The following is a 72,089-nucleotide window of genomic DNA, read 5'->3' as shown; positions in this document are numbered from 1 at the left end:
AGCCAATGATTAGGGTGATTCTTAGCCCTAATACTATTATTATTATCAAGGGTTGTTTAGCTGGACCCCTTCCCTATTTATTCTTATATATATATATATATATATATATAATACCTAATTAACTATTATGCAATTAAATTTATAAATTTATTTCCCCCATTTTATTTATTAGCATAAAATATATGCATTTCATACCTCAATTAGGTCTCTTCCTATAGGGGTATGATGTGGAATTGCACAATAGAGGTTTGGGCCCCACAGTGCTAAAACCCAGAAAATTGTATTCTGCCAATCCAACCGACTGGCCGAGTTAGACCTGCCGGTTGGTAGCAGATGAGGTCCCCTTTTGCCTGTTTACCCTACTCTCCGGTACCTAGTCTCATAATTAAATTTTACCTCTTTGTCCACACCTTCTGCCTTCTTGGTACTCCACAGCTGCCAACCAAGCTAACATTGATTTCCTCTGCTCTGGCTTCTTGCCTGTTCAAAAGTAGGAATGTAAAATCAGATTAGGGTATTATAGTGATCTCGTCCCCAGAATTGACCCCAATAACCTTAACATTGGAGGAGCAAGAAGGAAACAGGGATTCATTAGGAGAGGTCCCCTATTTTTTCTTTGCCGCACTGACATCCTTTGCGGTGCGTTTGCATTTGCCTTTCTTCTCTGCTACGATAGAAAGAGGAATGCGGTCTTCCGAGAGATCAGCGACCTCTGGTCAAGGAGGGGAGTCTCCATCCATATCCTCATGGTGCTCGAGCTTGTGTGGGTTACTATTATTGGTAGAAGGAAGGCCACCTTCTCCCTCTCTAAGACCCTGCTTTTCCTCAATCTCGTCAAGGATGTTAATCATATAGTTGCGGTCCAGGGGCGCTGAGAAAAAGAAGACACAATGTATTATCTAAACCATCTAACAAATGGCATTTCAGGACTAGTTACAACTAATAGGGAAGCTCACCAGGACTCAAACCAAACCTCGTCAGATTTGGTCATCAGTAATATGGGACACAAGAACCACCTGACAGAGCACAATCAACAACCTGAGGACTTCCTCCTCCTTATCGAGAACATACAAAATATTAGCCTTCCTCGTGTTCACCAATGACTAAGTAGTCAGGATATTGAAAGGTCTGGAGTGCTGAGCAAAGAAGAGATAATCCTTCCACTTGAGGATCGAAGTCACCAAAAATCCACGATCAAGTGCTTCTTACTACAACGCCTAAAGTAGAATTAGGGTGACCAGAGATTGCATAAACACTGGCAAATAACCATATGGTCAATAATTTATCTAGGACTTCAACCAAACATAAACCCCCTAAGACTCTTGCAAGAATTAGGGACCAACTGGGTAGGAACGATCCCATAGTGCTTCAGCACCAAATAAATGAATTGAGGAAGAGAAAGGCGAAGACCATTGATGAAGGCATGCTCGTACGAACATACTTCCCCTTCCCTACTTCTATTGGCTCTCTGCCCCTCCTCAGGAACACAAAGAAAAATAGACTCAGGGATTTAGTAGGTCTTACAATACTTCTCCAAATCGTTTGCAGAAACCCTTGACACAACTTGACCCATAGACAAACTAATGGTGGCATCATTTGTTGGGTAAGAACCTAAGGTAAACTTACTATGCACTTTCTTGGATGCGGTGGTTTTCTTCACTGGAGGATGGCAAGAACTAGGACCAACATCGCGAGGGCCAAGGACGTAGCATGTCCCGATGATGGATTCAGAATGACCCTCGGACCCAGAGGACATCGTCCTAGACCCCATTAGAGGAAGCAAACTCCCAAAATCAAAACTCGAAGATGAAGATAAAATAGCTAACCAGATTTGACAAACCAAAGGTCAAGAGGAAGATAGCAAAGGATGCGACGGCCGACAGGATCTAGGGGTGCAATAAGGCCGGGTTGGGCTAGACTTCTTAAAACCCTAGCCCAACCCTGAGTCCCCTTAACTGGACCCAAACCCGCCCTGACCCTGACTCAGGGCCACAAAAATTTAACCTAAGCCCAACCCTTCAGGGTTCAACCGAACCCTTACTCGCCCTGATTGGCCCTAATTTTTCAGGGTCGAGCCGGGATGGTCCTGATTGACCCTAACCCTGGTTTACCATCAAGGGCGAGGTATACCCTGACCCTGACCCTGCAAAATAAGAAATAACTAAAAAATAATAAAAAGAAGAAATAAAAAACACAAAGTCACAAATTACTTGTCACGAGGAACATCCTAAAGCAAACATTCAAATAATACGAATAACTCTAACTATTATGATAAATATAGAGGAGATCATCCTAAGAAAGCAAATAATCTAAAAAATTTCAACTATATGTCATGATAAACAACGATATTCATCCTATTAAGGCTAACAATCCGAAGATCTCAAATTCCTTGTCATGTTAAACAAAGAGGAGAACATCTTAAGAAACTAAAAAATCCAAAGTCAACATCAGGGGCAAAAACCAGGGCCGAATTTTGCCAAAATTAGGGCCGGGTTCAAGGTCGGCTAGGTGGGCCAAAAAGATCAACCCTTACCCGCCCGTACCTTGACTCAGGGTAGAAATTTCAGTGTCTGGCTAGCCCTCAGGGCCAAAATTTTCAAGTCGATACTTATTCGGGATTAGGGTGGGCCAAGGGTAGGTTCAGGCCATCAGGGCCAAACTTACACCCCTAATAGGATCAAATCAATGGAGAGAGCTACCGCCGATGATGGCTCACCAGAAAAACGGAGGGTGAAACAACCAGAAGGCAACAACAATTACCAGCGCTTTAACAGCGCAAGGCATTTATAGCACCATAATTGATGTTTCAGACAAGGGACAAACTTTCGATTCAAACCCCTCAGAAAACACAAACCACTTTTGTGCAATCAGCACCAGTAGATGAAGGATTATTGACGCTTTAGAGGGTGGAAACCTAGCAATTCGAGGTGCAGCTCATCCAGCCAAAGGAGAGGTGACGCGTGTCCCCTCTCTCTCCCTTGCTACTGGAAAAACTGTAAGACATCCAAAAATTGCGTCCCCAGAGAGTCATTAATAAGGTAACCACCCGTGTTAATGAAAGAGGAAGCACTGGATCCACTTACCCCTACATAATGGGTAGGTCTCCAAGAATGAAACAATGGAGTCAGGCAGACATATGATACTCCCTCGACCTCCTCTTCTAGAAGCTTAAGATAGTGGGGAGCATATGATATACCACCATTAATCTGACCTATCATTGGTCGAAAATATATGGTTCGAACTCCTTGATCGATAATATGCTTCCCGACCACAAGACGCCAAGAGAGTATGAAGAGAGCCAATGGTGGGATAGTTCAGCACAAACTAATCTGTCCCAACCACTCGTACCAACTATGCTCGATATGCCCACATCTCAATCTCACGTCTCGTCCCCACGTGATATAGATCATCCACGTAAGACTTGGACCTGTACACCTCATCATAGGATTAGGACATCTGTAACCGCCTCTGAGCCTAACCGTACCTAACAAAATTATCCAAACATGGGTTTGGCGGTTATTTAACAATAAGACTAACAGTGGTTAAGTTAGCCGCTATGGGATTAACTATGGTTGAGTTAACCATTATGAGATCGGCCAACTCAGTGTAGGAAATGGACGAGCTCACCAATAAACACAAAGTCCACATCAGTAAGGAAGAGGACAGTCTAGCCCATAGTTAGCAAAAACGGGAATGGCAAAAAAAATGTATATGGATGGTACATGTTTTAAATGGTGAAAACATTCAAACAATCTGGTCAAAAAACGGTCAAAAAAAATGGAAAAAAATGGAAAATGGACGGTACAGATTTTAAACGTGCAGATTTAACAACAAACAGGACCAAAAAATGACAACATACTCATATAAACTAAGGAAAAATTACTTGAATACCTGCATCTAATGTTCAAAAATCAAAACAATTATAACATCCAACGTCAATACAATAATAATGCTAATTTTGAAAATAAAAATGTATTGGATTGGATATTATTCTGAAGTATGTCTAAGAAACATAAAAATAAAATGAGGGGAAGTGTGGAATCTGAGACCCTACGCCCTACATAAAGCAAAGCAAAGCCACATTTCATATGGGTTTAAACTTTAAACTTTAAAATAATCCATGTCACTATTGTTCCTTGTCGTTGAAGTCCAAAGAATCAAAAGAAACTCAAAAGCTTGAGTCCCTCTCCCATTACTTTCACCCATTTAAATAATCTTTTAGCTATACAGCCTATACCCTCTTTTACTGTCACTGTTACTCTTGTCCAACTCTTGTCCATTAAAGTCCAAAGAGTAAAAAATTCAAAACTCAAAAGCTTGAGTAACAATGTCCCATCAATTTCACCCATTATTATTGTACTCTTATATGATAAAGTAATTCAGCAAAGAGACAAACTATCTAACTAAAAATTCCATCACTCACATTTTTTTGACTTTTAAGAAGCAATTTGATACTCTAAATTTTGATGTGAACTTGGTTTTGACTTTAGCGAATGTAATGTCACAAGTGCAGATGACGTCTTCAACTAATCTCTATTGTTCTCTATTTCTGCTGAATCTTTCCTTTGAATATGAGACGATTTTGTTTGATTTAAGGAGGAAACAACGCTACGCAAGGAAGGGAGAAGGTTGAAAGGAAAAAAATAAAGTATTAGGATAAAAATTCGCAAGTCACAAGCATCTTTTTGGATTTTTGTGTTAAAAGTTTAAAATTTCAATTTTACCCTTCAAAAAAAGCATACGCGTTTAAAAGGAATAGGGGAGTCGGTTGCCATTTTTTACCGGATGTTACACAGACAACCGGCTAAACGCGTTTTAAACAATAATATACAAGAACGGAATTTTAAACATGTTTTGCCTAACAGAGGTCTAGCCAATGAGAGAAGCCATCAATGTCTATACAAGGGATACTTAGCAAATTTGGAAGGTAAAACCCTCAACGTACTAAATACTTTATGTCTCATATCCTTTTTAAGCTGAGAGCTAATTTTGGCATTGGAGCCTCTTTCCTAGATTTCCCTCTAGGCCAGTTCTCAAATATGTGTTGTGTAGACGGTACAGAATGGAATCGTATATCAATAGATTTCAACCTTAAACCTAAGCTGTTAGGAGGATGGACTGACGGATATATAAAAACATGGAAGGTCCTACTCCTTAAAGGATGTGGGATATCAACACCTACTGCCTCATAAACTCCACTAGAGACAGTTCATGAAAGCTCCTCTCTGTCCTACCACCTTAGTTTCAATCCCCATCTCTTTCTAAGCAATTGAATAAATAAAATAAACCCACTTGAAAACTGAAAGGGAATATGAAACCTAGATTTTAATTGTGAAGTAGTATATATTCAAGTCGAGGGGACAATTTGATGTAAACTGTGTAAGTTGGTAAAGATGCCTCTCTAGGTTTCTATTACTCCCACATGACATGTCCCACACCTATCTTGCTAAGAACGCATGAAATTCCCATACATACCCCCCCCCCAACCCCTTTCAAAAAAGAAAGAAGAAACTGCACAAGGGAAAGTGGATTCTAATGTCATTTGTATTTCATATTCATTTTTATTTGATGGCATTCGAAAAACCCTTCTCTTGCTACCTATTGTTCCCCAAATCTAATTCCCATTTCATCAACTAATCTTCTTCTTTGATCTTATTCATTCTATTAAGAAAAGATCAATAAACCTATCTATTGATTCTCCTAATTTTACAAAAATTTTACTAAAATTTTGAATTAGAGTTTGAGCAACTTTATTTTATTTAATTTGACTAAAATTTGGCCATTGATATTTATGTAGGGTCTTCTATCACATGAACTAGTGAAGTACACTAGGTGTAATGATAGGTAGGTCTCTTTTTCTCAATATAAAAACATGACGAGACCCACGCACATTATCTTTCAACTCAATCCCAATCCATTCCAGATTCTAATCCTCTCCAAATCTTAATCATGCAATTCTTGTACAATGCTCTCTGTGCACACGAGACCTGTACATTTTCAAAATCCAAAAGTTGTAGAATTTTTTTGGAATTCAAATCCATTTTAATCCCTCAAATGCCTTAAAATTCTACAACCGTTCGGTCATGAAAATGTACAGGTGTCACGTGCCCAGAGAGAATTGCTCGAGAATTGCTCAAGAATTGCATGATTAAGAATTGGAGAAAATCTAAATCCCAATCCCATTCTCTAGTAAGAAATCCCTACCCATCATCTCCTCACCCCCTTCCTAGCAACCCCACCTCCACCCCTGCTGGTGGTTCAACCCCATCTCCCCTTCCCCAATCATGCTCCGTCCCCACCTTACCCCTGCCACCATTGCAAACCCCCTGCTATCTCTTTCTCCCTCTCCCCTCTCCCTCTCCCGTTTACACCCTTGGCAAACACAAGATTCGTGAAATTTCTCTGACTCGTTCTCTCCCCTTAGTCCTGCCTGTTCTCCTCTCATATTAAACTGCGGCGCTGTCACTAAAGTCTCTGACTTTATCTTTTACCATTCTTTCATCTTAGTAATATATATACTTGCTGATTTTGGAAGAAAAAATGTGATAATTGGAGCGTAATAATTACCAAAAATTTAGTTTCAGCACCTCCCAAAGGGGGGGAGGGGGTGGGGGGAGTCTAAACCCAACAACATTGATGCTACTTGACAGATGCCCGCACCAAATTTGTATCCTGTATCAAGTTCAATTGAAGTAATTGATGCCTCCTTGCCTCCTTGGAAAAACTATTATGTACACTACCTCTCAAAACTCTTTTCCAAGGTGTGGTACTTCTGCGACCAGATTACACATAAAACAAAGGCACCACACCTCAGAAGTGACAAGCCAGCCCCACTAACCAAGTTTCATGGACCCCAACGTGATGAAGTATAAGGCCAGCATTGGAGGAGACAGAACCAAAAGGCCAGCCTTATCAGGCCCCTATATCGGCTCAATGACTTAGAAGACTAACCTGCCCACTAGGCCATTGTCTTAAGATATAGGCCGGCCTATACTTGGGCCCATATGTTGAAAGCCTATACAAACCCAAGTCCTTAAATCCAGTTAAAGAGGTCACCTCCCTCCTAGTGTGGGCCTGGGTGGAAAGACTGAAAAGGTTATTGGATTTAGAGAGATTAACCTCCTGTCAAGAGGCAATCCTATGGGCTCCGTTTGGTTGCAATGCGCATTTAAAGGGAAGGGATGTGAAATTTTCATACTTTAAAAAGAAATGTTTATAATCATTACCCCATATGATTTTATAAACTACTTAATTTTTTTAACTATATTTAGTAATGATATATTTTACATGTAATTTTTATTTTACATATTATAGTAAAGGGTTTTGGATGCAAAGTAAAGTGTAATTTTATAACCAAATATGGAATGATTTGAAGTTAATGTTAAAGTCCCATGGGTAATGATTACATATATTTCTTTTTTTAGTACAAAAATTTCACTTCCCTTCCCTTTACAACCAAACATAGCCGTAGCTATAAATAATATTCATTAAACTTTGAGCTTCAAGACTAGAATATGTTGAAAACATCATGCAATCGTTAGCAAAGTAAATGAGAAACAATGGGGCCAGCCCTACTAGTGCAAATACCCGAAATAACCCCGGAAAACTGAGTATGAACAAAAGCAGCAGAAAGAGCCTCTTGGCAATGGTAAGGACTAAGCAGGCAGCACTGCCTTAGCCCTCTTTGAGGCATCACTTCTTCAATGGTCGATCCATTAATTTTAACATGATATGAGACAGTCACAACACATTGCATAATCCACTGAACCCACAAAGCTTTAAATCAGAACATAGAAATCATAACTTTAAGAAAAGGCCATTATGTCTTATCATATGCTTTACTAAGGTCTAATGTCAACGCCATAAGTCCAGCTTTGGCCTCAGAGGTTTTCATTTGGTGAAGGACTTCATGTGCAATATGAATGTTATCCACAATGAACATATTAGGGATAAAGGAACTTTGGGCAGGATATATGAGGGAACAAAGGATGGGCTTTAGTCTATTAAACAAACATATTGGTATGATTTTATAGAAAACACAGCAAAGGCTTATGGGCCTATATTGGGAAAGGTTTGTGGGATGCTTTTTGCTTTGGAATAAGGACTACAACAGTTCTGTTGAAACTCTTAAGCATCTACCCAGATGAGAAGAACCACTGCACAGATTTAGCAACCTCAGGTCTAATGATGTGCCAGTGGCATGTCATCAATTCCAGGGCTCTTGAAAGCCTTACTCTGAAAAATTGGCTTTCTTATCTCATATGGGCCAAAAAGGAACACAAGGAAACATTTTGGGCAGCTGAAATATTGGGCTGGATATGGCTAATAAAACTAGGAATATTTGAAGGATTGCTAGAAGCATATAAATCAGAAACATAATTGATGATAAGAGATACCAAATCTTTTTCATGAGAGATCCAATCACCCTCAGGTGACTACGGGCGAGCAATATAGTTGAACTGGCGTCTTCTAGCAATAGTAGCATGAAAAAACACTGTGTTTTTCTATCACTTTCACCAATCCAATGCACTCGGGATCTTTGAACCCAATATTCTTCCTCTTGGACCACAAAATCCTACAATTGACATCGAATAGCCAGCTCCTTATCTTGCAAAGAAACACGAAGAGGATCATATTGGATTTTTTCTAGTTCAGCCAACAATTTGGCCACTTCTTTGCTACTGTTTATGAAACTAGATTTACTTCATTCCCTAAGCTTAAATCCACTCCTATTTATTTTAAAAAAGACATTACAAGAAGCATATCCAGCTACAGGATTAGCCTAGGCTTGATCGACAATAAATGAAAATTCCAGATGACCAATCCATCTAAGATTCAAAATGAAAAAGAGAAGAACCCCATTTTTGTTAGTGACAAGGTGTCAACAAGGGGGTATGATCCGAAGCTAGCATTGCATGACAATGCATCTCCATATGATTGAGTAAATGAAATAGATCGTCGTTACCAAAAACCATATCGATGGTGGCCATTATTAGATCATGCCCTTACTGCTTGTTAGACCATGAGAACGGACTCTGAAAATTTAAGTTTTGTAGGTCCACATGAGTTACTCACAAAATAGAAGGCAAAAAAAATGATAAGTTTTTCTGTCTACCCCCAAACTTTTCATCACTTCTCAACAGCTCGTTGAAGTCTCTAAGACACATCCAAGGACCTGAGATCATTTGGTCTCATTGGCCCAGTTCTCCCCAAAATCTAATTCTAAGATCAGATTTGGATTCCCCATAAATGAAGAGCCCAGATAGAACAAGGGAGAAAAGAAGCTGCAATATGCACATCCATAATTCGTAAGCTAGAGTGCAATAACTTTCTATTATTGTGACCCACAATTCATATTTTATAAATACAAGATGACAACCAAAGCCCAAGATTTTGGCTATTCGTTGCATTTTATCGTTTTCAATGGAGAATTAGTTCTTGTGGTGAAGCAAGTGCAAACCAAGGTGGTGAAGCTTTCGGTAGGCCAGTGTAGCGTAGCCCTAGTTATATCTTTTTCCTTTTTTTTTTTTATTTTTTTATTTTAGGGAGGGGGAAGAATGTACAACAAACCTAATCAAATGGCTCACAAAAAATTTCACATATGAAAAATGAGGATCCCCAGTGCAGCAATCAAAAGCAAAGTTATTTGTAGCCATGAAACTTGGAGATCCCACTTGCTACCTAGAAATAGATTTATCCATGTACATGGGGGCCTTCAAGGGATGAGGCCTTGCATTTGCCTTGGACATAATCTTAATATCACAAATAATCAGCAGTTTAAGCACGTCTTAATTTGGAATAATCTCATATTTCTCCCTTCCATCGTTAGTTAATGGTGGAACAAAAAAACGAACTTTCTGTTAGGGATATGCCCACACTCCTATAGTTGGTTTTGATGATAACAAACATATGAAGGTATGTCACAATTTTCCTTTAAGTATTGTTTTGTAGAGACTTCATATCAAAGATCGAATTTGGTGAATGAAACGAAGAAATGAAGATTGAAGTCATCAAATGAAGAGTATCAACAAGTTGGCATCAATGCTTGAAGAATATGTCATAAGAATTTAAGCTTCAAGATGTCAAGACATGAAGCTTAAAGACATGGAATTGCAAACAAGAAGAAAAGAAGATAAAGTGCCAAAGAGTGGAAGGTTCAAGTGAAGAAGAAGGCCACTATGATAGATTGGTCATTTTTAATGTAATTTGTAACATCCACATATATATATATATATATATGCACTCACCACATGCATATGCATTGCATCACACTAGAATGACCATAGAGCACACCTTGACCAATTATGGAGAGTCTCTAAGTGGTAAGGAATATATTAGGAAAAATATGTTCTAGTGAAATTCTGTGAAAACCACATTAACCTGACTTAAGGGTATTTTGGATAATCTTATAATTGATATCAGGAGATGAAACCTTCATAGAAGTTGTAGGAAATTGAGTTTTGATTCCAACGCAACTGATCTCAAGTCAATTCAAGGTTGGACCGAAAAGTTATGGTCAAAACATTGACGACTGGTCAGTATGACAGCATTCTGTCAAAACAGAGTATGTCATATTGGAGGTCGACCGGCTGGAAGCCCTGGTCGACCGGATCTGTCCGAGACCATAGCCGGTCGACCGATAAAAAGTACCGATCGACTGTTGACTGCCTGGAAGTGCCCCAACGGCTATATTTTGCCTCAACGGCTCTTGGCGGTCGACCGGCTACCGATGGCGGTTGACCGGTAGACCCAGAATACGTCCGTTAGAGCTTGATTTCCTACCTAAAATGCTTCAATAAGCTCACCTATAAATACCTCTAATACTACTCATTAATTAACAATTAATCTCAACTTCAGAGAAGCATTATTTGAGCATTAGAAGTGAGAATTGGTCTACACCATTTCTTGAGTTCAAGTTCTTTATTTTACATTCAAGAGGAACTCAAGACCATCTACATCTTGGCATTTACATTACAAACATCAAGAAGATTTCAAAAGGTGCATTCATTGTATCATCATTGCATATTTCATTTGCACCACACCGGAGGTAATTCTCTTTTATTCCACTTCTCCATTTTCTATTTTACATTAAGTCTAGACTGTACTTAGGCTTGTGTAAGGACCCTCTCATCCTTAAGAGATTGTAAGGATCCTCTTATCCTTAAAAGAGTGTAAGGTGCCTCTCTACCTTAAAGGAGATTGCAAGGTGCATCTCTACCTGCAAAGGAGATTGTAAAGGTGTCTCTCTGCCTATAAAGGGGATTTGTAAGGATACTTTTATCCGTGAAAAAGATTGTAAAGGTTTTCTTCCCTACCTACTGTACTGAAAGGGAAAACTAGTGGAATACCTTACAAGAGGATTCTTGTAGGGAGTGGACTAGACTCAAATTGAGTTGAACCACTATAAATATTGTGTTGTGGGTGTTGTTATTTTATTTATTCAGCATCGCTTTTAACTTATAGTCACACTTGTGACCTATACATCGAAAAGAGTTAAATTCCACTAGTATAACCTATTCACCCCCCCCCTCTAGGTTATTTCACTTTCCAACCGACTTAGGTTGCCTTCCAAATCACTCTACCAAGGTCTTGTGTTCTCAAATTCCTCACATCAGGAAGGGAATAACACAAATGAAGGAGATCCCCAGAAATCGATGGGGAAAATTTCACTCACCATTCCTTGTGATTATATTTACCAAAGCCATTCGGTTCGAGCCAATACCATGTCAAATGTACTCAGCATTAGTACTGAGGAGGACACAAAACAGGTGCCAAAGATCCAACCAAAGACATGTATTTAATTAGCCGATTACCAATAACAAAATGAACATATGGTTCTACTTTGTTCCTATACTTCAAGATTTTTTGCCACACTCAAGAGCAGTTCTTTGCAGCCTGAGCTGTCCAAAAGGAGTCATTCTTTAGGTACAGATGATACACCTAGAGGCTCTCCTTTTTGGAGCTAATCCACCAAATCTTCTTTAGAAATCTCGCCAAATTCATGTCACTAATTCTCTTAATTCCAAGACCACCTATCTCTTAAGGTAACATGCATGCTGCTTCCCAAGAAATGAAATGGATCCTTCAGTCCATGTTTGAGGCCAGATTATAGGAAATTAACTAGCAAACATGAAGTCCAGTTTCTTCTTGAAAATCCCAGGGAGGGATAAATATACTAGTTCAGTAAATGTAACCACCTTGGAAGATAGAATTGATAAGTCGCATTCTCCTGGCAAAGGATAAAAAATGTGTCTTCCACCTATCAAGTTTCATGTGGACCATCTCAAATAATAGGGAGCAATCGTCCACCCTTTAGCCTCCTGTGAAGACAAGGGACACACCAGTATAACCAATTGGAAGGAAAGTCTCTTAAACCCCTTCATATCAAGCAACACTTGTCTGCAAGTATAATAAAACCCTACTAAAACAATAGATGACTTCAGATTATTCAACTTGAGTCCCAAGCATAAAGAGTTATTGGCCAACACCTCCAATATTGTCCTAACGGAAGGTCTCTGAGCTTTCCCAACTATCATTAGGTCACTAGCAAACATAAGAGGTAACAATTAAATAGCCTTACACCTAGGGAGATTCTCTAGGACTAAGGATCTCAACATCACCAACGAGAGCTGCATTGCTATTGTAAACAAGCAAGGAGAGGCATCGGGTCACCCTCTCTAATACCTCTCCACTAGAAAAAGTTAACCAATCGGATTCCCACTGACAACGATTGAGAACATGATTGATTCCACGGACCCTTAACCAAAGTGACCAAAATATCCCAATTTTGTATTAAATCGCCAACATTTTCTAAGTTTTACCAAAATATCTCAAGTTTGATCCATCATAAAAAGAGAAACCATGAAAGGTCTAAATCTTGTTGTTTCAAGTAAGATCCCTCATCCATATTTATATCATATTTGATGAAGAGATCGTTTATCAAAGGCCATTATGATTATATTCATAAAAGACTCCTAATCGAAGGGTCTTAATTATGTTTTTTTAATTAAGATATATCTATGATCCATGTCGCGTATCACATTTGATGAAAATAGATTGTTGATCAAAGGCCTAAATCATTATCCTCATAAATGATTCATGAGTAAGGGTATCGATCATGTTCCTTTAATTGAGATCCATGATCCATGTCACATATCATGCCTAATGAAGAAGATCGTGATTAATGACACATCATGATCAACCATAAAAGATAACTGATAAAAATCCAAATTATGCCTTTTCAGTTAAGATTCATTATCTATATTTCATATTATGTTTAATAAAGTGATCCTTAATCAAAAGCTGGGATTATGATCCATCATACCATAAACCCTGTCTTCCATGAATTCCAGCCCTTTTATATCGATTTAAATATATGTATTAGTAAAATAGAACCGATCGGTGGAAGAGAAAGGGACCTCCATGAAATGGGCATGCTCGAGATGGCTATTCCTAGATAGATGAGAGACAATGGGACCCTTTCTCTTAGATTTGAGCTTTGGCTTGGACTTGGGCCTGGGCTTGAACTTAGTCCAAACCTCGGTGGGTGTTCAGGGCTTGTGTGTTTGTCTATCGACGAAGCTCGATTTCCCATAAAAGGATTTTTTTTTTTTTTTTTTTTTGGTAAGATTATAAAAGGATTCAAAACCAACATTTAAAAGTATTAAAGTCACAGAAAAGTTAAAGATAATGAATTCAAAAGCAATGGAAATTAATACAATGGTGATCAAATCAAAAAGAGTAAAAAAAAAAAAGAAAGGGAATTCAAACTACCAGCTAGCACATGTTGTATTTATCTTTCCTGCCTCTTTTAATGAATCCTTGCCCCTCTTGTATGATATCTCATTCTTCCCTTAATTGATGCCTTTTGTTGCTAGTGTTATGACGTTGAATTGAACCATTGTAATCTCCAATGATAGCTCTATCGACTCCTATACATGCTACAGTATTGAGATTGAAAGATTATCGAAAACATACGTAGGTGGAGCTCACGAGAGAGAGAGAGAGAGAGAGAGAGAGAGAGAGAGAGAGAGAGAGAGAGAGGCAATCGTTCCTCTTTATTGACTTGGAGTTTGGAATCAAATGCAACTCAATCGCTGGGTTCCACGATCTCCCATAAAGGAGAAAGATATCCCAATTTTTATTGAGAAATTTGTTTTGATCCTATGCAACTTTGTCCTCTTTCAATCCCAATTTGATTCCCATTCTTTAAAGTGGAGGAGCTCTTATCTGAGAAATATTCTACCTCTTTACATTTTCAATATTTATTGCACACCTGTTTCTCCATAAAAGTTTGTATGTTCCATTAATTACATATTTGAACTGAACCGATTAATACCATAATAAAATATTGAAATAAGAAATTGATTTAGTAATTTAGAGGCCATCCTTCTTGTCACACTTAGTGAATTAAACATTAGTATTCGTATTTATTTCTTTGGCTCATTTGGAATCAGATTTTGACGTAGAAAGATGTGTTGAATCCCGTTTTTCAAAACATACTAAATGTGAGAACATAAAATTAATATAGAAAACACATGAAGCATAAAACCTAGAGAAGTTAAATGGGTCAAATTATGAGGCACGAAATATGAAGATAACTCATATTTTAGGGAAAAGGTTGGGTATGACGCCGATATCAAGTATGCTAGCACCCATTGTGTTTATCTCTCTCTTCCCTTTTTCTGAAATGACCCCCATATCCTTCCTGAATGATATTCCATCATGTGTTCCTATTGGTGCTATCCGCTAGCATACTTGATATTGGCGGCATACCTATCCCTCTCCCCATATTTTAATATTGCTCTATTTGTTTCGACGTAAAATGGTCGATAAAGCAAATTTTACTGTAAAACCAAATTGAGAAAAGGTTGGGTATGCAACCGATATTAAGTATGCTAGCACCCATTGTGTCTATCTCTTTCTTCTCTTTTTCTGAAATGACCATCATATCTTTCCTGAATGATATTCCATCATGTGTTCCTATTGGTGCTATCCATTAGCATACTTGATATCTACGGCATACCTATCCCTCTCCCAACTAAATTTTTCATTTTTTGTTTTTTCATTTCGAAAATTTTCATGGAGTAAAATTTTACCTCAAATTTGTAAGGAAAATGTTCCCTGTAAATGGCCAAAAACCTGAAAGTCGATCTCGATACTTCACCCGACTCCCCGAGGCCCTATCTATTCGAAAAACTCATGCCTAAACTCTCTCTGCAACTTTTAGTGATGACCATGGCCGCAACAACCACAGAGGTAGGTTTTGGCAATGACCGTTGTTTCGGTCTTGAGTGCTTTGACGAGTGGTTTATCACTTTCGAAGACATGATCAGGTCCTTGTTCTCGTCGCCCAAAGAGAGGTTAATAATCGTATCCACACCATACTCTTGAATCTGGGAGTCCTGCAAGGATAAGAGAGACCTGAGTGGTTTGATGGCGTCGACTAGAGCCATATTGAGGCGATTTTCCTATTTGTTCTTGGCGAGAAGTCTTAAGTCCATAGCGAATCGCCTCTACAAGTCGATTGAGCATGATTTGAGGTTGGAGACGAGCTGGTGGATCTCTACAAGTCACTGAGGCAACGTAGTCTAGTGGATTTCGAAACTATGGTAGTTGATCTTCGTCTCCTTAGTTTCCCCTTCTTTTTCTAAAACCCTAGATTTAGTTTGGTCTTATCTTCTGTTTCCTTGCTTTCTTCCAATTCATTCACTTGAAGAGTTTCAGATAAGATGTAGCATCGTTTTTATTTTGATTCACTGGGTTCTTCTGTTATGAACTTAATTTCTATTAATTTGTGAGTTACTTTGATGGGAGCCAACATAGCCATTCTGTAAATCTATATTTTTAATGGCAGTGAAGGAAAGAGATGAGCAGCATCCACATTATGTGAATTAGCTTCTTCTTACTCAAGAAGAAATCAGTGGCATGGACCATATCACCTTCTCTTCATTTCCTTGGCACCAGAAACCTTAGTCTACTGTAGGACGAAACAACATTTGTTTACTATCAAACCTTGATCTCACGGAGAGTAACTTGTAGCAGAGAGCTAGAGACTATAAATGGCCCCTGACTCTCTTAAGTTAGATTTCTACCAATGGGCTCTACCCAAATGTGGTTTGGTTTTTGTCGCTGGACCAAACAGGTTTAAACCTTGACATCACTGTAACTCTTGGCTCTTCTTTGGAACAACTTCCATACTCCCAGTGGAATGTTAGGTGTGAGATGCCCAAACCATAAAATTGGAAACAAAAAATATGAAAGAGAACATGGAAAGATACCCAGCTTCAGCTCCACCTTGCTGGGTATTGGAGTTCCTCCTTGTCCTCCTTCCACTTCGCAGGTCAGCATGTGGTTTTCCCCAAATTTCTCAATCAGAAAACAAAGGAACCACATGATCAGCCATGAAGCCTAGTAGCCTACCTTACCATATTCTAATGCTTTCCCAAGTCAAGACCATCGCATGTATAAATTTTCATCTTTAAGCAGTTTCAAAATCTAAACTCATAGAAAGAAACATTGTTGGAGGTGGTAATGCATAGAAAAGGGACCTGATCTCTTGAAATTATTTTCTTCTCATGGCTTCATTTGTTTGGTTTAACATGGGTTTGTGGTATATTCCATCTCTTGTACATTGTACTGGGCATTAAGAAGGTTTTGAGGCTGCAGGTTCGTGTGCAAGAGATGGAATACATCTTGGGTTCATGGAACATGAGTATAGTTGTTTCTTCTTAGTAGCTTGGTGGTTTTCAGATTGCTGCCAAAGGCTTGTAAATTTTATCCAATGTGCTGTCACGATTTCATAGTGGTTTACTTCGAAGTAAATATTTGGATGGAGAGATCATCTTTTATGTCCAAAAGTAAAGGTTCTCAATAATACTATAGCAATTATGTTGAATTTGAATGAGTTTATGAATCTCTTGCTAACAACAGCTGCATTAATATTTTTGTCTGCTATTGTAGTCACTATTATGGACTTTTTTTTTTATTTGGTTGAAAGAATTGCTTCTCTGTCAGTCATGGTGTCCATGATTACATAAGATATTTAGTTTGAAGAGGAAGTGTGCGGTGAGAGATACCCTGGAGTTTCGCATTGATATTTTAAGCGCTCAATCCATATTTTGTTTGCGATGATTAATGCATGGATTTTGTTTCAGGTTGAACTGCATGTGGATGCCCGACGAAGACCTCAGTTCTGCTTTACTTGAGCTTCTATGCCTTCCTTCATCCTAATGGTAATGCCAAAGGTGGGGAGTTAAGAAGGGCTTTCTCTTAGTTTTTCTTCTATGGCTGAGTGCTTTTTGAGCGTTCTTCCTCTTTCTCTATTGATGGAAATGCCGAAAGTGGAGGGGTGGTTATCGCTTTTTTATTTTTAGTTTCTGTCTCTGGAGTTCTTAGTTAAACTCCGCTTTGTACATTCTTCTTTTCTTTTTCCTTTTTAATACAAATGACCTTTTACCTAAAAAATGCAGGAGATATACTTCAGATAAATTCATTGAAGTGAATAATATCTACTAAAATTTCAAAAATATGTTTAGAATATTGGAAATTCGTTGGATGCAGACAGAGTTTAAAGAACTAGGAAAGTTTTAGGAGGCAAATTCTTTTATTAAATGACTCTGGTTATCCATTTTGTAAACCAAGGCGGCTTTCAAGGTTTATGGAGGGATAATGAATGAGAAGGATACTTGATGGTCATGGCAAAAATGAGTTGTTTTGAGTATGTCATGTCCTTTCCATTGAGATGTAGTGATATGGGAAGTTTTGTTTTGTCTTGTTTTTTTTTTTTTTTTTTTGTCATGTTTTTCTTGGAAACATCATGATGTAATTAAAAATCAATAGCTTCATGTTGTGCATGCTTATCATTTGAAGAATTCAATACAAGTAGCCTTACAGGGAATATGAAAAGAAATAATGGGCCATGGTCAATGTGGGATAACAAATCACGTTGTATCAAATACCAAAGCTCCACTATATAACGGGCCACTCAAATTGGTCACACTGTTTCTCAAAGAAACCTCTCTTTAACATTTGATCGTGTGTGCTTCAAATGCATATTATAAGCCTCAACAATAAAATAATGATTATGATCTTCAATAAAAGTTCACAAGGAAACACAGATTTTATAGTTGACTAATAAATAAGAACATTTTTTGTTGACTTGGATCACATAAGACATATTTTGTAGGTTCCATGTTGATACATGATTTTTACAATCATTTAATATGTGTTTCCTAATTCAAATTTATAATGGCATCTTATGTAATTATGTTAAATTATTTTACCATGTAAAATAAATGACAAACAAACATTGGAAAATTTTACGGTGACCTTTTACAATATATTTTACCTCTTAGAAACAAACACTGAAAAATATTTCAACAAGGAAAATTTTACATGTATATTTTTCCATGTAATATTTTACATATGAAAATTTTACATGTAAAAATTTTACACCGAAACAAACGAAGCCTATGTGAAAATTAGATAATGTTCTGAAAACAAAACTCGTGGTTGGAGAAGATTCAACAGTTGCCTAGATAAAAATAGTTGATAAATGGGTAGATGATGACAAAAGAACCTATAATATAATTCTCATAAGATGGATGATCATCCCAAAAACTGTTTAACAACCACAAAACACAAAGGAGGTCCTTAAAACAGTGAAGGCTAAAACCCACACACAATTTTTGACCCATAAATACAACAGTTATAAAATGACTGAAGGTGAGAATGTGGTGGACCATGTAAACAAGATGTTAGTATTGGTTAGTCTTAGATGATGCGAGATCCAATATCTAAACAACAACCAAGTCTCCACCATCATCAACTATTTTCCCCCTTCTTGGGCAATGGCATAAACTGCATTAAGATTCTTAGGAGATAGCCTCACTCTTGATAAGCTTCCCAAGAAATTGAAATACTGTCAAATTGCATGGTGGCAAAATCCATGGGTGAATCGTATATAACTCAGTCAAACCCAACTCAGCTAGAGCTTAAACAAATGGAATCATTAACACATCAACATCGATTTAATCTTGCTACCAATCAGCCTCATCCTAACACCTACTAGAATAAATTCAAGAAGAAGGGTAAAATGAAGTCCAGGAATTTTCAAAATGTGTCACCTGGAGCTTTTATGATTATGAAAAGCTTGGCCACTTTAGGTCACCTGCCCTAAGAAAAAAAAACAAAAGAGATCATACCCTTACACTGCCATCAAACACTCAATAGAAAGAATTTATTGGCACAGTTGAATATAATTTATCTGGGAAAAAACATGAGGGGTGGTGGATCGATTCAGATGTGGCAAGTCACATTGCAAGGACCATGCAAGAGTAGCAAGAGATGAAGTCTCTTGTACCTGGCGACCATAAGATCTTAATGGGAAAAAACTTATACAGTGAAGTTTAAGGTGTTGCAGATTAGGTGCTTGACCTCGGGAAGGCTAATTTCCATCTAAATGATGTAATTTATGCTCCTAACATGCATCAGAATTTGGTTTTTGTATCATTCATTTTTAGGAAGGGTCTTGATGTGTCACACCCCACTCCTAGCAGACCCAACTTACCATTATGAATACCGACGGTGTGAGTAAGACACGTACCTATCTTACCAATCTACCAGGATCTCTGATAGCAGTGCCTTAACATTTTCACAATCTCACATCAGAAATCAACATAAGCAGCGGAATCAGAGTATAGTAGCGGAATTATAAGTAAAATGGAAAAACATCTAATGGTAATATAATAGCAATAACCGAGTTATTCCGTTACATTCATCCATGACATATAACATAATCTCAAGAAAATATATAATCCACAGCTATATCCAAAAGTATCAAAATATGATGCACAATCTCACGGTGCGACGTAAGCAGAGTGATCGCAAGCACAGTCCTGATCGTGCTCCTCTGCTTCTGGCATCCACCAGTCACTCACACTATACTCCGACCCAGAAGATACTGGGTCACCCGCCATGGACACTACGGTATCTGCATCATCATCTAAAAAGGGGTGTATACGTGGGGTGAGCTTTCCAACTCGCTCAGTGAGGGGTGGGATCAAGCACATCCAAGCAAGTCAATAGCAATAGTAATTTATGATGCATGATTCCAAAAATTAAACACATAGTCCAAGATGCTCATGATGCAGTTCATTTGTTTATTATCCACCTAACAATACAAACTAAGTCTGGTAAATACTACTACGACGCATTAGGCTATATCCCTCGTCTCGAAAATGACATCGACTATGTAGCGATACAAACCCTAGCTGTGATTAGAAGCCTATCGGTCCCCGTATGAGTCCATGGGTCACCCAACAAATCCCTGATAACCCTCTCCTGGCAGTCACAACACCGATAACACATCGGCCACACCGGACAGATTCTCACCTCCGGCAGCAATCACATCATACCGTGGGACTGGCACTTCAGAAAGGCGCATCAAACATACCACAATGGGTTATCCAACACCTCAACCCCTGTTGGCAATTGTGCATAGCATAGGGAGTAATACCTAACCATATATATACTACATGCCTTCATAATGATACAGTTAGTACAGATTACATGATACCGGAGAGACCTTGGTCACAAAGTGTAATCCATCTCCAAATACAGTCCCGGGTACATGATACCAGAGCAACCTTGGCCACAAAGTGTAACCCAAGACCATTTACCTAATCTAGCATGCAAATAGTAGTTGAATATGGACTATGCAACATCGACAAGACCTCGGCCACAAAACGTATCTATTTCCAAATGTAATCCTAGGATACGCGATACCAGCGAGACCTTGGCCACAAAGTGTAACCCACGACTACAACTAACTATAATGCACATAATTAATGCATGAATGTAATATACATACGGCAGTCACAGCACCGGTACCACCTCGGCCACGTTGGATTCCGTCTCACACACACAACCAAACACACGTCGATCACGGTACCAGTTCCACCTCAGCCACACCAGATCCCATCATACATTTTCATACAATTCATATCAAAATCGTAAATGGAAATATAACATATCATCATCGCATTTGAGCAATTACAATTAAACATATAATTCTAAGCATTTGATCAATTTAATAATAATAAACGTTCTAAAAATAAACACAGTCCATCCCTCACCTTGTTGATCTCTATTTGTTTTAGGGTTCAAGTAAGGCCATCGATCAATCCAATCAATTTCAATTTCAGGGCACGTGTGCATCACTGTCCTAGACACAAAGGGAATCGTACATTATTAAGCGTCGGGAACATCAGGAGGGACCTACACGTGTCACCCCCAAAATGTATAGACACTATCTCCTAATGACAGTAATATCATCAGAAATAGGGCATTTCCACTTGAAATATCAGACCTGTTTCTGGTGGAGGTGACAGAGAGCACATAAGGCTCCATGCCCACAGGAAATATGCCACTGGAAATAGACCCAGTGGATCTGGTGGGCTGTTTCTTGTGGTGGTTCAGGTCAGTCCAACTAATTTGGGATTTTCCGGCTCAGGCCCGATTGTTGGGATTTATTTCGTGGAGTTTATAGGGGATATTCCTAGCATTATTCTAAGCCAAGAAAATTCTAATTCCACTGAGCCATTTGAGGGATATGTCATTCGAATAATCGAAACCCTAGTTAGTCTTTTGGCATTACATGTTGCCGGAACTCACCGAGCTTGGTTCGAGCTCAGCAACAACACCGAGAGGTTAGAACACTCATCCTACAAACTTTAACATGGTGTGTACACCAAGATTCCATCCATACCTAGCTTTTTTTAGTTCGAAATGAAGAGAGAGAGTGGTATGGGAAGTTGTACTTACCTCTGACAGTGATTCTGGCAACAAGGCAATAGCTGGCACCAAGGTAAGCCTCTAATCCCCTTCTCCTTCCTCTTCTTCTTCTTTCCTCTCCTTCCCTACATTGGGCACAAGGGAAATGAGGAAATGAATCCTCATTTCCCAACTTATAACTTAAGTGGGCCTTAGGGTTTGTTTGGTTTAGACCTCTTTCAAACCAATCGGGTTAAAATGAAATTCGGGGCATGAGAACCCACATATTTAGGTCCATAAGGTGCCCACATCAAGAGGAATGTGTGAAGAATGATTTGGGATCATCCGGAACCATTTACAATGCAAGTGGTTGGAACCACGAGCATCGAAACCTCAACAGCAACCTATCAACCCATCGAAACCTCTTGACAGCTTGTTGTCCCATGGTTGGCCTTGCACGAGTGGTTGCCCTCGGCCATGCCCAAGGCCTTTCGGTAATTATGATGCGTGCTGAAAATCAAGTGTGGGGAGTCGGGTCACTTACCGTGTGGGATCGGAAGGTATGAATCCCCTCTATTTAGATAGGCATACAATGCACGAACATGTGGGGTCATCTCTACCCCTTCGTGATGCGCAGCCGCGAGCCAAAACCTGATCTTACTTCTGATCTCCAATCCAAGGCCTATCACAACAGTTCAAATTAGACCGGATTGGGACACGGGTGTAACATGTTGTACGTTTCGTAGGCACTAATGTTACCGTTGGAAGACATCGTCATTCTTTTTCTTCAGGACGTTTTGTCCCTAATAAGGATTGTTTTTTACTTTCTACTATTGAAAATGTGCTCAATGTAACCATTGAGATTATTACTAAAAATGGATTTGATTCATTGGTTTATATTGATTGTACAAACCTCATTTATTCATATATATGGCACATAAGACTCACACACCCTGGAATCAAGAAATTCAAAAAATATGGGGTTATCTCCTAAATTGTCTAAAGTGGAATATAATGTATGTTAAAAATTTCTATCTGGAAAGATGACCAGGTAACCTTTTCCAATGGAAGTGAGAGCAAAGGAACTTCTCAGGTGGTACACTCTAACATTTGTGAGCCACATTTTGAGTACCCATAGCTTTACCCAAGAAAAAAAAAATGTGAGTACTCATACTGGTAAAATTTATTTTATCACATTAATTGATGATTTATCCAAGTATGAATATATTTATTTACTAAGTAGAAAATCTAAAGTATTTGAATGTTTCAAATGCTATAGAATTGAAGTGCAAAATTAGTTAGGAAGAAACCTAGTTAGCAATTCTTCCGAACAGAATTTTTTCGAATTAAATAAAAAATTCTGACCGAATCCGAATAAAAAATAAAAATCAGTAAAAAGCATGCTTTTTTCTAATTTGATTTTAAAACGTGAATAATCTGGGCCGAATCGAATTGAACCAAATTATTCGATCCACTTAAACAGTTTTTTTTCAAAAAAAAAAAACTACGTCATATAAGAAACCCACCCCTGAAAATACATATTTTCTGCCTCTATCTTCCCATCTTCTTTCTCCACCTAATTCTTCTGTAACAATAGTACAAATCTCTTCTTTATTTCATTTCTTTCTCATAACTTCATCAGTTCATCGGTTCATCCTAACATAGGGGAGATATGAAGCTCTGATGGATAATTTGAGGTTCTAGGATAGATTCGTAAACTTTCGTTTCTTCAAAGGTTGCTCAGCCGAAGCCATGAAAATGTGAGCTCGGCAGCTCACGCTCAATTAGTCTTTTCTCTTGTCCCTTCTATGACACTCCGGTCACTTAATCTTGAGTCTCTTAACTCTTCTCTGCTGGTTGTAGGCACATCGCAGACGAAGTCACGAACAAAGTTACACAGCTATGTGTTCTTTCTTAACTCTTCTTTTTTTTTTTTTTTTGAGTATTTTGTTAAAGCTTTGAATCTGAAATTCTGAAGTTCTCTGTTTTTTGGTCACTTCGGGTTTTTTGTTCTTCGTCTCCGATCTAGGCCTTCTCGCATCTCGAAACCCTAACACTCGATTCAGGTATCGATCGATCTTCTCTTATGTTGTTGCTTTAACTATGAAAAATTAGTGTGTCTCGGTACAGTATGGGTCATGTGAACTCACACAAAAAGTCTCGGTGCAGTATGGGTCATGTGAACTCGAACAAGGATAGTGAAAAATTTTGGTGTCAATTTATTTATTTGCTTTATTGTGGTTTTAATCTTGCTTTCACTGTTTTGGGGACTAATCTATTTCATGAGTAGAAATTGGATTACAATAACCATTGCTTCCATAGTCCAATGACAACTTTTTCCTAGTTTTTTACTTTATTGTATAGTACTTTTCTCTCTCTAGGTGTACATATCAAGTTAATTACTTACTAAATAAAATAGATACAATAAATTATAAAAATAATATCCGAATTTTTTGCCCAACTTTTATTTTTTTATCGAATAATTCCTAAATCCAAATCCAAATCCGATTTTTATTTTGTCTGCTTTTTTGACCAAATCCTTAAATTAACCAATCGAATTATTCCGAATAATTCTCCGCCTGAATAATTCCTGAATCCGAATTTGCTAACTATGGGAAGAAATATTAATGTTCTAAAAACCGATCATGGTGGAGAGTAGAACTCCACTAAGTTTGAAAAATTCTGTGAAGAACATGAAAATATTAAACAAAAAATATGTCTTTCACACCACAACATAATGGTGTGGTTGAAAGACGGAATAGAATACTACTCAATGTAGTACGTTGCATGTTATCACATTCTTCTTTTTCCAAAGAGTTCTAGGGAGAGGTCATTCTCACAACAGATTATATCTTGAATAGAATTTCCACTAAATATATTGAGACTACTCCCTATGAACTGTGGACAGGTAGAAAATTAAACTTAAAAACTCTAAGTGGGTGTTAGTAGCCAATGTACTAATACCTGAGCCATATAGAAACAAATTGAATTCTACAATGATCAGATACAATTTCATAGGGTCTTCTGGAAGATCAAAATGATATAGTTTCTGTCACCCTGAAAGAGTGGTAATTGAGAGTCAAGACATATAATTTCTAGAAAGACCAGAAGAAGAACCACAACAGAAGGATACAAAACCCCTACAAGTCATTGACGATGTTTATGATGTTGACCCTTGAATGGAACCAGAAATTTTTTATCAAAAAATCCAAGTCCCTAAAGATCAAGTTGATCATCAGGGATAGGACTTGGAACTTAGATAAGTGGAAGTAAGAGAACAAGAGTACCTCAAACGTATTTATATGACTACTATCTTTATTTATGTGAACCATCTTGTCATATAGTTGACACGGATGTGGATAAATTCAATCCTGTAACCTACAACGAAGCGATAAAATTACGAGAATCAGATGAATTGTTGAATGGCATGTGGGAGGAAGTTGACTCTATCACAAAGAACAAGTATGGAACTATGTGACCTACTAAAAGGTAAAAATTCCATAGGTTGCAAATGGATATTTAAGAAAAAGTATAAAGTATTTGAGTCTATTGATAAATTCAAAGCTCGGTTAGTTGCAAAAGGATATACACAAAAGGGTAGTATAGATTACAAAGAAACTTACTCGTTGGCAGTGAAATTTACCTCTATTAGATTGATATTAACACTTGTCGCACATCTGGAATTAAAATTGTTTCAAATGGATGTGAAAATTGCTTTCCTCAATGGTGAGTTGGAAGAAACTATATATATATATATATATATATATATGCAACACCCTGAAGGTTTTCAGGAAATGGGACAGGAAGATAAAGTGTAAAGTATGTAAACTTAAAAAGTCCTTACATCAGTGGTATTTAGTATTCTACAAAACAATCCTTAAGTTAGGAATCATAGCAAATAAATTGGACAATTGTGTATATATTTGAAAAGCAGAAGTATTTTTACTATTCTACCATTATATGTTGATAACATACTGTTGACTAGAAATAACTTGGATATTCTAAGAAAAAACAAGTACGGACTCAACAATAGATTTGAAATAAAGAATATGGGGGAAGAATCCTATAACCTAGGAATTCAAATCCTTAGGGATCAAATATAACATAGGTTGTGTTTGAGTCAGAAAAAATACTTGAACTTTGTGATGGAAAGATTCAAGATGTAGAATTGTAATCCTTCAACTCTGACTGTATAGGGAAAGACTATCATAAATTCAATAACGTCAAGAAGGACAAGAAAAGTTAAATGTACCCTATGCTCAGGAAGTAGGTAGTTTGATGTACGTCATATTGTGCATACGATTTGATTTGTCTTGTCTAGTAAGTTTGGTAAGTAGATAGAAAAGTAATCTTGGCTCTGCCCTGGCAAGCATTGAAAAGGATTATGAAGTACATCAAAGAAATAAAACACTTGAAATTGTGTTTTCAAGCGAAAATTTTTGAGGTTATTGGATACTTCAATGCCGATTTTGGAGAGAACAAAGATGATTGTAAGTCTATCTCTAGTCATATGTTCAGAGGTGCAACAGTTTCTTAGGATTGCAAAATACAAGGGTGTGTTGTTAGACACACACAAAAACCTGAGTATCTTGCTTGTAGTATGACAAGTACTCATACAGTCTGGATAAGACGGCTCTTAAATGAATTTGGGATGCATCTTATAAATGGATTAGTGAAAATATTCTATGATAATCAAGCAGCAATAAGCTTGATACATAATGGCTCAAATAACTAAAAAAAAAACATATAAAAATAAAATATCAATATATTCGAGATATAGTAGAAAATGATGAAATTAGAGTAACCTATATACCTACGAGCAATATGATAGTTGATTCCTTCACAAAAGTGTTAGGAATATGCCCACACTCCTATAGTTGGTTTTGATGATAACAAACATATAAAGGTATTTCACAATTTGCCTTCAAGTATTTTTTTATAGAGACTTCATATCAAAGATCGAATTTGATAAATGAAAAGAAGAAATGAAGATTAAAGTCATCAAATAAAGAGTATCAACAAGTAGGTATCAATACTTGAAGAAGGTATCAAACAATATCAGACTTTAGAGAATCAAGATCTCAAAGTATCAAAGCTTGAAGTGAATTGAAGTACACTGAAAACATCAAGCTTGCAAAGTCAACATGAAGATTCTTGAGGACCAACCACACGACGAATAGAAGACCTTAAGTGTAGCTCTATGTAATAGTACACACACCATACACAAGCACTATACTGCATTTCATAAGTATGAATTCATATTGCATCCTTAAGTTTATTTTAACCTAGAATGTCCCTAGGTGATGCCAAATGACTAAGTAATAAGACCCAAATAAGTTTTGACACATGTTGGTTATAACATGTCATGACAATTGTTGTGACTTCAGTGAGGTTCATGTTCAAGGGTACTTTTATCATTTCATATGATAGTATCTAAAGATCATTTCTTCTACAAAATTGTAGAGCATTGATTTGTGAATCTAACGCAATTTGAATCATCTCAATCCGAGTTTGTAAGAGTAAGATATAATTGTTTTTGTATAATCAGTCTGAATAGGAAAAAAAGCAGAGGCCTACTGAGAACTACAGGTAGGAACCGATAGTTACCAGTTCAGTTATGTTTTCACAGAACTTGATCGGCCTTTAATGAGCCAAGAGCAATCGGTAACTACCGGACTGTACCAGTAACTACCGGATGCCTTCCGGTAATTATTCCGGTTAACCGGATGACCTACTAGATAGTTTTGAAAGTTGTCCAATGGATATATTCAAGACCCAATGGCTATATTCTAATGGATCTATTTCTCTAACGGATACCTCATCTGGTAACTACCGGTAGGAACCAGTAATTTTTGACAGAGATAAAAAGTGTCTGTTAGACACAATTTCTAACTTCTCTTTTAACCCACTCACTCTATAAATAGCCCACACTTATGTACAACATAATAACACTCAATGCTACACATCCAAGTACATTAATTGGGGATTAAAGTGAAAAAAAGAAAGTTATATGTTTGAGTTCTAGTCTTGCTATTTGAGAATATATTCGAAGAAGAACTCAACTCTCTCTATACAAGTCTTCTCCATTATTTGGCATTCTACCACAAGCATTGAAAAGACAACAAGATACATTTCATTCACACACCACACAAGAGGTAACTCTAAACCTTTCTATTCTACTTTAAATTTGTTTTTGTCTAAGAGTTGGGTTAACTCTAGAATTGGACACCTTGTTTACACATTGTTCTAGACCATACTTAGATCAGTGTGTAGGATCCTTTCATTCTAAAGATATTGTAAGGACCCTCTCATCCTAAAGAGATTGTAAGGACTCTTGAAAGAGATTGTAAAAGACTCTCTCATCCTGTAAAGAGATTGTATGGATCCTCTTATCCTTAAAAGAGTTTGTAAAGATTTTTCTCCCTACCTATTGTACTGAAAGGGAAGAGCTAATGGAATACCTTACAAGTGCAACTTGTAGGGAATGGACTAGACTCGAGTTGAATCGAATCACTATAAACATAGGTGTTGTGTTTGGGAACCATTAATCGAAAATGTTTAAATTTCACTAGCATAGTCTATTTTGTTGTTTTATGGTTGTCCTTGTTGGCAACTCGGCCACATGGCGATGATGACGTGGCCAATTTGGGTGACATGGATGAAAATGATGACATGAAAGTGTCCAGTGTCACCGATGAGATAACAGAGCAGCTTGGTATGCATGGAGTAGTTTAATACATCATTACTAGGTGGTGCGGGTTTCTGAGTCAAAACTGGTAAAATTGGCTTATTTATGCTCGGGGGCATTTTTGGTAATGGAAATGATATTTTTGGAAGATCGGTTCTTCATGAAAAAGATATATTGTAATTTACCTAGTCCAGTGCATTTGATTTCGTCACATTCCAATACCGTATGAAGAAGTTACAGCATTTGTGGCAGTCGAGGGCAGTTTCGGAATTAAAGATGAATTTTTTAAAGGAAGTGTTCTACATGTAATAATACGACAAAAATACAATATTTCCAATGGTTCTGATTTCATCGCATTTCGATTCCGTATAAGAAAGATACGTCATTGGAAATGTGTAGGGGCATTTTGGTCTTTTTACATTGATGATTCAGATGATTGAGTCTTATGAAAAGTCATAGAGCATCCAGTTACGATTCCAACGCACTTCATTTCATCTCGATCGGATATCGTATGAAAAAGTTATAAGTGTTTCTGTAAAGTCGGTTCGAACATCCAAACCGAAAATCCATCAGTTGCTCTCAGTGTTGGGTGGATTTTTCGGAATTTATTTTTGAAATTTGAATGGCTTTTGTGTAATTTAAAGATTTTGAAGGTCTGAGTTGCAAGGGGTCTTTAAGCGTTGAAATATATGGAGGCAGGGGCTTGATTGTAATAAAGAGGAGTAAAGGGAAGTGAAATGGATGGCCAAGATTCGACCACGTAGGCTTGATGCCCATCCAAAGGCTGCTGAGATTTTGCGCTGACGTGGATGAGATAGATGTTTGCACATAGAATTTTATTGGTTAGGTGCATAATTCTTGATGCACTGGCGCTACACCTTATCAAGGTATGTTGTGGTGTTTCACGCGTGTATAGAAGATGTAAAAAAGATTTCGAACTTAATGATCTCATGAAATCTGATTAAAGCCATCATAGAGGATTCGGATCCAACGGTCGATATGCATTTCTCTTTTGTGAGTGAGAGACAAGCTCCTTTAAAATCCGGAAAAGCAACCAATCATAGATCAACAACACTTCTAACGATGTCAGCGCCTACGTCATAATGACGTCATCGAGATTCAAATCTAATGGTTTGGACCTATTGTCCGTTGGTTTAATCCGACGGCTTAGATTATAAGATCTTTTATATGAGATCTACAGTCAGATTTCGCCCCTGTTGTGCGCTCCGCCTGTGTAGCCTACGCCACCCCTACGAAGATTCCATTTCAGGCTATCTCATTGCTTCAACTTCAAATGGTCATATCTCCCTCATTTTAATTCAGATTTGGGTGAACCAAGTTGCAGCTTCTTCATTTTTTCAAGCTCTACACCATGGAAGCAATAAAAATGAGTTTTTGAGTGAAAGAAGACTACGTTTTTGGTAGGAGAAGCTTTCCCCTCTTTGTTGGTCCTTGAATGAACATACATACTTGATGATAAATGTTCTTAGGCCATTAAAGGAGGTAAAAGAGGTGATTGAAGTGTGTTAATGGTACATTAACTCAAAGCCAAGGAGGCAGAGAAGAAAGCAAGGATGTATTTGCTTTGAAGAGCAAGGAGCCAAGGAGAGAGAATGTGTGAGCACCAAACTTGTCAGTACAAGTTTCCAGTCATCCCTGACAATCGGTTGTGAGATTTTATAACATTTGATTTTACATTATATGCATGTATGTATGCTAGGGTTAGTTGTGGATGAATGTATACATGCTAGGTTAGTTGTGGATGAACTGTAAGCATGCTAGTTAGTTGTGGATGTATTTGCTAGGCAAGGCTTAACTGTAGGGCATTGATATAAGCCCCAATTTACTGTATTATTTATTGTGTGCTTAGTGGGTGCTAAGCACCGAGAGTGGGTGCTCCCGTGTAATGGGTGCTACACATTGTATCGACACTATGAGTGCCATCTCAGCTTCGGCTTAAGAAAATTGGGTGTGGGTGCTCCTGACTGTGGGTGCAGTCAAAAGTATTGTATTGAGTAGGTACAAAGCCTTTACAGGCACTACTCCGGGGATGTAGGCAAATTGTCGAACCTCGTAAAAACCCTGTGTTGTGGGTGCTTGTTGTTTGCATTTTATATTGAAGTGCGTGGAATGTGGAATGGGTGTGCACACTTGGAAGTGCCTATGAGAGGTTGAGTGTGCATACGACTGTGTGCAAACAAGGACAGGTATATCAGGTTTTCTTGGTCAGACATCGGACAGGTTTTTAGGGATCGGAATTGGACTCACTGATTCACCCCCCCTCTCAGTAACTGCCGAGTTACAACATATTCACCCCCCCTCAAGGTTATTTTCAAAAATGAGTTTGTGCGAAAGCTTATATTAAGCATGTAAATTTAATGAGACTTAGAACAATATAAGTCTAGAATTTGAACCAAATGTTCGGAATATATATGGGATTAGAATAGTCTAAGTCTGGAATAGGAGTTGAACGTTCTTTGTACAATGAATTTTTTTTATGATTGTTATTGGATTTGGAACGGAAATGAAAATGTTATGACAGATGTTCCTGAAAATGGGAACTAAGTACATTATGCATTTGACCAGCACGGCCAAGTGGGCGATGTTAGTAACATGGTCATATGGCCTCATCCTAATCCCTAAAGTTTAGGTCAAAGAGACCTAAACGGAACGGAGATTTTGGGGGAAAGGTGATTCCACGTTGTTGAATTGAGCCATTGTAGTCTCCAATAATGGATCTATCGGCCCCTATATATTCTAAGGAGACTTTGAGGGAGATGAAATAAGGGGCTTACACCATACATCTTGCTGCCTTAGGACGACTACACGTTATATCATAGCAGCACGACCAAATGGAGGGTGGTTGTAGATCACAAACGGAGGCAACAAGCAAGGGCTCAATAGCTAGTGTGCCTTTTAGAGTAAGTAAAGTGTGACAGTGGAGTAGTTTATTTTTTATGGGGCACTCCTAAAGTAAGGTGTTTTCCACTACTAGCTTATTGCATGTGGGCAATGTGGTTCTTCAGTGTGCCTATCCCTCTCCCTTAGAAAAAAAAAAAAAATTACTCCAAACGCATAATACCTGAGGTACTCCAAATCTAATATTTATGAAAGATGAGGTAACCGAAACATAATATTAATGAAAGATGAGGTAGCTCAAATGTAATTTCTCTAAAAGATAGGTAACCAAGTGTAACTTATCCTATAAAATAAAAATGCCAATACAATGAAATTTTGTTTTTATTTTTTTTATGAATGATGAATTTTCATTGAAATTTGAATTTATATGATTGGTTACCTTGCTGTGCTTTATTGATTACTTTAAAAATATCGCAATTTTTTGTCATTTCAAGTGTAATGATTATCTTTTAAATATTTTGTTTTAACGTAAGGATTATTCCCTCTACATTTAAAATTCGTAAGTTAAATTAAAATGTCATTAGTGCCCCCCCCCACTTGACATTTACTTTATACATGCTAATATGGACAAATTTGTCTGGTGACATACTCGATATAACCAATCATAGTTACACCAAGCAAAACCCAAAAAAATATAAAATAAAAAACTAGAAACCTTAATCTTAAAGGCTTAAACAACTGACTTTAAGTTTGAAAACTTCGGATAATTAAACTTTTTTTTTTTATAGGAGTTGAATCTTATTTAACTGCATGTTGCATAGCCCCTATGACCCTATTCACCAATCATTTTGGATAGCCCACAAGAAATTGTTTAAGGTAAAGATGGACTAACCCATGTATTGTGAATCTACAAATAGTGAAACATTGTGCTTCATTAGGTATAGTGATGCCTAGAACAATTATTTTTTTACTGAAAAAAAAAAAAAGAGAAATATGGGGAAAAATCTTGATTCCAACAGAAGTCAAAATCACTACATGGGAAAATTTGAAATTTTATATATTAAAAAGGGGAGAAAGAATGCTTCTTGATTATACTAACGTCTCGGTCTATGCACCAAGATCCAATTAAAAGGCAGGGGGCATCTTTTTTCTTGGCATCCCATGTCTGGACATTGGGCGCAATCGGATAACATCCTTTTCCCCATAATTTTTTCTTATCAATGTAGATCACATACCGATTCCAACCGGATTTTGGAGCTGATGATTCTGATCCTGAATTTGGAATCTTGTTGTGGGGCATAGCTTCCCAAGCAGGCAGAATTGAGGTGTACGTATCATACACCACAGCTTCTTCACTCCTTAAATCCATCGTGGCTCCTCTGTTTCTATCTCTGTTTACTTCTGTCCACATACTTCGGAGAATTTTTCATTATCATTATCAACCAAGCAAAACCAACCTATCCTCATATGCTCCGTTAAAGTTATAAGCACAGACTTGAAGACCCATGTCCGGAGGATGAGTGTGTTCTCTACCCAAATGCAAATTCTAAAAGCAACAACAGCCAAAGCTGCAACATTCAATCCAACCCTCTTCAAGGTACCCTGCTAATCATATTTTACAGTTGTGGAAGATTTTAAATCTATCAAGTATCAATTTTTATCTTGCTTCTTGTCTTCTTGTTCAGAATCTAATCAGAGAACCCAGTTTGATTTCTTCAAAACAGAACTCCTTCCTCAGGGGTCAATTCCATACCAAACATTTCCTTGAAATCACCTCAAGGCATAAATTGAGAAGCCAAGCAGGTAATCAAATGAAAAGGGATAGATTGAATTGGATTGGATTTTAGAGATTGATTTTCTGTTTTGCAAAGTTCCCTTTGAAAGAGAATTTGAGATACCCATTACCATAAAATTAAGAGTTATGATGTTGATTTGTTTTCTGGTGCTTACAGGAACAGTAGTTGTGCCTAGTTGTCTTCTTCCATTAACAGAGGAGAATGTTGAGAAAGTGCTTGAAGAAGTGCGGCCAGGCCTAATGGTAGATGGGGGCAACGTCGCACTACATGAGATCGATGGTCTTGTTGTGGTACTAAAGCTGCAAGGAGCTTGTGGTTCATGTCCAAGTTCAACTATGACATTGAAGATGGGAATTGAAACTCGTCTCAGGGATAAGATCCCTGAAATCCAAGAAGTGGAACAGATTATGGACACAGAAACAGGACTTGAGCTCAATGAGGACAACGTTGAAAAGGTAACTAAGATTCTAAGAACCATTCTTGTACCATGCAATCCCCTATGTATTCAGTACCTCAGATGTTTGATAGAATGCTCCCGTGAGTTCCCTTTACTGTTTGGTTACTCAATTACATAGAAGTACCAAGGAATGCTCATGGTTTCCTCTGGCAATTATATAAGCGCCAATTAATACAACAACTGCAACAACAATAACAGCTCAAGCCTTATCCCAATTAAATGGGGTAAGCTACATGGGTCACTGTCCTCCAATTAGTTCTATTTGACGTCATTCTTGATACTAGGCTTGAGATATGCATGTATTTCCTCACCACTTCTCTTAAGGTCATTTTAGATCTGCCCCTAGCTCTTTTAGATCTTTCAATTTAAACCAAGTCACTTCTCCATAATAGAGCATCTAAAGGTTTCTGTTGAACATGACCATGCCATTTCAATCGACTTTCTCATAACTTAACATGTATTGGAGCTACTCCCAAACCAGCTCTAATATGATCATTCTACTTTAAAACATAGCTTAAGTAGTAAACACCAATTAATAGTACCAATAAAATGTTCATTTAAAAAAAAAAAAAAAAAAAAAAAAAAAAAAAAAGACGTACCCAATGCACGAAGCTCTCACCACGGCAGGGTCTGAGGAGGGTTATAACGTACAGTCTTACCTCGCTTCTTTGTGAAGAGGTTGTTTTCCTGAATAAAATGCCAATTTAACAACAGGAAATTTAACTTCAAATAAAAATTGCTCTAATCTACTCTATTCATTTTCAGATTCTTTCAGAGATAAGGCCGTATCTTTCAGGCACAGGAGGTGGAGAGCTAGAGCTTATTCAGATAGATGGATATGTTGTCAAGGTCCGACTCAGTGGACCAGCAGCAGGTGTAATGACAGTCCGGGTTGCTCTAACTCAAAAATTGAGAGAAAAAATACCTGCAATAGCGGCCGTTCAGCTAACAGGAGAGTAACACTGAGAGTATCATTTTATTGTTTTGAGAACAGAAAAAGGAAAAGATATAATAGGTAAATTATACAAATCTTCTGCAACACAAGATTATAAATTGCAATCTTTGCACATGCTATGGACAGGTGAGACAATGGAGCACACACCTTTGGAGGCCCCCATTCTTGTCAGCCCTCTACCAAAAAAGAAAATTCTTAGCAGGCCTGGCCTGGTTTGCAACCTGTGAAGCTATGCAGTCTGCATGGAACCCCAGTTTTGGTTTGGTTTTTATTTGATTCAAGGCAAAATATGGTACAAATCGAAATCGAACTGAAATTGAATAATTTTTCATAATCTCAAAATCAAAATTGAACCGACTAAATTTTTTTATTTGGTTTAAATTTGATTTAAGTGAAAATAGCTTGTTCCTAATAAATTTGGGAAGGAAATTACTACCTCATGAATACATGATCCCACAGTTCCAATTCCAATAGCTTCCATCCCTTCTTACTCATCTCCATAAAGAAAACCATAGTACATAACTTCACACAACTTAGGCACTGATTGATAATGTTTTTGTTATTTCTGTGTCTAGAAACAGTAGAAACGGCTTTTCACGTTTCCGAGAACAAAAACGGATTATTTTGTGTTTTATAAACCTGTTTTTAGAAACTTTTTTTTTGTAGACATAATGCCACTAAAAACCCCAATAGTATTATCGGATGCCCAAAGGGGGGAGAGGGTTTGGTTGCCTCTTTTTAGGTTTAACTAGTTGAGAGATTAATTGGGCACAACAGCATTTTTTTTCTCTCTCAAATTCGTTTCTAGAAACGCTGAATTTTTGTCGAAGTTATTTATGGAATTGTAAATAGGCATAAATTTTGATTTATGTTTCTAGAAACAGATGAAACGGAACAACTTTATCAAAAACTTTTTAGGTTGTTTCTTGGTTTCTGGGAACAAGAAAACGCAGAAACGACAGAAACAAAACATTGTCAAACGGTGCCTTAGGTCTCTTTGATTTGATTTCTATTTGTATTTATCTGACCTATTTCTATTTTTAAAGGGATGTGGTATGATATATGATAACTATTTTTATTTATTATAAATCAAAATAAATCACAAATTACAAAGAGCCATGGGCCTCCAACGCCTATAAATAGAAGCTTCTTTCAGTTTGGCAAAGGGAAACAAGAAAGAGCTTTGAGTAACCATGGATATCGCTAGAAGACTTGAGAGAGTGGAGCAAGAAATACGTCAGGTGGAAAACGAGAAGCTCCAACGGGAGGATATAAATAGGTTATCCCACAATGGAACAAGCTACGCACCTCTACGAGCAAGTAAACTACCTATCTTCCCTCTTATCTTAACAAGCAAGCCAACCCCACCAACCTGACGAGAGGTTCCCTGGTTGCTCTCCGATCATAGTTCTATTCAATGGTGGATTTATAACTTCGTAACCTGAGTTTAGGCTGTCGTGTGAGTCTAAGGCAAGCGTGCCAATGCGTGCTAGGAGAAGTGGTGAGCTAATGCGGGCGTACTTGCTGCTATTAGAGGTGCGGAGCAGGGGATGAAAGTCACAGTTGTTTGCCCGGCCAGATAAATTGTAGCTTTTTGTGATTTATTGCTACAAATTATTTAATGCTATTTATTCGCAAACTTCTAATGAGCACGTGGTGATAGCTGCTCAAATGTAATAGTCTCATTTCAGACTAATTTTATAAAATTTTACCGGAACAATCTCTTCTTCCTCATTTCCTCTCTCTCTCTCTCTCTCTCTCTCTCTCTCTCTCTCTCTCTCTCTCTCTCTCTATAAAGTTGCTAGAAGGAAGGTTGGTATAGGAGGCGTTGAGCCTTGTGGACTCGGTGGAAGCCAGCTATGTTCACCTTCGTTGCAGGAATTCCAGCAATGTCCATTTTCAATTTCATTTGTTGCTTCTAATCCTAGGCCGAGATATCTTTTTCTTTTTCCATTTTTTTTTTTTTTTGGGGGGGGGGGGAGGTTGGGGGTTGCTTCTATGAAATGGGAAAGGGTACCATGAATATGTCTCACACATCAACTCTAATCCCTCTGTGGTATTCGACAAAATGTCATGGTGAAAGTTCATGTATGAAGTGGAAGCAGGGGGATTTTCTTATATGAAATGGGGAAGGGTACGTTGGATCTGTCTCACACACTAACTCCCTCTTTGGTATTCGATAAAATGCCACAGTGAATGTTCATGTATGAAGTGGAAGGTGGGTTGTTAAACCATGACCCTACCATGGCAGCTCTCCCACTACTCTGTTCCATTATTACCAATCGGATGAGACCCTATGCTATCTTTTTGTCATGAAGAGTTCTTTCAGGCTTTCTCAGTTTTTTCTTCTTCTTCCACATTTGTTGTAAGCACATCGCAGCTACCCATTTATTATTACATTCTTTCCTATAGGCCCAAGATCTACCCGTTCACATCCCCAATTAACCATAGTTCAAGCACAACGACCCACCTAACTTCCTAGACTCGACCCACCTCCTCACCTCAATGGAATGTACACCATTCTCTTTCTCTCTCTCTCTTTGGATTATCAAGTGATTGGATATAAAACACTTTATAATATTCTTAAATATAATTATATATTTTTTAATAATATTTAAAATACTTTGTAACTTTACAAAAAGACACCAATACTAGAATTTGTCCAATCGGCTTACAAGATGAGGGGACCCAAGACCATATCAACCAACGTCAATTCACATAGGAAACCGATATGGGATCAGACCCCATAAGTTGATACGGGATTGCAACATACAACCACATTTCTAAACCCGACGTCCACGTCGGCCCACTCCGGATCAGGTAGGGCGACAGGTAGCCCTTTCCTAGCAGTTTTCACTTTGGCACCAGGTCGCCCCTTTCGCACGCGGGTTGGGCCAAGGATTGGCTACTCTAATACCACTGTTACGGTCCTAAAAGAACTCAACCCCATAAATTAGCTTACAAGGTAAGGGGACCCAAGACTATATCAACCCACATCAATTCCTATGGGAAACAGATGTGGGATCAGCCCCCATAAACTAATATGCATGAGATCGTAACACTCCCTTTCAAGAAGTGGATACCATATCTAGCATCTCTTCCATCTCTAGTGGAACATTGTACGTGAAGTGTATCGATATGTAACCTATGTAGGCATCAACCTTTGGTACACCGTTGACACACATAACAATGGAAAGGGCCTCTCAAGTATAAGGACAAAGCAACTATCAAAGATTCTTATTGAACAAACAACCAAGGTTAATCTATACAAAAAACACGAACAATCAAGTTTAATACACACACATAAATTCTCACACTTCTATCATGCAATCTCATTGTTAAATATACAATGTGATCATAACCATCTGAACAGAATGCTCAATTTAATCCTTAGCTGTAAACACTTTAAGGTCATACCTTGGGCAACCATTGAACATAAAATATCAACGCAAATTAATAAATTCAATCATTATTAAAATAGATTTGATAAACACACATATAAATAACAGATATATCTAACGATCTTCCACTTGTACATCAAAGTCAAATGGCCTATCAATCTTACACTTATGTTCTCAATATGTTTATTAAATATAATTGGTGTAAATCCCTTCATCGAGGGATCTGATAAATTATTTGTAGTGTCAACTTTAGTAATCCAGATATTGCCACGTTTTATGATCTAGCTCCCTGATGAGATGATATTCCCACTCCACATGTTTATTTCTTTGATGTATTATGGGTTCCTTTACGTGATAACAACATTGTGTGTTGCAATAATTCATATAAAACATGAAGGCTAGTAAAGAATTTCCTCAACCACACACCCTCTTTGCCCACTTCAGAAGTTGTCATGTACTCTACTTCAGTGGAGTCTGTCGTTAGTTTTTGCTTGACACTCTTCTATATGACAATCACTCCTTTCATCATGAATAGCATACAAGAAGTAGGCTTTCTATCATCCTTATCAACCAAGAAATTAAAATGTGTATTGCAAAATGGATAGATTATTTCATCATACATTAGGAAACAATCCCTAGTCCTTCTCAAGTATTTCAACAACAACAACCATAACCTTATCCCAACTTGATGGGACCGGCTACATGGGTCGATATGGTCTTATATAGTAAGCATAAAAATAAATAGAAGTATCAAAAAGAAGCAAAATGAAGTAAAAGAGAAAAAGTCAAAGCATCATCATTGGAATATCCCTTACAAGGGGTTGGCTACATGAGTCATTGATCTCCATTTACCACTACCCACTATCATACTAGAATTGAGCCCTATCATCTGCATATCTTTTCTTACTTCAAGTATTTCATGATGCATTTAATAATAATCCAAGATTTTGGTCTAGGTTTTAATTGGTAATGACTCACTTTACCAACAACATGACAAATATCTGACCTAGTACACCGTGCAAATACACCACACTTTCCATCATCGAAGCATAGGGAACCTTCTTCATAGCCTCAACATCCTTTGAGAATCTGAAAACATTGTGACTTAGAAAGTGATGCCGTGTTTGGAAGGAACATTTCCCTTTTTAAATATTGTGTTCTAAATCTTTTTAGAATTTTATCATTATAATTGGACTATGATAATCCAACATCTTAAGCTTGCGATCTCTCATAAGATTGATGCCCAAGAAATAACTTGCATCTCTGTAGGTATACGGGTTTTCACAAAGAATCTTTGACACGTGCACCTCCATCCTCTTTGCTATTGTTGTCTCATCCTTGGACGGAAAGGAAAAGCAAGGGTGTAAGAGGGATAGGTTATTAAATTTTTTTTTTTTTAAGTCGCCACTTAGATAAGGATATAAGACCCACAAAATGTTTACAATAGGTTCCCCTCTGGGGAAGAGAACTCATGATGGATAAAATTGAAATCTAGTAATGGCAATTATATTGAACAACTAAGAAGAAGATATTCAAAATTTTCACACTAAAGAGGAAAGATAGGGAACTATAACTTGCCCCGATAGAAGAGGGAGTATTAGGGGTGTAAGTCCTAGCCCGCCCTAAGCCCGAACCCTATCTAACCTTATCTAACCCAGTTATGAGGGTCAATCTTAGGTTGGGCTGGGCATTAGGGGTGTAAGCCCTAGCCCGTCCTAAGCACGAACCCTATCTAACCTTATCTAACCCAGTTATGAGGGTTAATCTTAGGTTGGGCTGGGCCCGGGTTGAGACCTAGGCCCAACCCAACCCGATTTTAACCCTGATCTATTATTGTATTTAATAATAGTGGTCCCCTTCTCCTATGCCAACATCATGTATTACACAAGCGTTACACAAGCTATTTGTATGATTTCTGCTTACATCATGTGTTACACAAGCCATGTACTCTTACCTATTGAGCTAAGACGACCAAATGGCCACAAACTATTCCCTATTTTCTTGGTAGATTTCCCCTTTTTCTTTACACAGGCTATCTTTGTATCTCTCATCATGCATTGAGATGAACTTTAGATACAGTAGCAATCATGAAATTTGGGCCAAAATTTGGCCTGTCCAGTTTCTAAGAGGTGTGTTGATGCCAGGCGATTAAAATGTCTATCTTATAACCACATTGACAACCTTGCTTACTACAAATTTATGGACTAGGGTGGACAAGGGCTAACCATAATTTTAACATCTCCTATACCCCCTTCCTTTGGTAAGTGTAGGCTTAACATTTGCGGCCTTTTGTAAGAAAAAAGACAACAAAGGGAAATAATACAAGGCCAGTTAGGGTCAATCCAACCCAACCCTGAGCCCGGTAGGGTTGGGCCTGAGTGTGAATCCAACAGGGTTGGGTTAGGCTTGAGTTGAGTTTTTGGGGCCTAGGGTTAGGTTGGGGTTTTAAGAAACCCGACCCAACTCGACCCTGTTTCACCCTTAGGGACTATGTTACAGGGCGATACCAAAACCCTAATAAGACGTAAATCCATTACCCACTCTAACATCAATTTTTAGAGTTGATTTTTGATTACCGCGTCTTGTTAAATCTCTCTATTGCTCCCTTTTGTTGTAGTATTGGATCAGTGCCTTATGAGTAAGCCAAAATTGATAGCCTTATTTTCTATTACCTTGTATAGTTGTTTGTGAAATATTTCCTATACATCCCATTTAGGGCATGGTTCAAGTTAGCAAATCATCTTTGAGATTGGCCTCGATCGTTAGACTGCTCAGCTAGTATATGAAGTCATTTGAGCTCCTAAAGTTAGTCAATGTAGAAATTTCCCCAAACAGTCCCCTTCATGTGTTGCCCCAAATGGATGATTGTACTATGGCATGTGTGGCTTCTCATAACTAGTTGATATAAGCCAATGTATTGATAGTGGCTCTAGCAACATGCTGAGATATCAAACCCAAAAGTTTAAGTCCTCATGTACGAAACCCCAATTGAAAAATGAAGTAATCTAAGGTCTCGAAATTTAGTCGATGTGGGATTATTTTCAAGAAGACCCACTAGATGGTGGGCCATCTAGTTGAGATAGGTCAATAAATGCAAAATCCCCAAGTTCTAAGAGGTTCAAAAGGGTCGCTAAGAGTGCTCTATAAATCTAACAATTGAATCCTTTAATTAACACTTCATATTGCTCAATAGTGGACCACACAAAGAAGTCTCTCCTAAGTGAGGCCATATGAAGATCATTTCCATTGTTAAGTTTCCTGCCCAACATAAACACAAAATGATTCTCTCAAGATAATGTAAGATCTATCACTTTGGATCCAGATCCTCTCAAGTGCACCCAGTGCGCATCCAACAGCCAGAGATGTGTGTTCGGAAACTACCAACCTTCTGATGTGTGTTGGGTGCACTGGAGCACTAGAAAGGATCCGGGTCGCATCACTTCACTCCACTCTTACTCTTTTTATTTTTATTTTTTTTTTTTTTGGGGGGGGGGGGGGAGATGAGCATTAATTCAGTTGGAAGAAAGGATGTAGAGACCAAGAAGATACAATAAGATAGTCCATAATGATAGATAAAACAAGGTTTGTATATACAATCCATGAAAAAGAAAGAAACTACGTGATCAATAGCAACAAAATGATTGTCCAACAAATTATATGAACATACATAAAACAAATCCATCATATATTTTTTTTCCCCCATTCCTTATTTGCCATGGAACCTAGCAATGTCTTGCTCTACTTGGCCTGGCAAAGAAGAAATGGGACAAAGACCCGTTTGCCATGAATAGGTATTCACACATGATAACTAGCTAGGAACACCGGTCACCAGCATTGCTTTTAAATCCTTCCTTAGAATCTTGCCAGATGGAGCTTTTGGGATTGCATCTATGAAAAAGACCCGTTTGATCCTCTTGTAAAATATCACCTGCACCAGTAGCAACCCCAAGTTATATACCTACATTTTAGGTTAACTTTGCCTTGATATCTATGTTTACAGATTGGGCCAAGCTGGACCGGGCTAAGATGGAACTAACTCAACTATGGATTGCACTTTTAGATCTTGGGCTGGATTTGGGCTGTGAATCCCATTGTCAAGTTGGATCCAATCCAATCTAACAAAAGACCTAAGCCCATTAATTTAAGGGTATGAAAAAAATAAATATTTTGTGTAATTTAGAGGTGTGAAATAAGAGCCATTAAAATGTTAAATGATATATTTAATGAGGAGAAAGAAGTGGTCCACATATATAATAATGAGAGAGATTGGGAAAAGAATAATACGCTTTTGGCGTATACTTCATTTTCCCATAATTTATAGGTAAAAGAAGCCTAGAGGGCAGTGTGGCCCTTACGAAAGGTGGAAATGCCGCCACTATTGATGCTTCCACACATGCTCCCATTGGCCCCCGTGTTGGCGTTGCTGGGGCCATGCTACCTTTTATAGAACCCTCACACTAATTTATAATACAAGAAAAGGAAAAAAGAAAACTTCCTAGTTTTGTGACCCATGTGCCTAAACATAAGGCATGCAAAATTACCATCCAGCCCCTGTTAAATAAAAAAATATCATTCATGCTGATGCCCTTGTGCGTTCTCATTGATCCTCATGCTGGTGCAAGGGCCACGCAACCAGGCTCCATTCTCTTACCCTATATGAAATATATGTATGTATACCTTTATGATAGTTGTATACATAACACATATAATCATAATTCAGGCTCTGGTTGGTTGGGCTGTCAGTCTGGGTAGAGCTCAACCCAGTGGAGATAATTTGAGGCTGGGCGAATTGGGCCTTGGGCATAGAGGTTGTGACTTCGAATTCTAATCAGGTTGGGCTTGGGCTGTGGCTCTACTGAACCCAACCCATCTGAATTACATCCCTATCAACTTCCATGTTTTTTGAATCCATACCTGTTTTGAGATATAATCCTTGATCTCATCTTCTGTGACATTACAACCGTTGGATCTAACGACAAATGCAACTGGAACCTCGCCGGCAGCTTCGTCATTCATGCTGGATAATGGTGAAGAAAACCGGATTAGAGTCCAGTTAAATGATTTGGATATATATAGGCTGTGTTTGATATGCATTCATAGAATAGATTTTAGATCTAGAACGCATTTTAAAAAAATAGATTTCAAAATGCGTTCGAGTCCCAGAATTTATTCCGAGTATCAAACTGTCATAAACTACTAATTGAGACTAATATTGTTAGGTGACTCACGGGACAACTGCAGCATCAGAGATTTTGGGATGAGTGATGAGAATAGCTTCGAGCTCGGCGGGGGCCACTTGGAACCCCTTGTACTTGATCAGTTCTTTCAATCGGTCCACGATGAAGATCTCACCATCATCGTCGATGTAGGCGATGTCCCCAGTGTGTAACCATCCATCTTTGTCAATAGTTTTCTTTGTACCCTCCGGGTCCTTCAGATAACCTGAACACAAAATACAAGGATAAATATGTCATTTTCCTTAAAAAAAAATAGTACCCTGGAGACTTGAGCTTGAAGTAGAGTTTCAACAGGCCGGGCTGGACCCATGGTCCCGGGCTCAACCCAAGCCCAGACTTTCTCTCGGTTGGGTTGAGATATTTTAAACCCAAGCCCACCATCCCATCCATCCATCAAAAGTGGTCACCAGGTCGTGAGGGTCATCTCTAGCATGGTTTTAGTTATTGGTATCGCCTTACCCAAAAAAAAAAAAAAAAAAAAAAAGTTATTGGTATCGGTTCAGTATTGAACGTGCCGGTAATGAAACCAATACCATGATTCGTATCAGTCTACAGTTTCACTCTAAAGAAATACCAATATATACCTTTTTTTTTACATTTTTATCCTTTATCCATACAGTATTGGTGACTCATATCAGATCAACATCAATATCGATATCAGACGATACTCTAGTTGCTACTTGCTAGCTGAAGATGCGTGAGACAAAATAAGGGAGGGTCTCACAAGGAAAAAGATCCTCTTCAATTGTTGGGCTGCCCAATTAGCCCTTCGATAGCTGGATGGACATGAAAAGCGTGCCATGTGTTGGATGGATGTCAGATCCCTCCTAGCTAATTAGTCACTAATTGAACAGCCCAATAATTAGAGAGGAGTCAGATACGTCCCATAGTCTCTAGCAGTTCCAACACCCTTATCGGATCCTCTCCAGAGCATCGATCTCCTAGGTCGCACCCATAGTTACCTTGGCTATCGACATGTGTCTAAGCATCAATCCAACGACTATATTTTTACCGATTAGAACAGAGACACCACACTGAAAATCATTAGATCAACACCTAAACACATGTCGATCACCTAAGTAACTATGAACGAACCTGGACAATCAGCGCTCGGGAGAGTAATCGGATCCTCATTGATATGGACCGTATGGAGGAATTGGGAATTCTTGGTGAGTATAAAATTACTAATTTAATTAAAATGGTAACTATATCGTCAGCATATCGTGCTGGTATCGTCATGGAGCACTATATAAAATCTCAACTATCAGTACGGTGGGCCCCCATCCCATAAAAGTGGGGGATATATGGAAAGAAAATTGTGTATTCATGGAAATATAGTATACTTCTAACCAGACCTACTTGCCACCTAGAAGATTTGAACCCTCTCATGGCTGTTCCCCCCTCCCATTTGTTTCAACTCTTGTTTTTATTTGTTTATTTATATCAAAATGGAGATTGAAATGTGAGTTTAAATTTGTAGAATATCATACAAATAATTGTGTAATTATATGATTTATTTATTATAATTATAATATAAAAAAAATTTCTATTTTGAGGCAAGAGGTGGAGAAAGTCTCCACCAAGAGGTTCATCTAATTGAACAAGGTATGGACATGACAAACTCCTCACATATGAATAGGCTATCTACCATGGGGACTCTCTATTCACAAAATTTTGGACTAATCTAACTTATCATGTGGCTATAAAAGGGATAGATCATGTAGATAAGACTCTCCTTAATTGCGGAGGAAACTTTTTATTATTATAAAAATCCCAATAAACTTTCTTAAAGTGGAAAGAAAATTTTATTAGAAAATGCTATATTGTACATGATGTGTTTCATTTTTTTTTTTTTTTTTAGTAAAATGAGGTGTTTCATTTTTTATTTATTTATTTGTGAGATGTTTCAATACCATAAAAAGAACACGAGGTGTTTCTCGGGCTACTCCCTTAAGAATCTTTTATAATTTTTTTCTTTATCTGAAAAGAAAAAAAATACCTATGTTACAGGGGTAGGAAACACCATATGTTGGGGAGAACTCTTTTTCAACTTATTTATGTGTAAGCTTAAAAAAAGGTTCTCTGAGCCGCTGCAAAGGATATGCTTGCACTCACTCTCTTCCCTCCTGTATAAAAAGACTTTTCTATCCCATTTATTTATGAAAATTTTCATCACTCCTTCATTGATGTTCTTTCTTAATTTGCAGTGACTGAAACCTCATACACAAGACACATTTTTTTTTTTTTAATATTTTTTTTTAACACTTCTCTTCTTCTTATCACACCTGAATGACTGAGACAGAGATACGAGATCTTCTGTCGCATACACCATTTTGTCCATTGAAATCTGTCTCGTGATAATTATATCTATAGATACCAAAATAAGGATTTCTTATCATAGTCTAAAAACTAATAATAATGGAGGTGGTGGGAAAATATAATATTATTGAGTGCAAAGCCACCAAGAAAGAGAAGCGCTTTAGTGGGAACTTGTTAATGCTAAGGGTTGAAAGTGGAGTCTTCTTACAAAAAGAAAAATAAGACAAATGAGGAGGACCATCATTGTCTTAGGTTCACCAACCCCACCAATTAACTAGGAGAGAGAGAGAGAGAAAGAGAGTGTGACTTCTATCCAAAAAGAGAGAGAGCATGGTTTTCTCTCCTTCTAAGTGATGGATTCGTTGGTTGGTGATCAATCAGAGAGGGAGAGAACGCGTAGTTTTCTTTCCTCGTATATATATATATATATATATATATAGAGAGAGAGAGAGAGAGAGAGAGAGAGAGTAGTTGAAGTGTCCTCCTTTCTTAATGAGATGGATTAGTGGATTAGTTGGGTGGTAATCAGTCAACAGAAGTTACTGTATATATATATATATATATATATTTTTTTTTTAGGGAGTTGGGGAGCAAGGATCAAGTCATTGTACGAGATCTATACGAGAATACGAGAACAATATGGTGTCTGATTCAAACATGAAATCCACTTAGTGTAAAAACTTATTATAGAAGAGAGAACAAACGGATTCCATGTCTAGATCAAGTGTCGTAAAAAAAAATGATTATCATATGAAGACCTGATCGAGATTGGGGGAAGGGGGAAGTAAGGCCTAAAAACTAGTTGGAGTAGTTTAATTTATAGAATTATGAGTTATCTTAGGAAGTGTTTACTGGTATACGTTCAAAGCAATCAATTTCTGGGTCCCATACAAGTATGATTTCAAGCCAAAGATTTGTTATCTACATCTGTTGATTAGCTTGATATGATCACCAGATATTATTATTCTTGCCAAGTCGCCAACCTTATAAAGATAAATTATATTAAGTTTTTAAACTTTTAGTTGTTAATTGACAATTACGTTCTCCCTACTTTAGGTGGCTAGTCCCTCTTTATCTTTAATTCCACCTAATAGGGTACTCTCTCTTCGAAGATTTTATCCGGATTTATTGAGATTTTAATCTAATCAAAAGATGATCAGCACACATAACCACTATGATTAGTTTTGTTTCTCCATGTATGGGTAGATTACCTTTATATATATATATATATATATATATATATAAGAGTTAATTAGCTTCCATATTGTTAATGACTGAGTTGGAATCCTTATTAATTCCCAGAAAAGCAAGAAAAAGCTTTTTAAAGTACCCATATATTGTCAATGGCTTTTTTTTTTTTTTTTTTTTTTTAACCAAGGTGTCTTACGCACACCTCGACTAATCCTCAGAGAGACTAGCACAGCAACCCACCGCCATGATCTCCACATAAATAGCAGATGCACAGATGATGAATCGAACCTAAGATCGTGCTCCTAATCCACACAATCCCCAGTTTGCCCTAACTATCTTGGCAACCCACGGGTGGGTATAGAATAAATAAGAAAACACACACACACACTCATACAATGCGTACGATAGGGTTCGATTCCACAACCTCCTCCCCTGGGTGCCGACTCCACAAGCCGAAGGTACCACCACTAGTCTAGAATAATTGATTCAAATTAGATAGAATTAGGTAGCTAGTCAAATTAGTCCAAGACGAACCATACAGAAAAATAGTAGAGCGAAAAATCAGGCGTCCACCTACGGCATAGCCATCATCAAAAAACCCTAATTTACAGAAAAATTTTTTTTTTTTAAATTAAATAAAATTTTTGCAACCTCACTTTCGACATGACCATCAGCGAAGAGAAAGATAATTAATTAATATTTTCTTACTGATTCTTAGAAAAAAAAAAATAGTCATATTAGGCCATAGTTACCTGGGCAAGCTTGGCATTTGGAAGCTTAGCTCTAAATGCATCTTCAAGGTCCTTGCCTACCGGTGCTGCACCAGACATCACCATCCTAATCGAGGATAAATCGTAATTATCAACCTCATTACATTTGCTAATCGCCAAGACGACCGGCGGAACCATCGGCGCCACCGTCACCTTATATTTCTCCACCAGCTCCATAAATAGCACAAGATCAAACTTCTGCATAATCAGAATCGTTGAGCCAACTCGTATCCCACCGAGTAACACCACAGTGAGAGCATATATGTGGAACATAGGTAACAAACCAAGCAACACATCCTCACTACTGAAATACAAGTTAGGATTCTCTCCATCCACATGTTGAGCAATACTTGTTATCAAGTTCTTGTGACTCAACATAACCCCTTTAGGTAACCCAGTGGTCCCTGATGAGAAAGGTAAAGCAACTATGTCATTAGGGTCCACTTCCACACTAGGCATATCATCTGGATCGGACTGAGTCAACTCAGAGAAATGGAAACAACCCTCTTGAACCGAGTCGATACACACAATCTTAATATCATTCTCTTGGGCTAAATCTTTAACCTTCTCAACATAACAAGCTTGAGTAATGATCATTTTAGCATCAGAGGCTTTTACTTGCTTTGCTATCTCGGCTGGTTTAAAGAAAGGATTGGCTGTGGTGGTGATGGCACCACGAAAGGAAGCGCCGAGGAATGAGAATGCAAATTCCGGCGAGTTGGGTAGTAAAAGCATGATTACCTGACCTCGTTGGATGCCCATTTTGTTCAGGCCGGCGGCTACTTTTCGAGACATGATCTCCACGTCAGCGTAAGTGTAGGTTTGGCCTGTGGCACTGTCGATGAGACATGGGCGTGAGCTGAATTTTGGTAAGTTTTGGAAGATATATGAATGTAGAGGGAGAAAGTTTGGAATGTAAATATCTGGGAGTTTTGATCGGTAAATGAACTCTTGTTCATCTTTTGCAGGAGCCATTAGAACAATTGAGGCAGACAAGAAGGCTAAAAGAGAGAGAGAGAGAGAGAGAGAGAGAGAGAGAGAGAAGAGAGAATTTTTTGGTGTTTAATGAGAAAGAATGGAATAGAAAGGTTTATATATATATATTCTCATGGGTAGTAGGTAAGGATTTTGTCATTATAGATGGAAGTTTGGTAAGGGTTTTCATAAAATTAGTGGTTGGAAGAAAGTGTAGACTCTGTTTGGAAGAAAAAAGATGAAACCTAGGCCAGGGCCCAGGGGTTTCAAGACGTGTGCTAGTGGGATTTCCACTTTGTCAGTTACGGATTATTTGGAGCATGCACTGCCGCGACAATGCATATATGCCACTTTTTTTTTTTGGTAGAACACATATGCCACTTCAAAGACCGGGGAAGAGAATTTACAAAAATAAATCTATCTAATCTATAGGAGAGCGGATCTCGTATGAGAATTATTCTTCTTGTATTTTTCTTATGTGAAGATCAGAATCACATAAAAAATGTATTCGAATTCCACAGTCAGTCTATAATGTTTTCTCGTCTGTTGTGACGTAGGGGTTACAATAGTAACAACTTTACATGTCAAAAGTTAAAAAGGTTTCTATTCTTACAAAAGCACTTACCATGTATATTACAAAAGTAAATGTTATTTTACCAAAAAAAGATACTATTTGCATATATTTATTACCTCCATTATGTTTTGATTACTGCCTAGTCAGAATAATTACTAGAGATTTCTATTCCCTTTCATATCCCCAGGAAGTATCTATCAATGACATGTAAAATAGTTTATCCGAATTTCATTCTTGCTTTTAGCCTTGTGTAATTCATGTCTATTTGAATAGAATTATTTTTACCCAAATAATAATAATAATATAAATAAAAAATACATAGGTTTCAAACTTTCAAAGGATATGAACTCACGAATAATTTGCCAGGTCTCATATGTTTAGAAAACAAGACTTGTTAAGGAATACCCTATATACATGCCATACTTGTAATATTTTTTATAATCCTTGTACTATCTTCCATACTTGTACTATTCGTGTAGTGTACCTGTATTAATGAAGTACAATCTAATTACATCTCTGCTTTGCATGCCTTGCACTCATTGCACCACATCTATGTGCAAATAGTAGGTGGATCAGAGGCATACTTGTTATATCTCGATCCAGCATGAAGGCAGAGTATCGTGCCATCGCTGATACAATCTTTGAACTTCTTTGGTTACATTGGCTACTTGAAGACATAAGAATGACTCATTTCAATGATAGTATTATTGTTAATTTGATAATAGAACTATTCAGATTTCCCACAATGATGTTTTTCATGAGCACACCAAACACATAAAGAATGATGGTCACTTTGCATGTTAACATTTTGTTCATGGCACTCTTCGCTTAGTACTACATCTTTTGATAGGACTGTCAACATCTTCATGACCAAAGCTCCTATCTCAGGATCTTTTCATACTCTAGTTTCCAAACTCAAGTTGGAATCAACTCTCCCACATTGAGTTTAAGGGGGGATGTTAAGGAATATCCTATATACATACCATACTTGTATTATCATGTATTATCTTTATATTCACTCCCTTTTACATTTGTATACTTATATTATTGGTGTATTGTATGTGTATTGTACACTCCCTTGATCTATATGTAGGTCCTCTCTTACACACACACACACACACACACACAAATGTATTGAAAGACAATCTGATTCCATCTCTTCTATCAAGACTGATGTCTAAAATGGTCTCTCACCCTAAATGGGTGTGTTTTTCCTTCACATACGATACGGAGGAAAGCATTTTTTGTACCTCAATCATCAAAGGAAAATCATCTTATTATGTAATAATGTAAAGAGAAAGTTGCCTTCCATCGTGGGTGAAGGAAAGTATTCCCATCTATGGTTATTATTTCTTTGCCCCTTAGCAGAAGAAGTCAAAATAATTCTTCCCCTCATAATAATGCATGTACCAATACACTATGACTCATAGTGAAGACCTTTTTTCACTGTGGATGAAGTGAAGCTAGGTCCCTTAGATTTGTCCAATGAAGCTTTTGAAATACTATTTAAACTCATAGTGACCACTCCAACAAATCATCCAGTTATTATAATTTATTAAAGAAAATTTTGCTCAAGTTAATTTATTATCTAGATGGAACAGATAAATACCAATTCTCACATTATAATTTAATGGAAAATTTTATAATGAATTAGATCATCATGCCACATGACTCTTCTCATCTGTTATATGAACTGATGATTAGGAAAAAATTATAATGAACTAGAGCATCATGCCACATGACTTTTCTCATCTATTATATTAACTGATGATTTGGCAGTTTGATCATTACAAAGGCTCTTTCCACAGGGTTTCCGAATGGTTTTGGTGGATTTCTTATCAAGGTTGACTTTTCAAACATTTTTTTAAACTTCATATCAACAATTGAAGATGATAGATTCGTTTAAAATCTTGACTATAATTCACACTGATATAAATAATACTGGTCAAATTTGAAACCAACTAAAATATAAGTTGGAAGTATGTCGAAAGAGGCTCTACTTAAGAGTGAAACTAAAGACTATATCTATTCCACTAAAACAAATGTGAAACTAAATTCTTGACCAAACAAGGGGAAAAATGAAAAACGAAATATTTTGAGCACGATCCTTTATTATGCATACAAGTGTTGTATAAGAAACGAGACTTTATGTCTATTTGATAATTGTAGGTACAAACGAAATCATACACAATTGTGCATAAAACTTCGGGAAAATTACATGATTACCCACTTTTGGGATTCCCTTTACAAAATTAGAGACAAAAAGTTTTGGTCAACAAAAATACCCAAAATTATGTTTGGGTTTACAAAACTATCCACCTAAAGTTTCAGTTAACAAAAATACCAAAAATCAGGATTGGGTTTACAAAACTACCAAAAATAGTGATTCTTCATCTTTCACATAAAATCATGTATTTTTTTAGGAAGATGGATAGATATGCTGCCGATATCAAGTATGCTAGCGGATAGCACCAATATGAAAACATGATGGAATATCATTAAGAAAGGATATGGAGGTTATTTCAGAAAGAATGAAGAAAGAGATAGATACAATGGGTACTAGTATACTTGATATCAACGGTATACCTAATTTTTTTCTATTTTTTTATTATTAAAACTTTGAATGGGTAGTTTTGTGAACCTAAATTCACTTTTGTGTATTTATATTAACTTAAACTTAAAATGAGTAATTTTGTAAAAAAAAATCTAATTTTAAGTATTTTTGTTGATCAAAATTTAAAGTGGGTAATCATGTAACTTTTTTTAAAAACTTGTCCTTACAAATAAGTATGGAATCAAAAATTCCATCGATTGGTAGGTAGGGTGCTCCCCTCCTATTCTTTTGTCTATTTATTTATTGCATCGAGGCCAATGATGGTCTGCGACGATGAATTGGATGTCAAAGCTGTCGGCTAGAGATTACAATGCCTCCAAATTGCATGGCTGTAATCAATGCTTCACCAACCTCAAGGACAGGTACCTCTGTGGTTGGTAAGATAGTGATTCTTTGGTAGCGTGTTATAAGATAAGAACTTAGATTTTATGACCTGACTATCCGAAAAATTATAATAAATCGATCAAATTTGGGTACACTCAGATAGCAGGTAAAATCTGATCATTCCAATAATTATTGGTTTCAGTTTTCACTTTTGCAAACCAAACCCCTCATCGCCCCGAAATTGGACTAGATAGATATATAGAACATGGGTGTGTGTTTTTTATGTGCAAGAATCAACATAAGCGTACGAAAAAGTATTTATAAAGGTCTTGTTTTCCATCTTATGAGAAATGGGTCGATCATTTTATTTCCTGTGTATTTAGATGTAGGAATCACAATACTTATAAATATCATTTTATCAGAAAAACGTGAATGTAAGAATTCTGTTAGTTGACATAAGAAATATTAGATTCATGGATCAATGGGAGAATGAATGTATGAGAACATCTTTAGCGTACAATGGGAGTAAAGAAGTCTTTTTGCACTCATCTTAGTTTGGGCGTTTATTATGCCAAATTGGCAATTTTTTTTTTTTTTTGCCCTCATAAAACATATACAATTATAAGCTGAAACCAAGTCAAATTGACTATTTAACAAGTTTGGATCAGCTCCCCACATAAGGAAAAAAATACCCTGCACATGAAATTCCATCGTCCAAGGAGTTACTTAGAACAGAACAAGTCAGAACAATTATTTCGCCCTAGACTTGTGATCTAGTACCTCCTGTTGTTAAATGCTCATTGGCATTCACCTCTTACAATAGAAGATCTAGACTACATTGAAAGTAGGTATAACCTCTCAAAGTCTTTCTCTTTTTGACATTTTCTCTTTTAGGAATTTAGTTCATGGCCTATACTAAGACCATATCAAGTCCTATGGGATAATTTTGCATCCTAATATTTCGATACCAAATTTTTTACTCTTTTACCCTTGAGGGGGGACTAACAAGAAATCTATTATTGAACTTGTCCAACTTTTCAATTGAGATCTAAAATAAACTTAATTACACACGGCTACACCTAACCCATGTAATAAATTAGTGACAGAAAACTCCAACTGGAAACATCTATTAAAAAAAAAAAAAAAATCCCAAATCCATGCTCTCTTACTTGACATTTCGCCCCCTCATACAAATCTTCAACCAAAGTGAAAATAGTCCTCTCAAAATAATATGTAAAACATTTCTTTTAGAAACGGCAATCATGAAAAGGAGAAGAAAGAGGGCAACCTAATCAAAAGGTTCATCATAAAAATTGGGAAACGGTTCTCTCAAAAGTAATTTCTATTTAAATAACGAGATAGATTATTTCCAGGCCTGCACGTCCAGACACAGGGCCACTCGTAACCACCGCCCCTCCCCTTGAAATGATATTCCCATCCCTATTGATTATTGATGCCCTTATGTGTTCTCCTTATCCAAGCCTATGCAAGGGCCACGCAGCTGCCAAAGATCATCTGCCCTAAATGAAAGTCATAAGCAATAAGTATTTTATGCAACTTAACATCGTTACATTCCACAAAATATTGAATAAATATATAGAAGAGGATTTTCTAAACAAACAGCATAGGGGAGTGCATCAATTAAGTATAGTAAAAAAGTATCATACATGTACATGAAAGGACAATGTGATCATCATTTCATATTAGGAGGAGAGAGAGATAAACATAAAGGTACTAGTGTTCCCTATCATAACCAGTGAAAACTTTTTCCCTAAAGATATATAAGATGTGAGGGAAAAAAAGGTTTTCAGACCAGTTGACCCCTCCACCCAAACACATAGGATAATGAAATGACTCCTTCCTTGTGAAACCCAGAAAACCTATCCGTCCTTAATCCCCCACCCCCACCCCCACCCCCACCCAGTGTTATCAATTCGGCCGAATAATTCGTGAATTATTCGGCCGAATCGAATTTTTCTGAATTTTATCAAAAATTCTGACCGAATCCGAATTAAAAATAAAATTCGGTAAAATTCGCTATTTTTTCAAAAGTAAATATAAAACGTGAATAATTCGGACCGAATCCGAATTAAACCGAATTATTCGGTCCATTTAAACATTATTTAAAAAAAAAAAAACCAAAAATAAAAAAAAAAAAAAAAATCCTAAATCCATGCTCTCTTACTTGACATGTCGCCCCCTCATACAAATCTTCAACCAAAGTGAAAATGGTCCTCTCAAAATAATATGTAAAACATTTCTTTTAGAAACGGCAATCATGAAAAGGAGAAGAAAGAGGGCAACTTAATCAAAAGGTTCATCATAAAAATTGGGAAACAATCCTCTCAAAAGTAATTTCTATTTAAATAATGAGAAAGATTATTTCCAGGCCTGCACGTCTAGACGGAAAATAATCCTCTGTTTTTCTTATCCCTGTTTTTCCTTGTTTTGCTACCTGCAGAACATGACACATGGACAATTTTAAGACCAACGCACCGGATGTAATAATCCTCACCCAACCTTGACCGTTGGATCTTCTATTGTCCACGTGTCGTGTTCTGCAAGTAGCAAAACAAGAAAAAACAGGGATGAGAAAAACAGAGATTTTGATTCCATCCAGACACAGGGCCACCCGTAACCACCGCCCCTCCCCTTGAAATGATATTCCCATCCCTATTGATTATTGATGCCCTTATGTGTTCCCCTTATCCAAGCCTATGCAAGGGCCACGCAGCTGCCAAAGATCATCTGCCCTAAATGAAAGTCATAAGCAACAAGTATTTTATGCAACTTAACATCGTTACATTCCACAAAATATTGAATAAATATATACAAGAGGGTTTTCTAAATAAACCGCATAGGGGAGCGCATCAATTAAGTGTAGTAAAAAAATATCATACATGTACATGAGAGGACAATGTGATCATCATTTCATATTAAGAGGAGAGAGAGATAATAAAGGTACTAGTGTACCCTATCATAACCAGTCAGAAAACTCTTTCCCTAATGATATATAAGATGTGAGGGAAAAAAACGTTTTCAGGCCAGCTGACCCCTTCACCCAAACACATAGGATAATGAAATGACTCATTCCTTGTGAAACCCAGAAAACCCATCCGTCCTTAATGCCCCATGTGCAACCCCCCCCCCCCCCATCCTTTTCCTTTCCCCCTTCATTAGCCTCGAGTTGGCTTAGAGGCCACACAATTAACGAAAATTCATTTTCCCATAAGATATTGGGAAAAGTTTTCCTACACCAATAGAATAGGGTTTAACTAACATCCTAGGGTTATTAATGTCTACAAACACTTTTTTACAAATAGCCAAAATACTTTTCAACTGTCACAAGATAGTCTATAGACACCATTCAACCCATTTGATTTCCCTTGTCCGTAGATGTGGAAAAACTCAATTCTACGACGTTGAAAAAATAAAAGATAAAAATTTTTTACAACCCACGGTGAAGAGAACAGCGTGAATATCTAGATTCACAATTTCTCCCTTGACTGAGGATGAAAGAAACCTAGCGCAAAGCAACTTTGGTGACTTTTTTAACATCATGTTTGACGGGAACCTTTATATGCTAGACTTACTTTTCTCGTTCTTCTGGATAAACTTGAGGGAAACTTCATATTTTATGTCTCTTTCTTGGTTTGTTGAAATTGTATCACCTACTACATTAGCCAGACTTTTCTGCCTCATCCCAATTTTCTTATTCATTAGTTAATACAGGGCAAGTGTTTTTTGGTGAGAAATTGGACTTTGCTCAGGCATAGTGGTCATTTCGTGGCCTCCGTGCCCCACCCAAAAAAACTTCGTTTCTATTGCATCATTTGAGATCTGTTCATCTGAAGATTATTTTCTCTTGCTTTTTATTTATTTATTTATTTTTTTTTTATTTTTTTAAAGGAATTTGAGGGGGGACTTTGATGAGGTTTTGTCATTGTGCATCAAAGAGAAGTATAACCTATAAATGTCCAATTAAATGTTAGGGTATCGATAATGTTGAGAGCAGCATGTCAGAGAATGAAGAAGAGATGAGATTGAGGGCTTTGGATACCTTTGGATACTTGTTCTGCAGATGGAGAAAGAAGTGATGAAATCAATTTTCAAAATTAATTACCAAATGAATTTCTTATTCTTGAAAGTTGTGCAATGTTTGTAATAAAATAATTTAAATTTATTTTTAAAATCAATTTATTGATTTATTTCAAGAAATCAATGAATTTGAAAATCAAAATCAGAAGAGTTGGATGAAATAGAAAAGAATTACATGTTGTATCGAAGTGCTGTCAAACTATCCACATCTCTCGCCGATCGAGGGGCTTTGGTGCATTCTTCTCCTTTAGGAAAGTGCTTTAGGAAATTGATTAGTAGATCCCCTTGACGGCATCTAAAGCACAAATATATTAGTATCTTTCCTATTTTCTAAGAAGACTGTGGCCCTCGAAAAATACTTTCCACATGCAATTTAACATATTTAGACACAATAATCTAAGTCGATTAATAAAATTCAGGAATATTCAAGTTTGTCATATTTGTAGGGCAAAAGGTCATGATTTTATCATTGCTCCATAATGTGTCACTTATCGATCTGGTTAATCAAGAGGTCCCCAATGGTTAGGATCATGCACATCGACTTTGACATTGCATATGACTCTTCATTAATCTAGTCTGTAGTTTAAGCTGATCGCTACAATCTAAAAAATGTTCTTTTAACATGCAAGTAACATTTACATACAACTCATAAGTTATATGATTTCTTTTCAGCTTAATTAAAAGGGAAAAAGAAGCCTAAAAGGTCACATAGCGCCTACGCCCAGACACAGGGGGAGAAATGACCCCTATCCCACATGAAAGGTGGAAATGCCCTTAATACTTTTACTATTTTTCCCATTGGCCCACCGACTGGTGTAGAAGCCATACTGCATTTTAGGGAACCCACTCCCAAATTTAAGTTAGTTATAAAAAGCCAACCATATTGATCTTTTTTTTTTTTTTTTTTTTTAACTATCTTACGTTACAGTGCCATATGAGACTTGGAATACAGCTACTAGAGAAAGAGAAAGGGGAAGGTAGAGGGGCTGTCTTAAAGCACACGGTGAAGATAGGAGAATCTAACTATATTGGTCTTATTCTACTGACATAGTACAATTTTGGGCAAAGAGTGAGGCTCATTGTGCCTTCACAATTTAAAACTGGGTGAAATAAATGAACTCAAAACTTTGGATCCAATCCCATATTCTCAATGCCTAGCTGCCATGCATTCCGGTGAAAATATGATACCCAGAAGGAATTCACCTGGTAGATTGTATTCTTGATGAAGAACCTATATTTTTTTATAAGACTATGGAGGATGGGGTTGGTACCAAAATGAATGACGTAGAAGGCTGAAAAAGAAGCAGAAGAAGAATTGTTTTGAGCATTTTGAGATTCAACGGCACATATAGATGAATGTACCTTTAAGATGAGGGTTAAGTTATGTTTGTGATATGGGTATATGTTTCCAAGTGTTGTGAAACTAATTACAACACTTAAGATATTTAAATATAGGGGAAAAGAATTTTGCCAGTCTAGCATTCCCTATGCCTAGATATAGGCAGATGTAAAAGGACCGCACTAACCCTCCCCCAACCATGCATTAAGATGCTTTCGTGCACCAACGTAAGAGCCGATGGGCAGAGTTCCTTTGCCTTTAGATAAAATACAAAATGTGATCACCTTGACAAGGGTTGATTCATCTAACTCACAAGGTTTTTGAGAATTATGAGTTGGATAAGAAAACCTGATTTCCCAACCATGGTGGAGCCCCCTTTTGTAATAACATAATTACTTTCTTTAAAAAAAAAAAAAATGGCCTTGGTGAGCTGACACAAAATATTGGTGATCTATTTAGGTTCTGTGAGATAGAAAAAGGATAACTTGTTTGACTCCCTTCAAAATATTTCCATTTTTAGTAGAAAAGTAAGTCTCTAAAAGGAAGAAAAGAAATTACACAGAATCATCAACCTCTAACAACCAGGAAAATAATTCTCTGTTTTTCTCATCCCTGTTTTTCCTTGTTTTGCTATCTGCAGAACACGACACATGGATAACTTTAAGACCAACGCACCAGATATAATAATCTTCACCCAACCTTGACCGTTGATCTTAAAGTTATCCACGTGTCGTGTTCTGCAGGTAGCAAAACAAGAAAAAACAGGGATGAGAAAAACAGAGGATTTTCATCCTAACAACCATGGAGGGAAAACATGAAAACATCAAATCACAAGAAGAAACCATTCCTATCAAAAAAATGTAGGCTCTCTTTAGTTGCAATGGGAATTTAAAAGGAAGGGAAGTGAAATTTTCATACTTTAAAAAGTAATGTTTATAATTATTATCCCATGTGATTGTATAGACTATTTGAATTTTTTTAATCATATTTAGTAATGATATATTTTATATGTAATTTTTATTTTACATATTATAGCAAAGGGTTTTGAATGCAAAGTAAAGTGAAATTTTATAACCAAATATGGAATGATTTAAAGTTAATGTTAAAGTCACATGGAGTAATGATTACATATATTTCTCTTTTAAGTGTGAAAATTTTACTTCCATTCCTTTCAATTTCCCTTCCAACCAAACATAGGCATAAGGGAAAAAAAAGTTTTCCTCCATTTTTCGCTACCATCCACCCATCCAAGGTCAATAATTTCTATGAAGAAAAAAAGAAAAATCCAAGGCCACTAATGGCCATTGCTCCTTCTTCGTGTTTTGAGAAAAATTCTGACAAAAATAAAATAAAAGAAAGGAATGGATTTATGAATACTTTGGCCTCAACTTGTAGATAGAGCTGAATAAAACGGAATATCAATAGACCTTCTTTGTACATATAATTGCAACAAAATAAAAATCTTTCACCGAGCCATTTGAGGAAGAATCTCCTAAATAAGTATATTTAATTTTGCAATGTAGAATAATGTTATAGAAAAGTTAACCATTAAATTTCTAGGAAATGTTTTCATTAGGTCACATGTCAAATTTCAGTTTTTTTTTTAGAAGTTATATTTCAGATTAAATCATTTAGCCCTCCATCTAGCGCATACCCTCTTGTGTATGTCAAAGAAAACCTACTAGTAGTCCAACCGCTACTAAATATTTTCAAATTTTCAAACTCTTATTTTATCAATTGACATTTGAGTGGAAGACCTTGTGATATACCTCTCTACAAAATTTTAGTCAAATCTGATCAACCACGTGACAAATCTAGATGCCTTCGAGATTTCTTAATGTCCAAGGGGGATAAGGAACAGATGGGGCCCGAGGAGGGTGCCTTGGCCGGGCACCAAATTGTGCAGGAGGCAACATGAAGCACAGCCTGGTATTAGGCTAGGCTGCCAGGGTAGGCTTTCAGTCGCCATCAGAATTTGATGATATGAGGTCCAGCTCTCTTTTTTCCCTCTTCTTCTTCTTAATTTTTTTATATTTAGTGGGGGAAAAAAACGAAAAAGGGGAAGGGGAAGGGGAGGGGGGAGGGGGGAGGGGGGTGGGGGTGGAACCTTTCCTTCTATAGCTCTAGTTTCTTGTGTAGCCCACCCATCGCGAACTTTAAAGACTTTTCATAACTTAAAGATTTTTCATGGGGCAGTTTAATTGGGACACAAATTTTATGAATAGACATATATTGAGATCTAATGCTCACATATTAAACATAAGCTTAACTGGAGCTTGAGAAGTGGTAAAATAGAACTTTGAAATGTAAGGACCATGGAAAAGTGCACAATAGCGATTGAGTACCAATTGAGATGCATAGATATAGATGGGGATAAATGTGAATACTCGAGGGGTTTGACTACCTTATGTCCTTAAAATTTGATGTGTGGTTAATCTAAACTATGTCCTCTCTATTAAATGATTGGAATAGTTATGTCACTAAACCATGTGACATAATAATTGTTGACAATGCAAGATCCCTTCCTAAGCAGCCGTTCAAAGAAACTTTTGCCTTTCTTATATAAAAGCTCATTACTTGGGCTGAGGAAATGAGAAAGCCACTCCTTGAAATCTGGATAAGATTCGAGATTATTTGAAATCCATACTCAGCTTGTGTTGGTCACATCTGCACTAGAAAATTGTCTCAGATGATCTCCATTCAACTATCAGGCCCTGTGTCCTGATGGTTTTCAGGCCCTTTTTTTTTTTTTTTTTTTTTAATTCTAGGATTTAGTAAATCTTGATATTTGCAATTTTATCACTTCCTTTTTTAAGAGATATCTCTTTATTTGCCTCATCCCAAAAAAAGATAACTCTGCATATTGTTAAAGACTTTAGACCTAACAAAGACTTTAGACCTATACAATGCAATGTCTCATACAAAATCATTTCTAAAATCTCGGCCTAGAGACTCAAATATGTTCACAAAATTGTCTCCCCTTTCCAATCTACTTTCATCATAGGTAGAAAAACCTCTACAATATTATCATTGTCCAGAAAATATTCATTTACCTCAGAGTAACAAAAGGGAAAATTGGGTATGTGGCCATCAAACTTGACATGGCAAAGGTTTATGACAAACTGGAATAAGGTTACTTGAGAGGCATCTTTGATTATTTTGGGTTTGGGCAGAAATTGGGGGATATCATTAGAAATTATTGGTGGCATTTCTTTGAAACTCAAAGTACACCCATAATTTAAGCTCTTCTTCTATAGGCTTTCTCTTGGAAGGATTCCCACGAAGGATCTCCTAGGGCAATGGATGAATGTTAACCGCATGTACAGGTTTAGCCATAGGCAACCAGATTATGTCTGGCACACTTTTATTTATTGGGAGTTCATTAAGCAGATTTAGGCAGCATGCCATTTAGGTCTCGTACCGAATGTTTTTTATTGCTTCTTTTCAATAACTTTTTATGTACCTCTTTAATACCTGAAAATAACCTCATTACGTTTTTCACACCCTCTATTATGATATGCTAGTTTTATATGGTCAGACAAAAATAAAATCATCTTAAAAAAAGAAAGACCTAACCCGCATGCTATTCTTAAACCTGCCTTGTGGTGGATTAATTCCACTCAACCACCTCAATCCGCATGCTCTGAATCACATGTATACCTTCCACAACTAAGCCTACAACACTTTTCCTTCCAAATCATGACTTAACTATCATGATCTGTGCACTCATCTTTGATGCTTGCTATAACACATTTGAATGAGCTACTGGTATTTTACATAGGGGAAAAAAACATATCTCAATCACTATTGATTACTTGTTGATATGAAACACATTTTAAGCATGTGTATGGGGATCTTGTTTGGAGTCCAACAGGCTCAGCTGAAGGGATGGAGGATCACAAAAGTCTAGAGTAATTTTAATGAATTAGAACTCTTATTCTTTTTTACCAAACAATCGCATTATGATGTTGGAGCATAATTCCCCTCTTGTTAGGTGTCTGTAACATTCTCTCTACTTTATTCTTTTTTCTCAAGCCAACTAATGAATTTTTTTTTTTGGCAAACATAGCTCACAAAGTTGTGACAAGTAGGAAATCTATGTCGATATGTATCAATGACATTAATGTTTTCACGTCTATTTAAATCATAAAAATAAAAAAATAAAAAAAATAAATGTTGTAGTTGAATCCTTTCTCATAGATTTTTTTTTTTTTTTTTTTTTTTGAGTCACCGACACTCTTAACGAATATGTATTTCCAAATAAAATGGGTCAGCAACATATAAATTAGCTTAGATATAAGATGTACATGATCTTATCATTTAAATTTAAAAGAAAAAAATTATTGCAATTAAATAATCCATAGTTTAAATGCTAAAGAAACATAATAAGGAATTTAATGCCTATGATATCACAACGGAGGCTTTAACCTCTAGGATGCACCAGTATGGAAGAGTGATCTGATTCAGATTGAAGGGCTAAAAGAACTAGGGACAGACCTAAAAAAACCCTAGAAATAGTGAAGAAAGTCATGCATAGTGTAGGTCTTGACTCACGTGTGACATCAAACCGAGTAGTTTGGAGGACAAAAATCCATGTAGTTGATTCCATTTAGGCGAGATGTTATTCAATTGTAGTTGCGATGTTCTTTCTTTTATAATTATTATTTTTTTTTTTTTAAATATTTTGTCTTTACTCGGATCCAAAAGTCAAGATACTCTCGTTAGCTTAAAAAAAAAAAAATCCATATAACCAACCCCATTTAGTTGGAAGGTTGAGTTTGTTATTTATGTCATAATGTAAAATCATCACTAATTAATTTCAAAAAGAACAATGCATCATAATTGCATAAGTTGCAACTAGGGTTTTATAAATAAATTATAAATCAGTAATCACAATTTGGATAATTTAAGCCAACTGGCCTTTAAGATCCAACATTAAACAATTATTTCAAGATAATATATTAGTACTCTCCCACTTGGTTCCAAACTTCCATCACATTGTTAGGAGAAAAAAATGACAATGAACTCACTCCTATAACTTGACCAAATCACCAATATTATTATTGGGATAAACCAAGTTAGACAACCATAGCCAGCCTCATCCGGTGACCAACCACACCAGGCAGCTAAGACATTGAGGATTTGGTGTCTTTTCCCTAGGTTTTCTTCTTATTTTGGTTGGAACGAGGATGCTATTCCTGCTGTCTATGAATGCTGTTAGAGTGATATAACTATTTCTTTTTTGCTTTTTTGAATGAACCATTTGATCTACCAGAAGAACCCAACCACCCACCCCTTGGCCCAAATATAAAACCAACCAATCACAGCTTAATGGTATCTAAGTTTGCTGCTGGCAATCACAAATGGTGAGCTGGCCACAGATGGGTTAGGGATATCACAGACGATATATGTATTGGTGGGGCTCAATTTAGAGGTGTGGATGCTAACTTGGTCCAATTTGGTATAGGATGGTTAAAGGGGTTGGCTTGACTTCTCATACTCTATTAGCTCTATGGTTATATATTAGGGTACGTTGTATTGTAAATGGTTCTAAATATAGAAAATAGAGATTCAAAACACATGACCTTGTTTTTGTCCCTCTTTTCCTCAATGTATTTAAATATAATACAAAATCTGTATAAATTAGGTGATTCAAAGAATAATGGGAAAAGGCTGGGTATGCCCCTCCCATTCAGCCCTCTCGTTGGTTGAATCGCTGGTTATAAGAAAGCTGATGGCATACCCAACCTTCTCCTATTTTTTTGTTTTTAATAGATTGTTCTGAGTACTATCTAAATATTTGAAAATTAGAAACTATTTTAATCAAATTAATCGAAAGTTTGTCCCAAAAAAAAAAAAAAAGAATCCTTTGTAAAATTATAAGAAAATGAAATTGTTTCCAAATCATTTCATTATACAAGGGACTATAATTAGGAAAAAGAAAAAAAACCCAATCATAAAGTTGGGACAAATTTCATAGTTTTTTGAGCAACCTTTGACCTAGTCAATCTTTCCAAGGTTATTTTGGCAATGTTTTGATAATTTCCCTCAAAATTCTCAAAAGCTTACAAAACATCAATTGAGGGATAAATAAGACCTCCAAAACTATAATTTGGACCTAACATATCTTTTGAGGACACCCAATCATCATTGCTATCTATTCCTCCAAGGCAAGAAAATGAGGTGTCTACAGTAGATTGAGAGAGTCAAGCTATCATGGGTTTCTTATTTCTCCCTATTTGTTTATTGAATAATTAAGCTTTTTTTTTTAACATTTCATGTCGAGTTCACTTCGAAAGAACAAAAAAATGATCCAAACTTACCAAAAACCAATGGAAATACTTCTTTAAAATGTTATCAAATGTGACCTTAGAACTAAATTAAATCTTCTTAAATGTGAAAAAAATTAAACCAAATATAAATCATATCTAGCATGTATTTCCATAGAAAGCTCTTTTTTGGAATTAATGAGATTAATGATCCGCTGGTGAGAAATAGAAAACAAGAGATACTGTAGAGGATGTCAAAGTTCTTTTAGGTCTAGCTCTTTCTTTTTCTTTCCTTCGTATAGAATAGATATTTAGAACTTGTGTTAACTCAATAAGCCTCTCATCATAAAACCCTCCATGGATGTATTTAAACTAAGTACAAATGATAAGTTTACAACATATAAACAAATCAAGGTCTAGAGGTAGTATGGCATAAAAGAGAGCCCTTCACATCATAACTGGTTGGGAACACCTGCAGCCAACTTTGTTCTTACATCCTTTCGTAAAATCTTGCCAGATGGTGACTTTGGAATGGCATCGACAAAGAAAACCCTGTTGATCCTCTTGTAAAACACCACCTGCGAGCGACTAAAATTTATAAAAAATACTTATTTTAATAAATGGGCATAGATTTCCCACAATGCTAGAGTGGGAAACTGCACCAATGAGAGGGCAAGAGACAGATTTATTCAGTGGGAAACCCACATTTTTTTCAAGGTGATACAGTATCTCTGTGGGCCTCACGGCTCCATTATTTGAGAGGGTGTGGGAAGGAATCCCCACCCCGGCGTCATTGGGATCTTATTCCCTTGATAAGTTACCACTTCTGCCACTTACAACTTGGGCCGGGCATTAACAGAAAGCTATCTTACCCAACCATAGTATTGTCAGGTCTTGGGCTGAGACTGGCTTTGGGGTGTGAAAGCCCATATTTTGTTGGAGATTGTTCTCAGTATGGGCTTGAAATGGCCCTATACTTGAGTGAGAGCTTGAAATAGCCCTATACTTGAGTGAGTCCACATCCTCTGTAGAGCGGTGAGGTGCGATGAACATCGTATGGTTGAGAGAATCTGGGTATATGCCCCAAAGGACTCTCAGCCACCCAATGCTCATTGCACCGGTGCAGTGGCTACAGACGATTTTCATCCAATTTTGGAAGTTCACCTGTTTTGAGATGTATTGCTTGATTTCATCTTCACTAATATCATAACCGTTGGATTTCACAACAAATGCAACAGGAACTTCACCAGCAGCTTCATCTTTCATGCTGGAACATAAAAATATAACCAATCAGATCAAACATCAAATTGAGATTAGAACAGATAAAACTCCCATCTATGATAAGCTACATACGAGACTACGGCAGCATCGGAGATCTTCGGATGCATGATGAGCATCGCCTCAAGCTCAGCGGGGGCTACCTGGAACCCTTTGTACTTGATGATTTCTTTCAATCTATCCACAATGAAGATCTCATCATCATCATCAACATACCCAACATCCCCTGTATGTAACCAACCCTCCTTGTCAATGGTTCTCTCTGTAGCCTCTGGATCATTAAGGTACCCTGAAGAAAATGGCAAGGGTAGATACGTCATTACATTTTCAAATTTTTACTAGAATTTCTCATGGGTCATATGTGTTATGGGCTTTTATAACTGACATATAAGTTGCATCATAGCCCACTAACATTTGGGTTTGGTGAGGTAGTGGTGGACCAATAGTCCTTATATCACTTTTTGCCTCTGGTGGGGTCCTCCATCCACAAAGTTGGAGGGTCGATCCCTATACTTCACCTATTAAACCTAGATAGGTTGCCAAGTACTCAAAGTGCCTTCTTTCATCACTTTTAGAATAAAAATTTGTTGTGGTTGGTGAGCTCTTCGTGTTTTAGGTGACCTGCCCTTTTAAAAAAAATTCCACTCGGGTTGTGTGAGGAGCTTCATATGGAAATATTTTTATCTTGTTTTCTTGATTTGAGTCAATTTAAAGTCAAACAACAGACCAAAATTCTTGATCACAAGCAAGATTAGCTATATTGTTTAGGATCTAGTTTTCTGGAGCGTGGAGGAATTCTTTGGATGGGTGTCTATGACAATGAGGGAGTAATGATGACCTTAGATTTGTAATTGTGTCCTTCCTCCTAGGTGAATGAAAACTCTTATCTATTATTTAAGCTTGAGTATATTCTTTAAAGAAAAAGGTTATCTGAGTTGTTGGTGTATGGTACATTAGCACCACTATATCTCTCTGTATAATTTTCACCTATTATTTAAGTTTAAATATATATTCTTTAAGAAAAATGTTCTGATTTATTGGGACATGGTATGTTAGCACATTTGTATATCTCTAAGTCTCTGTCTCTCCTTCTCACACAAAATGGTTTTGTTGTCCTTCTATGTACAATATTGTTTTCTTGCACCACATTGGTGCACTCCCTTATGCCACTTGCTCAACGAATCTTCATCCCTAACTTTTTTTTCTTGGCTAACAATGGGTATCCAAGCCTTTGGCCTGACTAGTCCATTGGCCCGTATTGAACTCACAATTGCATGGACCGGGTCATTCTGAGGTTGAATACGAACTATTCAACTTTCACTGAAAATAGTGAAAAACACTAAACAGAATGAATGGCCCCAAAGAGGTAAGAGGAGTCGAACTCAGAACCACACGCTTCCCAAGGAGAAGGTCCCTCACCCCTAACTCTATCTCAAATGATATATGAGATGTAATTATCTAATTTCATGATGATTTAATGTGATGTCAATAGAAGCAATGTTTTTCCTAGTTAATGAATTAACGAAAAAAGTAAAATGAAACCAAACAATGAATTAGATAATTAAATAGGAAAATGAGAAAGTTTTCCTTTACCGCAGGGGAAGGTTCACCACACCATTCTAGGATTTATGAATCCCTATAAGATTTAATTTGTTCTCCAAAATAACATTTTGATATCCTCCCACATGCATCTGAAGCCCAAAGTCAAGAGATTCCCCTTCACTATGGCTTAAGAAAAACTTGATTCATAAGAAAATGTGTAGTCATATCAAATTTGATTTAAATGAGAGTCTGCTAAGAAAATGTCAAAGTCATATCAAATTCGACTTAAATGAGTCTACTAAGTTGGTTAACTGACTGCTTGGTTCTTAAGACTACTTGTCTCCATCAGCTACCCACAAAAAGTAAGGATGTGAGAAATTAAATACTTGTAATTGAATACCGTTTTTGTTGAAACCTAATAAGATATCAACATTGAGCCTGAGTGTTTCTTCCTTGGAAATATTAATAGAAGGAACAAATTAATCAAAACATACCTTTCATGATTTGGGCACCTCTAATGCAAATCTCTCCAGCCTCATTACGGGTTAGAGAAGCTCCAGTCTCAGGGTCTATGATCTTCAACTCAGCATTCCTAACAACAGTCCCACATGCTCCAGGTTTTATCTCAAATGGCTCCTTTGCAAAAGCTAGGCCCATCGATAGGACTGGCCCAGCCTCAGTCATCCCATATCCCTGATGATATACGCAAAATCTAATTCATAATCTTAATTATCAAATCTAATACAATTAATGAGAAAAAGGACTCTATCTGAGAGTGTGCGGGCTGTGCCCAAACATAGAGGAGCGAAATAACCACCCCTCCCCTTATGAAAGGTGAAAGTGCACACAATGTTGAAAGTCAGCCCTACGCTAGTGTAGGGGCCATGCTCCCAAGAAGAGATCTCTTTTCCCCAATTAATTTAAGGGAGGGGCAACACTATCATATGCATTCCCCACGCCTAGACATAGGCTCCTGTTTTTCAAGGGGAACAGGTACATCTTTTCATGGCCCCCTAAAAACAAGGCATCATGTTTGGGCATGAGAAACGCTAGATGGTAGCGTTCTCCTTGTGTTTGGGCATGAGAATGCTAGATGATAGCATTCTTTCTTTCTTATTTTAATAAATATTATAAAAAAAAATTTACCTGACCAAACTTGGAATTGGGGATCATAGCTCTACAAGCATCTTCAAGATCCTTCCCCATAGGTGCAGCCCCAGACTTCACTATGCGAATCGACGAAAGATCGTAATTATCAACAATCGTACACTTGGTGATCGCTAAGATGATCGGTGGTACCAACGGGGCAACTGTAACCTTGTATTTTTGTACAAGTTGCATTAGTGCATTAATTTCAAACCTAGGAATAATCAGAATCGCTGCGCCGACTCGTAACCCACAAAGTAATACCGAGTTGAGGGCATAGATGTGGAACAAAGGTAACACACATAGCAACACATCCTCACAATGGTAATACAAATTAGGGTTATCCCCATCCACCTGCTGAGCCACACTAGTGACTAAGCTCTTGTGAGTCAGCATCACCCCTTTCGGCAACCCGGTTGTCCCGGACGAGAATGGTAGTGCCACAACATCGTCCGGGTCAATATCAACAATCGGCAACTCGCTCTCATCCAACTGAGTCAATTCGGAGAAATGCAAACAACCCTCTAGGACCGAGTCAATGCAAACAATCTTAATATCATTCTCTTGAGCGAAGTTCCTCACCTTCTCAACATAACAAGCTTGTGTGACAATGAGCTTAGCATCCGCGGCTTTCGCTTGCTTGGCTATCTCCGCCGGCATATAGAAGGGATTTGCGGTGGTGGTGATAGCACCACGATATGAGGCACCAAGGAAGGTGAACACAAACTCGGGCGAGTTTGGTAGCAAATTCATGATAACCTGACCCGATTGGATGCCGAGTTTGTTGAGTCCGGTGGCAACTTTACGTGAGATAAGCTCCACGTCAGCATAAGTGTAAACTTGGCCGGTTGGGCCATTGATCAGACACGGACGAGAGGTGTGTTGGGATATATTTTGGAAGCAATAGGAATGGAGAGGGAGATGGTTTGGGATGCAAATATCTGGAAGCTTTGATCTGTAAATGAAATCTTCTTTTTTCTTTTCCATTAGAATAAGTTGCAGGAGAAGGGCTACAGAGAGAGAGAGAGAGAGAGAGAGAGAGCAGAGTGAAGATCTCAGTATACAATATACAAGAGATCTGCAAATGAAATTGTGGGCACTCATTATATAGAGACTAGAGTATTTGATGGGTGGAGTTGGCATGAAATCTTCAGGGACCAAAGGCTTAGCACTCAACATTTAATGTTTCACAATAAAATAAAATCTTGAGAGCTGATCTTTTGGCGCCACTTTAGCTTCTTGGGGGTTTCTTGTTGTAATGAACAGTGGGAGTTGGTAAGATTGTAGATTGACTGTTGGATCAGTATCTAAGGAGTAGAAATTTCCCAATTTTAGTGAAAATTGTAGATGTGATTTTCATAACCTTTTTGGATGATATACCAAGGGAAAGGACAGTCACATTATATACGTGGAAATAAAGTGGAAAAGATCATTTACCTAAAAAAAAAGATGGAAAAGATCATTTACTCCAAAAAAACAAAAAGGAAATTAAAGATCCTATCCTGTGCATTTATTTGACATCTATTTACTAAAATACCCCACTAACATTGGACCATGGCGGTCCCTTCTCCTTGCCATTTATGGAGTTAGATAGGTGTGGAAGTTCTCAACCCAGCCCGCCTAGCATATATCCATATCCAGCTGAACTTGTCCCAACTAATAAAAATTGATTTGTTAAAATTGTAGAAAAAAGATCCTTTTCAATTATTCAACCGCCCAATTAGCTATTTCACCGATGGTTATGTGATCGATGGATGAATCTGGGATGCACGTCCATGTGTTGAGGATGGGTAATTGAACAATTATAAGAGATGAGCCGGATTCAAGATTGTGCAAATATTGGCAATTAATTAATGGTTTATTATGATGATCCTCTTCACGTTCTCCCGCAAAATCTTGTCTAGTATCCATTTTTAAGAAACCGTTCTCTCAGTCTCAACTTCGGCACATACCCATCATGCCATACATAAATGGGTCTGAGTTTGGGTAAACCTTGTAGATATTACACTACTAGGGAAGGGGTTTGCTGCAGAGCACTACTGGCTAGCACTAATTATAAGTGTAGACATGATGTAATTAGAATAGGATGGCAATTGGCAGAACTTCATACAACCCCGCCCAACTGATGTGATCCTGTCCCATTAATGCATTAATATGTATTTAGGTTAGTAGATACAAACGGAAAAGTTCTTTTTGGCATTGAAGCACCTTCATACTTTTTTTTCTTTTTATTTTTTTTGTATAAGTTATATTCAGTTTAATTATATGAATTACACAAGACTAGAAACCAGGAGTGGAACTCGACTAAATTGTCTTACATGTCATTGATAGAAACATCATATTTAGGGAATAAGAAAAAAACATATAAACCCCTGATATCAATACTGACGGAGTCACAAATCGAACATAATGGAGAAGAAATAACATTTACTTTTGTAACCGAAAAGTAAATGACTTTTATAATTGCCAAGCATATGGTATTGATTTTTTGTAAATATAAAGCAAATGGCATTGACTTTGGAAAGTTACTTGAACTTTGTAATTGATAAGCAAATAGATTTAGCTCGGAGGGTCTCCAACGTCTTCCTCTCCTTCTCTATTCAAGCTTCAGGCACTAGGTGATTGGCTAATGAAAGTTGCAACCCCAGGTCTCTGAAGATGGGTAGAGTTGAAAAGCAAAGCTCCATCCATGCAATCAAGGTTATCCACAAGAAAAGTAGCATTTTGGAAATCGAATTTCCGGCAAAAACCCATGCAAACCTGGGTTGAAACTATGTGGAGGGATGAATGGATGGTGCTTGTCAACATCTCTAGATGTCATTTCAACGTCAAAGTGGGATTGAAGCTAATTGTGGTCGAAGGATATCAGACAATGCTCTTGTCCTAGGAATAAAGACATGGAGGAAAATATATAGTAATAGATAAATTGTGCCCATGAGCATAATTAATAGCAGATATCAGACAATGCTCTTGATGCTTGCGGAATATACGTCGGCCTCCGATTGAGCCACGGCTATCCCAGATCTGACGGTGATCATTGATTCTATTCCCGAGCTGGCAACACAACTTTTAGATCAAGCAAACTCGATACTAAGATTGCTACTACTTTGTTCGACGACGCCTGCTCGTAGACCGTTGTTGTGCCTGCTTTCATTAAGAAGGGTGATGCGTCTCTCCTAGATCTGATGGTGATCACTATATTATTCTTTGTGTTGTAGTTGGTGCACTGTTTTCATATAGCAATGACGCTCGCTGTTGTGATAACACCTTTGAGCAGCTCCTAACTTGTTTTGCTAGAAGAACCCCAACCCATGGCAGAGGGGGAATTTATTCATAGATTACGTGTAGTACTCATGGATGGAGATTGGCACATTTCTAATATTCATGGATCAAAATTTGGCCAGACCGTCGTATACGTTACCGACAGTGCCCTCCTATCCAGGGAGTCTACAATGTTGATATTTTCCCTTGAAACATACATAAAATTATAAGCAACAAAGTATGAAGAGATATGCAAAATATCTTCCAAAATAGGCATGATCTCCAATGGTGATTGATGAGCATTCCGTTGAAGATAAGTGATAACATCCTTGTTGTCCGACTGCATAATTAACTTGTCAAAATCTTCTGAAATGCTTCAAGCAAAACAATCTGAATAGCAATTGATTCACCAATGATGGGTTTAGTGAAAGAAAGGAGATGATAATGTGAACTTGCAATGCCCAATGTCAACTCAAACAACGAAACATATTCCTCCTATTGTGGGGTTTGGAATCAAACTTGCATCACAATTGATCTTGACAAAGTTTTGTGGTGGTGGAATCCAAGGTTGGTTCAAAGGCGTTCAAGCATGTACTCCTCCATTGTTTGAGTTAGGAACCTACTCTTGAAATTCAAGGAAAGATTTCCATGAACAAGATAGAACATCTTGTGGCTACCAATCTCGTTTACCAAAAACCATATCATTTCTTGCTATCCACAGATAACAACAAATAAATGAGCAGTAGGTCATAAGATCTTCCCATGCAACATGAAAGAACTTCATTTTTATATCCATTGAGGCAGATCATCAGTAGATAGATTACCAGTAACAAATCCCAAATTGCATCTGAACCAAACCGCTCTAGCAAAATTGCAATGGAGAATGACGTAATACTAACTTGTGTAACCATTACCAAGGCTCTGTTTGGTATGCATTGTTGGCCAATAATGCCTTCTGAGATGATAGAAGTATCATGGTATACATTCTTGTTCTCAAATCCTAGAATATGCCACATTCTGGAACACATCTTTAACCCATTTTACAACTATGGTCTTACTAGTTTTTTAACAGTTCATCTTAATGGACACTAAGGCTCTATACTGTAACATTCTAAAAAATAGATTATGTTGTTTTTTCATTTTTTTGGAACAAAAATGGGGTACAAACTATATGGTAAGTCTGGTTCAATTTCTTGTTTTTTGAAATGAACGAGACACCTTT

General features: G+C 37.2%; 3 protein-coding genes across 3 annotated transcripts; 1 reads left to right on the top strand and 2 right to left on the bottom strand.

The window, feature by feature from the left end:
- Positions 1 to 32,704: 32,704 nt before the first annotated feature.
- Positions 32,705 to 34,643, top strand: LOC122063274 (nifU-like protein 3, chloroplastic). Its single transcript, XM_042626979.1, has 4 exons — positions 32,705 to 32,918; positions 33,007 to 33,124; positions 33,274 to 33,572; positions 34,340 to 34,643. The coding sequence occupies exons 1-4, from the start codon at positions 32,838 to 32,840 to the stop codon at positions 34,532 to 34,534; spliced, it is 693 nt and encodes a 230-aa protein (XP_042482913.1). The 5' UTR covers positions 32,705 to 32,837; the 3' UTR covers positions 34,535 to 34,643.
- A 6,833-nt stretch (positions 34,644 to 41,476) lies between these two features.
- On the bottom strand, positions 41,477 to 48,522 carry LOC122063275 (4-coumarate--CoA ligase 2-like). Its single transcript, XM_042626980.1, has 4 exons — positions 47,421 to 48,522; positions 43,159 to 43,394; positions 42,845 to 42,947; positions 41,477 to 41,858 (listed from the first exon to the last, which is right to left on the bottom strand). Exons 1-4 carry the CDS (start codon positions 48,420 to 48,422, stop codon positions 41,739 to 41,741), a joined length of 1,461 nt encoding a protein of 486 aa, XP_042482914.1. The 5' UTR covers positions 48,423 to 48,522; the 3' UTR covers positions 41,477 to 41,738.
- Positions 48,523 to 63,980: 15,458 nt separating this feature from the next.
- On the bottom strand, positions 63,981 to 68,685 carry LOC122063273 (4-coumarate--CoA ligase 2-like). Its single transcript, XM_042626978.1, has 5 exons — positions 67,607 to 68,685; positions 66,955 to 67,153; positions 64,994 to 65,207; positions 64,805 to 64,907; positions 63,981 to 64,218 (listed from the first exon to the last, which is right to left on the bottom strand). The coding sequence occupies exons 1-5, from the start codon at positions 68,591 to 68,593 to the stop codon at positions 64,093 to 64,095; spliced, it is 1,629 nt and encodes a 542-aa protein (XP_042482912.1). The 5' UTR covers positions 68,594 to 68,685; the 3' UTR covers positions 63,981 to 64,092.
- Between the last annotated feature and the right edge of the window lie 3,404 nt (positions 68,686 to 72,089).

The sequence above is a fragment of the Macadamia integrifolia genome, unplaced genomic scaffold, assembly GCF_013358625.1.
Source record: "Macadamia integrifolia cultivar HAES 741 unplaced genomic scaffold, SCU_Mint_v3 scaffold1276, whole genome shotgun sequence".
NCBI classification, from domain to species: Eukaryota; Viridiplantae; Streptophyta; class Magnoliopsida; order Proteales; family Proteaceae; genus Macadamia; species Macadamia integrifolia.
The sequence above is the reverse complement of the archived record's forward strand: the minus strand, read 5'-3'. Positions and strand labels throughout refer to the sequence as shown.

Bases quoted from the DNA above. Each gene is read 5' to 3' on its own strand.
- LOC122063274 (XM_042626979.1), top strand. From the start codon at position 32,838: ATGAGTGTGTTCTCTACCCAAATGCAAATTCTAAAAGCAACAACAGCC. The intron at 33,125-33,273 runs GTAATCAAATGA...TGGTGCTTACAG, and splicing joins TAAATTGAGAAGCCAAGCAG to GAACAGTAGTTGTGCCTAGT. The intron at 33,573-34,339 runs GTAACTAAGATT...ATTCATTTTCAG, and splicing joins ATGAGGACAACGTTGAAAAG to ATTCTTTCAGAGATAAGGCC.
- LOC122063275 (XM_042626980.1), bottom strand. From the start codon at position 48,422: ATGGCTCCTGCAAAAGATGAACAAGAGTTCATTTACCGATCAAAACTC. The intron at 42,948-43,158 runs GTGAGTCACCTA...ACCATTATCCAG, and splicing joins TCTGATGCTGCAGTTGTCCC to CATGAATGACGAAGCTGCCG. The intron at 41,859-42,844 runs GTATGGATTCAA...CTACTGGTGCAG, and splicing joins AGGATTATATCTCAAAACAG to GTGATATTTTACAAGAGGAT.
- LOC122063273 (XM_042626978.1), bottom strand. From the start codon at position 68,593: ATGGAAAAGAAAAAAGAAGATTTCATTTACAGATCAAAGCTTCCAGAT. The intron at 65,208-66,954 runs GTATGTTTTGAT...CATTTTCTTCAG, and splicing joins AGGTGCCCAAATCATGAAAG to GGTACCTTAATGATCCAGAG. The intron at 64,908-64,993 runs GTATGTAGCTTA...TTTATGTTCCAG, and splicing joins TCCGATGCTGCCGTAGTCTC to CATGAAAGATGAAGCTGCTG.